Source organism: Magnolia sinica, chromosome 18 (assembly GCF_029962835.1).
Source record: "Magnolia sinica isolate HGM2019 chromosome 18, MsV1, whole genome shotgun sequence".
NCBI lineage: Eukaryota > Viridiplantae > Streptophyta > Magnoliopsida > Magnoliales > Magnoliaceae > Magnolia > Magnolia sinica.
The window spans coordinates 66483220-66544167 of record NC_080590.1 but is presented as its reverse complement, the minus strand read 5'-3'; the positions used below and the strand labels follow the sequence as shown (position 1 = coordinate 66544167).

Below are 60948 nucleotides of genomic sequence, written 5' to 3'. Positions count from 1 at the left end.
TCTAGTTTAAAAGCACTTTTAGACCCACATCTAAACCATTTATACAAAGGGACCAGTGATACTACAAAATTTTCTTGCTTAGCTAATCTTTCATGACCCTCCATCTTTTGCCGTTTTCATCCGTTTAGCTAGGGCAAGGGCCAAGCCTTTCTAGCTCCATGCACAACGGGACCCACCTTATGATTTAGCCGTTGAAGAGTAGGAAGAGATTGTTTGTGGTTGTGGCTTTGAGGGAAGGTGACTCGGGTATATTGGCAATGGCTGATTATTTTTGCAGTCAACCTAGAACAAAAGGGCCACAGCAGGATTCCATGATCAAAACAGTTGATACATGGGCCTGTTCTCTATTTAAGAAATCTGCAAGCTATTTACATCATCTTACAGAGTTACTGAAAAAGTATTACACACCCATTGTATATGACTGTACAAAAACAATCTGCTGATACAATGTCCTTTTTAATATAAGACCAGCAAACTATTCAATCAACAAATGCATTATACAATCATACAACAAGAGACTATTTGAGGTCTGAAATCCTCCTTGTGGAGGGTCTATCCTTCTATGCGATATATTCAGAAGAGCAACAAATCTCATTGGCATGGGCAGTGGGCACGTAAACCATATCGGTCAGTGAGCTGTGTGTCCGGCCATAGAATAAATAAACAAATATGCCAATTAACAGCCATATGGAGACCCGGATCCATGTGCCAGTGCTGTGGACATCCAATAGAGTCATGTTAGTCTATGACAAGGAGTTATGCCCTGCCAGTCGGCCAGTAACAAGATACCCAGCAAATGAAAAACCAAGAGAAAAGCCAATGACAAACCAATGCAGGATTCCGTACATGTGAGCCTCTTGTTGATCTGGGCGGACCCTGTAGTGGATGTGGAATGCTCCAAAAAATCTCCCTGACTGGAAGATCCATTAATTTTCAATCTTTGGACTGTTATTTCCATTGAATGCGGACTGTTGCATCTTCTTCTTCTTCTTTTTCCCTAACCATCTTAGTCCACCATCAAAGGTTTGGGATCTACCAATCTATGGGATTTGTTTTGCAGATCCCAACATCAATGGTCTGGATTACCAGACCCATAGGCCCCCATGTCCAGCACCTCAGCAAACTAAATGTTTGATGAGGGCTCACTAATTTTCCCAAACAAGAAATATAAAAAGCAGCAGCAGCCAGAAAGGTCTTTGGGTACTCACCCAAGATTTATTAGCAAGTATACATTTATTAGAATGCAAGAAATTGGCAGGAGAGGAACAAAGGGGCAAACAAAACCTGCACAAACAATTTTCATTGTGAATATCCATCATTAAAAAAAAATAATTTAAAAAAAAATAAAAATCATCACATATATGCTGCTAGGGCTGCAACTTGGGTTCGTGTCGACCTAACCCGGTGGACCCAACGCAAGTATGGGTCAGGTTGTCCAGGTAATCATGTTGGGTTTAGCTTACCAACCCGATTTGGATTCAGGTTGGGTTCGGGTTGAGCAAATTCAGGTTTGGTTAGGTCAGGTTGGGAATAATCACTAGTATTCAGGTCAGGCTTGAGTGGGGCTGGATCAAGTAAAGAGGAATTTGAGTTGGTTTCAGGTTGGCCAGCTCCGGTTGGAATTTGGGTCAGGTGGGCTGCGGGTTGGGTCTTCTTGAGGTCAGTTAGGCTTGGGTGACCCAACCCGGCCAACTTGCACCCCTAATATGCTACTGCATGCATTTCAGGTTTGTACCTCAGAATGAATTTATTAGTTTGAAAGTTTTCTACAAAAAATAAATTAGGAACAACAAAAGTAAAAGGGAAAGTGAAGCATAGTCAAGCAACTGCACTTTTTTCTGGTACTTGCCTCTCACATGTGCCAATGACCCAAGCAACTGATCAAGATGAACCCACCATGTAGATGGTTTGTATAAAAAAACAGGCCAGTCATCAAGATGGACCCGCATTGAAAGTGAACAACTGGTCAATTTTCTCTTGGTCTTTTTTTTTTTTTTTTGAGAGAGATCAATTTTCTCTTGATCATTCATTTATTTTATACAAATGTGTGTCCCAGTCAATGATATGATTATGACAAAGAATCTACATGGTGCAGCCCACCTGATGGGAAGCTTGGATCTCAGACATGCATGCCGCGTCTGTGAGAGGTGAGTGCCAAAAAAGTGGCATTCCTCAAAACAGAAGGAAAAACGATTTATACCTCCTGTGTGTCCAAAGCTGTGCCGACCAACATCTTGGTCAATCCAAGAGAGTATGATAAGACCGCACAAAAGAAGCAAGCCTCCAAGTATACATACCAAGAATCGAAGGATGCTGAATTGAAAGCAACTGGGTCAGGAGTCATTGTACCAGAACCAAATCATTCCACAATCACATAGACCCTAGGATATCATCTACAACCCATGCCTACCCAAACACAATATGATCTTACTACATGTTAAAGTTGTAAACATATGTTCTGAAATTCAAATTAGGAGGTAAATCATGTGAGGGAGAGACCAAATCAAATAGTAAAATTGAATCACAAATTATAGATTTTTTTATTGGGTATGTTTGGGTGTACCCCTGAAGCGAATTCTGATTCTCAAGTCTGCTAAAATGGAGAAAACCAAAATTTTGTTTCCTTGGCATTAGGGGTGGCAATTGGCCAGGCTGCTTGGCCCAGTCCTGGCAGTCTAGCTCTGTAGGTAGGGGTGTCGATGGGCTGGGCTCAGGCCTGAAAAATCAGAATTTTGAATAGGGCTGGCCCAACGGCCTGGCCCAAAACAATTCAAAATGTGGGTCCAGATCTACCCCAGGCCTGGCCCATTGACAGCCCTATCTGTAGGGCTAAGGTTTGGGCCTATAAACTTGGCCTGAGGGGTCCAAACTTGAAATCTACACCCAGTGTCTGGGCCAGGCCACGGCCAACAATGAATGGCCCAGCCCAGCCCGTTGCTCCAATCCAATCATCAAATGGGTCGCTGTTGTACAAAAGAATGGCCAATTTGAGGACACTAGAGTGCTCCCATTCAACGAACATGTGTCGTTTAAAAGAACTTTTGGATTTAGGATCATATTTTTATGATCAAAACCATTTATATTGTGAGATTCATTGCGGATGGAGGGGATGCTGCAAAAAAATCTTAAATTCAAACAATTTCAATCCTTTAATCATGTCACTATTTAAGGTGAGGGCTGAAGCCTTTTCAGCCTGCCTGGGGCCATGGTTTAGGGGATGAGGGCCAGGCCAGGGCCTATCCCAGCCCGGTCCTAGCCCAGCCAATTGCCAACCCTACTTGCATTCATATCGAGGATCGGAGCTTGAATTCCAACTAAATTACTGTCAAGTTTGGACCAAAAAGAAATGAAATGAAATTTTGGGACAACTTCCACACTACAAATACTACGCAATATCATTAATCTTTGTCATTCCCTCTGGTAAACTGAACCATCATGATTATAAATCTATGAGTTGAATCAATGCTGGAGCAAACAAACAAGAATGCTGCTTCACTTGAGCAGGCATCATATATCTTGGTGACATGTCCCCAAGAACAAGAAGAGCTAGTGACTCACCTAGGCAAATACTCAGCTGAAGCTGCAGAAGTGAGGAGGATGACTCCGATACAGACAAATGATATGTTCAAAGCTGCTATTTTTCGCCTTTTCTGCTCCTTTGTCTTGTCTGCAGCATCCAAAGTAATAAATAAATAAATAAATAAATAACACTCAGATCATGAAATCTGTTAGCAGTAGAGTCTTCGATGCACATGTTGCAGTATATTTGAGTGTGAGAGTACACATACATTCAATGGTCATGTGGGACATATATCCATGGAAATAGTGGTGTATCTTTTTTTTTTTTGAAAAAGTCACAAATTATATTAAAAGATAAATAGAAATACAGGGATAGCTTAACCGCTGAGGTAGCGGGACAACTACACTCCTATAAACTGAAGATTATAGCCCTTTAATTTTTCTACATTAGAAGCCCACTTGACTACAAACCACCTCGCTCTAAACGCTATGGATTCCGGGGAGTTTGAGACACCATTGAAACATCTTCCATTCCTTTCTTCCCACACAGACCACCAGAGAGCGAGAAGGGAAATAATGGTGTATCTTTTCTGATTTTATTTTATTTGATGAGAAGTTCTCTCTTGTAGCCAACTATCATTATAAATGGAGGACTCTAGAGGAGCACTCTAGAGGAGTAGAGATGTTCTCTTTTCTATTTCTAAATGGTATCAAAACCTCTTAGCTGATTGTTCTTTTCTGTTATGAGGGTCCACTTTCCATCCTCTCTCTTCTTAGACCCTGTAGGATGGAGGAATAGACTTGCACTCATCATCATCATATAGGGTCCGCCTCCCTTTCCAACCACTTGTGCCCTTTTCTCGTTGTGTGGTCTCACAGTGCACATCTCAACTTCAGAGCCCTATTTGGGCAATGATTGATGATGAATCCTTTTACCAGTCAGCTACTCATCGCTACATCAACACCATCATTACTGCTAATTATTCGAAGGCTACTCTGATTTTTAGTCAGAAGCAATGCCATCGACTACTTGATATCAAATCATTATTAAGCCACTGGAATAGCCGTTGTTTCAAATCTCTGCCATCAGAAGTGACGTAGGCACCGAAAGATCTAACGATTAAAATCCTAGCTACTGAAAGTGCTGTTAGATCCTTCAGCAGCCACCACACGCACCAATGGTTCACATCCCAGAAGTCTACGAAAGTGCAATCTGCCTCTCCAATTGCTCCCAGACTCTTCGGCAAACTAAGCACGCATGATATACATGTTCCAGCTTGAAGGGGAGTGTTTCTTCGATGCACGTGCATTGTAGTATATTTTAGTGTGAGAAAATATACTCAATGGTCATGTGGTATACCCAGTGTTTGAATTATCTCCGATATTATCTTTATCTCCAGCTCAGTGATACCGATAACACTGTTAGCGATACCAATAACGCTGGTAGTATCGGAAATAGGTATTAGCAATGTATCGCTAATGTAATCACCAATATTTTCAACTATGTAAATTCTAGGTGTCGCTTGTATTGCCAATATTTTCGATTATGTAAATTCTAGGTAATGCTTGTATCATAAGTGTATTGGCGATATTTCAATAATATCGCCAACGTATTAATATCATCAAAATTTTGTTTATTAGAAAAAAAATATTTCGATTTTTTTTTTCATGGGCACATGGTTGTATGTAGTGTTAAATTTGTCATTAATAATATTTATAATATCTCGATATTATCGATATCGCAACATGCGGTATATCGAGACCACAATCTCTCATTTCATTTCCAATTGTTGATGATTTCTTGGTGAAATATCATGTATTGTTGATATTTGCAATATCGATGGATATTTGGATGGAAGGTTGGATGGTTAAATAGGTCGAATGGGATGGTTGGACTGATTTCTTACAACGACACATGTTTTTAAGGCCCCGTTAAATGGAAACTTGTCATGTATGCATTCTTTTTGCAATTTTTATTTATTTATTTATTTTTTCTAAATTTGCGAATTTGTACATTTTAACATCTCCTGAAGTTTCGCTGAAAATTCCACTATTTTTTCCCATCTTTCCCCACATTTCTGGTTATCAGCGATATTATTGGCGATATCGATATTGTTTCCGTATCCTTAGCCAGCGAAACTTGTAGCGATATCGATGCTTCGAACACTGGGTACACCAAATCCTTGGAGATAATGGTGTACCTTTTCTTCTTTTAGTTTATTTATGAGGAGTTATCTCTTGTAGTTGATCATCATTATAAATAAAGGATTCCAGAAGAGGAGCAAAACATGTTCTCTCCTCTTCTTTCCCTTTCTACAAAATCAAATCCATGGAGATGGTAGATTTTGGGGCAAATTTATCACAGCAACTGATAGCTACAAATAAAAAGAGAAAACTGTAGCATCTGACAAGGAATTTCTATGGCCCTGCTCCCCAGCAAACATAAAGCTTGCTAATACAGGGTTCTATACATGAGAGACCATGAATCTGATCCAAAACATTGATCTACAGGACCAAACCCTAGATGGGGATGCCCAAAAATCTCCAGGTGATAATCCTAAGATCTTAACCCTTTATTGTTGGACTATTATCAGTTGAATATGGGGAGTTGCTGTATTTCCTAGTTAACCATCTATTTGTAAGCAATTGATCAAATGGTTAGGATTTTCCGACCTAGGAGATTTTCAGGGCATCCTCCATCCATGGTCTGGTCCATTAGATCAACACCCTGGATCTCTGAACCATAGTCCCAACTATAGAATCATGTTCGTCAGTAAACTGTATGTTTGCCAATGGGTAATACTGCACAATTCCTCAGCATCTAGAACCGTACCTTGATTACTTTCTTTCATAATAAGGGGACAACCTGCTGATACTTCTGAATCATGCAATTGTTGATTACTAGCTTTACAGTTGCTATCAAGATCTTTTGAGTCTTCACCATCATCTTCCTGGGTGCTATATCGCAACGTCACAGAATCGATCGATTCCTGAAGTGATGATGGCAGAGGCACCTCATCTGGTGGGACATATCTGAGAATCAAAATAGAAACTGCAACGATGGTGAAGGCAAGAAGAGTGCCTACACTGACCTGCGCAAATAATTCAATCTTGCATGACTTAACAATCTTATTTTCAATAATTCAAAGAGAATTGACACCAATCTATACTTCTTTCTATTGCATTTCAATTTTAGTAAGTATTATATGATGCTCAAGCAAAGGTATATGTAGGGTACCTTCTCATAAGCTAAGCCATTCACCTTGTGGGCCAATCATGGGATGGATCATACCCCAATATCACCTGTATCTGATGGTCCTAGCCATCCATTTGGTGCCTTGAAAATGGACAGTTACACAGAATGGTCCACATTTATATTGTTAGGATCTTCCACTGAGTGATATTTTTGTAGCCACAGCAATCCGTGATGAGGCCCAACATATGAACTATTTGGATTACCAGAAGGCTGGCCCCCCATGTAGTGTCTGTTGGGATGAGCAATTGATTGATTGATCGATACTGTATTTTTCCTCTAACACTATTTCAAGAAGAACAATTTCAAAAGCATAACCGCGTGGTTGTGTTTCATTCCAGATAGCCTGTAGGAGGCCACTAATCTCACAATGGCAACTTACCATTCCTGCCAATTGAGAAACATCCATACAAAATGCGAGGATTGCAGCACAGAAGCCAGTAACTATTGTGCCCTTGACAGGAACCTGGGTGCTTTTATTAACATCTGAGAAAAATGGTGGTAGCAATCCATCTCTAGCCATTGCCATCAGTATCCTAGGCTGAGAAAACATAGGCAACACAAGATATCCATGTATCAGTGAGGGTTCCGCATGAAAGTATAACACTCAGAGATCACATCAGACAACTAATCTCAGATCTAAACTAAAAAATTTGAAGCGTTACTGTTTCAATGTGGAAATATAATCTGTATGCAGTGCACTGATGACATGATTCCATGCACTACACACATAGGACATGTGGCATGAAAATTCCACCAATTTCATAGCTAGTATTTGTAAGAGCTTCGTAAACATGCTCAAGTGCATCCTAAATTCACAGGGTACAAACTTAGTGTCCGTGCGTATGATTAATCATACTCTAGCCATGTATCAAATGACTCCCTTTTAAGTATGGAACCTCTTAAATGAAAAGGGCACCACGAACTTGGGCATTTAGGAAAAAGGTGCTTATTTGGGCAATTGCTTTTTAATAAACAATTAAATAATTGTAAGTAAATATGGTATCTAGGAAGGAGGATGGTGGGTGAAGGAATCATCTCTTTACAAGGCGTCTGGGTTATGGAGGGGAGTCACATCTTCGATGAATACATTTAAGAATGGGATCCAATTTTCTTGAGTGATGGGAAACACATCCAGTTTTGGTAGGACTTGTGGATTGGGGAAAGCATACTTTTATATGCTTTTCCGGCTCTGGCAAGAGCAGCTGCGGATCCGAAGGTGACCATTGATAGTTGCTTCACGCTCGTTGGTGACTCTATGGTATGGTCTACACCTTGCCGAAGGAACTTATCAGATGAGGAAACGGAGGAATTTGCACGTCCGTTGGAGTGGCTTCAATGTCTCAAGTGGTCTTCAGGTGAGAAGGATTTTATGGTGCGATCCTTGGAAATTTCGAGGGGATTTTCGGTGAGCTCCTTCTATGCGTTGTTGGGACAACCCTATTCAGGTGATGAAAGAAGCAGGCTCGTCTTCCATCTAGTCTTTTGTGCCCCTCCCAAAGTAGCGGCTTTTACATGGAAAGATGCTATTAATAATCTTCAAAAGAGATCACTAGCAAATCCCAATTGTTGTGAGATGTGTAGAGGCGTAGACGGTTGATCACTTATTTATCCATTGTCCTTTTGCATCAAAGGTGTGGAACAAATTCATAGCTTTCTTTGGCATATCTTGAGTGATGCCAGGGTTCACTATGGGGTTTTTAATAGCTTGACCTGGTGGTGAAACAAAGAAAAAGGAGGTTTTGGTAGTTATGATGGCTGTATTATGGGCTATTTGAGGGGAGAGAAATGATCATCGATTCCACAACAAGAGGGGGTCAAAGGAGGATGTATATAGAGGGCTAAAATGAACGTCATAGGTTGGGTTTCTTGTATTAAGGATTTTGACCAAAATGATTAGTCACTTTTAGCCGAGATGAAATTTTGCTTTGTAATTTTGAGCTGTTGTACTCCTTTAATAAATTGTTGTTACCTTTCACCCAAAAAAAAAAAAAACACATTTAATGCTTAAAGATGCTTTTTGGGTATTACAACTGCTTGGGGCCCGTTTGTGTTGCTCATGGGATGTGTAATTGATTCATAATAAACAATTATCCACAATTGTTTATTGAAAATGCATAAAGAACCATGTTTGGTAAACATACATGAAAAAATAATTTCTTGTAGCAACTTGCATATGTGATGGGGAAATCTCGCGCACATGCACGCCCTACGCACGTACGCAAGAAGAAGGAGGGCCCCACCATCGATTTGGATCGATGATGACGTCCGGGGAGGGCCTCCTAGTTAGAAACAGAGTTTTGGTTCGTTGGAGTGGACCCGGTAGTCAAGTAAAGCCCATAATGGGATCTCATGACCGTGGCCCACTAGTCTGATTAATCTCATATTTTAGGTTTTGCTTATTAATGTTATTTAGAATATCATAGACGCTTTAGATTTCTTTGATTAGTTTTCATTTTAGTTTACTTCATCGCTAAGTAGTAGGTTGTGCACATAGCGTGAGTTTTGGGGTATAGGGTTTTCTTATAAATAGCACCCCTTGTAGCTTTTTGAAGTCATTGAAGTTTAATAAAAATTTTGCATTTTCCTACTCCTCTGAGTTCTTGAGTCGTGGAAATCCAATTAGGTGCGAAGCCCTCCCTTCATCGAAGGGCTAACTACCGTGGTGCGAAGCTACATCTATCCCGATTCGCCCCCATCCTCTACCATCTCTACTTCTCATCTCCTACCACCATCCGTGCTTCAAATCTGTCCTTTATTGCAACAGTTTTCTTCTTTACAGCAGAATTCTAGATTTTGGCCCTGCAGGAGGGTTAAAACTTCGGCGGAGCACCACGCACAGACCGCACGTCGGATCGCCACGAAACTCAGAGGTTTTGAAGCCCTCCCCTGGCCGACCAGAGCCAAGGAGGCAGTTTTCGGATTCGGGCCCCCCTGCGCACGTGCGTCAGGCCCGGCCCGCTGTCCGCACGCGGGGACTATCGTCCGGTTCAAGTTTCCTTCTTATTTCCCCCTCTCATACCTATTTTCCATAACCCTAACCCTAGATTGCGTTATCTTACTTCGTTTGCCCATTTTCTTGCCCTAGGGTTCTCTGAATTGAAATTGGTGAATCCCTTGGATTAGGGACTGATTGTTGTGCATGTGTGGATGATTTTCACTTTCCTTTGAATATCGTTTAGCTAATAATTTTTATTGATCCAGCCCTAGCATGTATAGGCTTGGATCCGCACAGATTCCCCTTGTTTGAGTGTTTGAACTTTTGTGTGGGATGTGGAAATCTTATGTGCATGTTTCTGAATTAGTTTGATCTAAAGCCTGAAATCTTGCACATCATAGTTAATTTTCATGTCCTGCATCAAATTTGGTATCAGAGCTTAGGGTTCTTATAGGGGAATGCATTACATGTTTAGGGTTTAGTTGTTTATGTCCATTACGCATCAATTCTCATCATATATGGCTGTTTAGAGGTCCATAAACCCTGACATAAGCTGCTGAAATTTTTTTGTTATCCCCTTATTTGAATTATTTTAGAAATTAACTTAGCTTTCTATTTCTAGGTTTAGAAACTTTCCTTTCCTATTTTTAGAAACTTTCTTAATCTGTTTTTAGAAACTAATTTCCTTTCCTTTTTCTTTTTTAGAAAGTAGTTTACTTTTTCTTTTTTAGAAGCTAACTTACTTTCTATTTTTAGAAACTTTCCTTTTTCTTTTTTTAGAAACTAAGTTGTTTTTTTTTTTTTTTTTTTTAAAAGAAATTTTCCTAATTTGTTTTTAAGAAACTTTCCTATTTCATTTTTAGAAACTAGGTTGCTTTTTTTAGAAACTTTCCTAATTTGTTTTTAGAAACTTTCCTTTTTCAGTTTTTGGAAACTAGGTTGTTTCTTTTAAAATAAATAAATAAACAAAACTTTCTTATACTTTGACAACTATATTGCTGAATTTTTGTTGTGTTGGTAGTTTTCCTCATATAGAGTCTCATAGGATCATTTAGTCTTATTTAGTCGCACATAGTCGTAGTAGAAGGTCCATAGGTTGAGTTAGCAGTTTTATGCCCACACGTATGGGTCGTGGTTTTGGTTTACACCCTACACTAAACATGGAGCAATTGCAAGAGTCATTAAACAAGTTGACCCAATAGTTTGAGTCTTTGGGTAAGCGCTGGGAACAACATATAGACCAATGCTTTGAATAATTTGATGTGCGCATTACCCAATTAGAGGCCTCCGCTGGGACAAACCCCACCATTGGGAAAGATATCCAATCTCAAGCAGGTGGCCAGGAGGATACACCAATGAATGGATGTGGTCAAGGAATTAGTCATGGGCGTGCACCCGTGCACCCATCCCATGAGGGACATCAAGGCCACTATTTTGAGCGGTACAACATGTACGACCTTGTGGCTGGAGAGAGTGCACCAGAGGCTAGTGTAGAGTTGCCCACTAAGGCCATTCCGGTAGTGGATGAGTTTCGTGACATCTTTCCTAATGATATAACGGATGCGTTTCCCCCTATAAGGGATATAGGGCACACAAGAACATAGGACACCATACTACTTATAACCGAGTTTACGTTTAATAGTTTTGTCGATAGGTCCGCAAGTCTAAGTCTTTATGAAGTTGTTACTGGTTATAAACCTAGGAAACCTATTGATCTTGTCCCTATGTCGTTGTCCCATAGGCCGTCAGAGGCCGCAGAGTCTTTTGCGCATCACATTCATTCATGGCATCAAGAAATCAGGCAGAAGATCATGACTAGTAATGAACATTACACACTTTCTACAAGCCAACATAAACGTTTCAAGGAATTCAATGTAAGGGACTCTGTGATGGTCTGCATCAGGCCAAAGCGGTACCCTCAGGGAGCCATTCGTAAATTACACGTGCATAATGCTGGACTATTCAAAATTATAAAATGAAACGGTCTCAATGCGTATATGGTAGATCTTCCACCTTTCATGGGAATTAGTTCCACATTCAATGTGGAAGATCTAGTTGCATTTTAGGGGACCACTGGTACATTGTCCAGCTTATCACCTAATCATCGTGATTCCCCAGACATTTTCCTTGATCCATGGCCTCCTCCCGACCCATCTCCCCAGCCTCTACGTCTCATACCAACCCTTCCCGACCCATTTTCCCAGCCTCTACCTCCCATACCTACCCATCCCTACCCATCTTCCCAGCCTCTACGTCCCATAACTACCCTTCTTGACTTATTTTCCCAGCCTCTACCTCCCATACCTACCCTTCTCACACCTAGAGAGGGAATAGAGGATATTTTGGACCATCAAATAATATCCACGTCAGACGACGGGTTCCAGAAGTTCTTGGTCAAGTGGAAGTCATGTCCAGCTTCAGACAGTACATGGCTCCCTGAGGAGCTTCAGAGACTTGATCCTTACATCTCGGAGCGGTTCAAGAGTTTTGTTAAGCCGGGGAGAATTGATGGGGACATCTCGCGCACATGCCCCCCCCCCCCCCAATGTACGCAAGAACAAGGAGGGCCCCACCATCGATCTGGATCGATGATGACGTCCAGGGAGGGCTTCCTAGTTAGAAGACTGAGCTTTGGTTCGTTGGAGTGGGCCCGGTAGTCAAGTAAAACCCATCATGGGATCTTATGATCGTGGCCCACTAGTCTGATTAATCTCATATTTTCGGTTTTGCTTATTAATGTTATTTAAAATACTATAAACGCTTTAGATTTCTTTAATTAGTTTTTATTTTGGTTTATTTCATCGCCAAGTAATAGGTTGCGCACATGGCACGAGTTTTGGGGTATAGAGTTTTCTTATAAATAGGCACCTCTTGTAGCTTTTTGAAGTCATTGAAGTTTAATAAAAATTCTGCGTTTTCCTACTCCTCTGAGTTCTTGAGTTGTGGAAATCTAATTGGGTGCGAAGCCCTCCCTTCATCAAAGGGCTAACTACCGTGGTGCGAAGCCACATTTATCCCTATTCGTCCCCATCCTCTACCATATCTACTTCTCATCTCCTACCACCATCTGTGCTTCAAATCTGTCCTTTATTGCAACAGTTTTCCTCTTTACAGCAGAATTCCAGATTTTGACCCTACAGGAGGGCTGAAACTTCGGCGGAGCACCACGCACAGACCGCACGTCGGATCGCCACGAAACTCAGAGGTTTTGAAGCCCTCCCCTGGCCGACCAGAGCCAAGGAGGCGATTTTCGGATTCAGGCCCCCTTGCGCACATGCGTCAGGCCCAGCCCGTTGTCCGCAAGCGGGGACTGTCGTCCGGTTCAAGTTTCCTTCTTATTTCCCCCTCTCATACCTGTTTTCCATAACCCTAATCCTAGATTGCGTTATCTTAATTCGTTTGCCCATTTTCTTACCCTGGGGTTCTCTGAATTGAAATTGGTAAATCCCTTGGATTAAGGACTAATTGTTGTACATGTGTGGATGATTTTCACTTTCCTTTGAATATCGTTTGGCTAATAATTTTTATTGATCCAACCCTAGCATGTGTAGGCCTAGACCCGCACAAATTCCCCTTGTTTGAGTGTTTGAACTTTTGCATGGGATGTGGAAATCTTATGTGCATGTTTCTGAATTAGTTTTATCTAAAGCCTAAGATCTTGCACATCATAGTTAATTTTCATGTCCTGCATCAATATGCCAAAAATTAAAAAGAAGAAGAAGAAAAAAAGAAAGAAAGAAAAAGAAAAACATGGTTTTTTTTTTTTTTGGAAGGCAAGCAAGAAATCTCTCTTTACCAACCAAGGGCAAAAGCCCAAATAAATACAAAGGATACATTAAGGGCTAAGGCCCTTAATTAAGTAGGAAAATGAAGAAGGAAAAGAAGGAAAGAAGAGAAAAAGAGAAGATGCCCACATCCCAGGCTGAAGACAAACATGTTTGGTTTAATTATTTCATAGGGGCATTCTTGAAATTGTCCCATGTGGACCTCCCTAGGATTGTTAGCGATTACAATCCTCCTACCAACCAAATGCAATATAATATCAGATATAAGAAAAGCATATTTGATGTTCCATCATGTTTAACAAGTAATGCGCTGCATTATGGGGCACCACAAAGCAAGTGTTCTCTATAGTCAAGGTATGTAATGCAGAAGGAATGGGGCCAGTAAGATGGGGAATGTTAGTAGACAGGAAGCCTTCATTTGAAAAAGGTTATAGTTATTTGCGGAGGAACAAAAAGTACATTCAACAAATTTGAAGCCTGGAACCAGTAAGATCTGCTCTTGGACAGGTTCTACAGTGAATGGAGCACTATCAACGGATCACATGTATTGGACGATGCTTAGCCTCCAATTGGTAGGCCACTTTTGGTGATGGCTATGGCCAGTATTCTTTTTTACCTTTGCCACGAATTGTAGCGGCCTCGATGTGGGATGCACGCAACATCACTGCACTTTCTCTTTGTATATGAGAGTGTTGTCATACCGAGCCCTGCAAATTTCCTCAATGGAACAATCCAAACCTTCCAATTTTTGGACTTCAAATGGACAGTCCTGGATCTAAGATGTCATCGAGTTTTCAATTTGTAGGCGACAGTGGTCTCCATATGGAGCCCTGAATATTTCCTCAATGGAACAGTCCTAGCCTTCTAATTTGTGGACTTCAAAGGACAGTTGAAAAGATACGCAAATGCATACATCAAGTGGGGGGAAAAAAGGCCCAAGATTGGTGATTAGGATCTTCGTATCTATGAAATTTCTAGAGAATGGTCCATCTGAGTTTAGTCACAGCAGACCCATGGTCCGGATCACTAACCTGTGGGCCTTCTTTGAAACTCCAGAATAATAGGATACTCCAAAGGAGGATATGCACGAAGTACTAGGGTTTTCGATTAGAACATAGCACATGTAAGGTCCATGGCAAATATCAGAACAATGGCCAGTTGAACCCCATCGTTGATGGGCCATACCCCCAAATTTTCTCCACACCGCATTCCTAGCCTTTCAATTTATGTCATAGAAATAGATGGATGAGAAGATTTTGCAGTGGATCCCATCAGCCAATAGTCCATGTCACCCAATCATGGCCCACTTGTACAAACTAGTACATATCCCTCAATATTCGGGCCCAATAGTACAATTGAAAACAAAACATAAGGATGCTGTACAGAGGATCATGTTTTTACTCCATGCTTGGGCCCTTTCAAACTGCTACAGTGCTACCAGTTGCATTGGAGTTCACATGGGAACACGTTGTCACTTCATAGAAGCAAAAAAGGTGGGCCACACAATTCCAACCACTTTGTTTGAGGAGAAAAGGGGGAAAACGACAATCGAATTGATTGGCCACATCTTTGGATTGTTGGCTACTTCTCGTTTTAGTTGTTCATTGTTGGCCACTAATTGGATGGTCATAGAGATCCTTTAGCCTTCTTCATTTTTATTTTTTTTTGATGAGTTATGAATCATCTACAATGGGGCACACTATTTTTAAAAAGTTTTAATAGGTGAACATATGTGCCACCTGTAGAGTGGCTGTGTCTTGGAGTATTGATGTAATTTTATCCATTGAGTTGGTATGACCTGTTGTAGATGGCCCATCGAGAAAATTTCTATGAAAAGAAGTGTGGTGATTGGACAATCCTGGATGCAAGCAATTTTACTTTTTTCCTTGTATTTCTACCAAACATGTTTTTTGGCATAACCAATTCTCAGTAAACAATTCCAAAGAATTGTTTACCATGAATCAATTCTAGACTTCCTAAAAGCAACACCAAATGAGCCCTCAACCTTAGTGAAAGCACTTTTACAATAGTTGCAGAGAGGCTTGCAACTAGGCATATAGATGAAAATCCTTTACTTACGAGCCCCAACATTTTCAAAGGGAGTGATGAATGCAGTGCTCCTTTAGTGAACCTATTCCTTCAATCCATAAATTTTACTTTTTCAACAATCACAAGTAACAACATCTATGCCTTCAAGTTTTAGTGCATTGTATTATGACGATTCATGTAGCATTTATGTCTATAGGATTCAATTTGGAATGTGAATCATTTTGATATGATTCAACTCAATCATAGAATTTTGAATGAGAAGCTAAAATGACCACTGGATGGAATTAAAAAATGTTGACTACTCATTTTAGTTGTTCATTGTTGGCCACTAGAACTTTAGTTTTAATAATGTTGATTAGCAGGAATCAGTAGCTGAGAACACTGGATGGAATTAAAAAATGGATTGGAAAAACATTTACCATGTTCCCCTAGGTTGAAGCCTTTTGATGGACTGCCTAGATCAATAAAATCCTCATCTTAGAACTCCTCCAAAGGAGCACCAGCCCTTCCAAATGTTTGTTTCACGAGCTGGAAAGATCACAGTATGTTGATTACTTCTTTCTTCAGTGTGAGGTGGGAAATTGGTCCTTTATCTTCTTCAGTCTATAAGAGATATCATGGGTTGTTCTGTGCTCAGTAGTGGATATGGTGGCAGTTTGAAAGGTGGGCACTTTAAAGCCACAGGACCAAATTTTGGTGTATGCTCCCACGTGCGGTAGGTGGAAGTAGCATAACAGAAAAATCTTCCGCGACTCTTCTTTTTCTTTTTCTTGGTGAATGGAAAAAAACAAGTTTCTTATCATAAGTTAGGACATCACTTTGAAAATTTTTAAAGGTGTGTTGACTCTGGCTCTTGTCAGAAACTAGGGTTTAGTTACACATGACAAGAAGAAGACTCAAAGAAGAGGTATATCAAGGAGTCGCCTCCATGTGGGAGTTGGAAGATTAATGTGGACGGAAGAACTCCTGGAAGAACTCTGGAATTGTGTGGGGTGTTTAGAGATGACAAGTGTATAAACATAGTAAGTCTTTACGAGGCCAGTGGGTGAAAGGGACTCCAGCTGCTCATGGTTACTGGCTATTAATGTAGTCGCTAGTCTTGTTAAAGATTCTTTTAGCAGACCTTTTATTGTGGAAGGAGACTCCACGAATGCTATGGATTGGGTGGATAGAAGTGTAGAACTCCTCAGAGACCATAATATTGTCCAGAATATCAAGCCAAAGGTTCTAGCCCTCTGTATTTGCTTTAGGGCAACAAATACAAGAGGAAGAAAATTCCTCAGTGGATTTTTCAGCTGAGTATCCAGATCATCTATATTTATGGAGAATGTTTATTCATTGTCTTAATAGATAGCTTGTAATTGATTTCATGTGTTTTGTTAAGCCCACACACGTATACAAGTCACCTTATGCACAGGCCACCACATAAACCAGCGTGGCACACAGGTGAAATATCCAAGTCATCTATCGAAAGACAAAGGTGGTCCACCTCATTAGGTGTGCTGTGATATTAGAAATCAGTAGTGAGCCTTTTTTTCATACAGCCATACAGTATTCGAAATATCGGTATCGCACAATGTATCGCACCCTTGGGATACAGATACATATCGGTTATCACACGGGATATATCGTTTGTATCGCATAATTTATCGCACTTCTTGGGAAACATGGGGAAGCATTGGAAAAATGATTGAATTTTTCAATGAAACTTCAGGTATCGTTAAAAAATATCTTAATACACACTTTTAAATAATATCTAAAAAAAAGTGCACACAATAGGTTTCCTCTGTATAAGGTCCTAAGTTATGCGTTGTCTGATTAAACCAAGGCAACTATATTCAACTATAATGCATAACATTTATAACTGTATTAAGACATGTATATCCACACTGTCCTTCTGTTTTGCCACCTTAATTTATGACACCATCCCAAAAATGAAGCAGATCCAATTATCTAGTGGATCATGCCATAGGAAACAATATTTATTGAAGGCCCTACCATTAATACCTTCTTAGGGCTCACCTTAATGTTTTGTAATGTTATTTACCATCCAATCTGTTGATAAGTTCACATAAGCCTGGATGAAAAGAAAAAAGCAAATATATGATTGATCCAAAACTTTTGTGGCCCATTAATAGTTAGTCACCACCTTTTCCTTTGGTATGGTCCACTTGATAATTGGATGTGCTCCTTTTTTTGGATAATACACTAAAATGATTTGGAAAAACAGATGAACAACGTGGATACAACATACATTAAAGTGGGCCCTGCGTTTAGGGCTGCACCACTGTTTTGGGTGAGTCCATGTCTCACCTAAACATTTTTACCTTTTTTTTATTTTTTATTTTATATTTTTTTTTATTTTTAGGTCTTGGCTCAAAAAATGAGAAAGATTGTGTGGGTCCCATCCATTATATCCATGCCGTCCATTCATTTTTTCGGATAATTTTAGAGCCTAAACCAAAAAATGGGGCAGATCTAGAGATCAAGTGGACCACATCATGGGAAGCAGTGGGAATAATGACACCACAATTGAAACCATTGTTTTCTTTGGTGTGGTCCACTTGAGCTTTGGCTTTGCCCCATTTTTAGGCTCATAAGCTAAAATGATATGAAGAAATGAATGGGAGGAGTGGATATAGCACATACATTAGTGTGGAGCCCACAAAGTTCCTGTAATAAAATAACGTTGAGATGTGCTGGTAATTCCATTGGTTTCAACCTTACGTAATATGGTGGGACCCTGACCATGGGGGCACCTCGACATAATATGGTGTATCTACACCATCAATATATTTTGACAAATCATTTTAGGGTATGGGCCAAAAAAATGATGTAAATCCAAATCTTAGGTGGACCACACCACACGAAAAGGTGGTCAATGAATGGTCACCATTTAAAAAATTTTGGGGGCTAAAAAAGTTTTGGATCAAGCCCTTCATCTAGGTCTGTTAGACCTTATGAACAGATTGGATGGCAAATAAACATCACGGTGGAGCTTCAACGGTGGATATCATTTCCACCACGGCTTCCTATGGTGTGGTCCACTTGAGCCACATATCAGGCTACATTTTGGGTTCATGCCCTAAAATGACCTATAAAAATGGATGGACGGTGTGGATAAAACACATATTTCCTAGTGGGCCCTATAGAGCCCTTGACAGGACCATCCATCTCTAGGGCTCCCAATCTGTGCCGGACATGGATTTCTTGGAAAGGCTTTTGCAAGAGGTTCTCGCGCTGGGATACTAGGTGGGGCCCACTGTGATGTTTGTCAGAAATTCACCCCGTCCATCTATTTTGTGAGCTCATTTTAGGACATGCGACCGAAAATGAGGTGGATCCAAAACTCAAGTGGGCCATATGAGAGGGAAAACTGAGGAAAGAGTTTCCTACCGTTGAAACTTTCCTAGGCTCCACCTTGATGTTTATATGCCATCCAAACTGTTTATGAGGTCATTCCCATTGGGATGAAGTGAAAACACAAAAAACTTATCCTGATATGAAACTTTCGTGGCCATAAAAATGTTTCAACGTTGGTCATCGAATCCCTAGTGTTTCCTCTCGTGCGGCCCACCTGAGTTTTGGATCCACCTCATTTCGGTCACATGTCCTAAAATGAGCTCGCAAAATAGATCGATGTGGTGGATTTCTCACAAACATCACAGTGGGCCCCACCTAGCATCCCAACGTAGGAACTTCATGTACGGAAGGCTTTCTCATGAAATTTGCACCTAGCCGTGCCCGATCAAAAAGGGCTCGGAAGCCATTTTTGAAAGCAAAGGGTTCCGGCCTTTTGGAACCCTAAAACCCTGAATTCTCTCCTAGATCTCTTGATTTCTCTGGATTTTTTCACATTTTCTTTCAAAATCACTTCCGTTTTCAAGTAATAATCTATTCGAAGAAAGAAAAAAAGGGAATCAAATATTTTATTTACACTAACCTATGAATAGTGAGCTTCAATTCGAATGGCCCACCAAATGTAGCTTCCAATCAGGGCAATCTCTTCTATAGGTACGGAAATCCACCCTATTGAAAGTTTCCCTCTCTTTTTTTCTGATTTTTTCAGAATACTTAGACAAGAAAATTTTTCTCAGTTTCTTCCGACAAGTATCGTATCGTTGGACTGGGATACAAATAATATCGGCCGATAGTATCGATATTGCGAACACTGGCCATACATTTGTTCAGTTAATTGTGGCACACTTGACTAGTGGACTGGCCTTACTCTTGAGATGGGGAATCTACATAGTGGTACCCCTCTGATGGATGGCTTGGATATTGCACTTGTCTGCCATACTACCATATGTGGTGGCATGTGCATTAGCAGACTTGTACACACACATGGGGGTTTAGCAAAGCTCTGATTTTATTACCATTTAAAAAGCAATTAGGCAAGTTTGGATGCACTACCCAATTGAACTGCAATTACTAGTCTTCTAAATGGGAAATGGCTAAATTGTAAATTCCTTTCTTACTCAATAGAAATTTGAGGACTACTTAGCTCAGTATGAATGCTAAGAAAGTCACTAATTTTTGTCAGTTCATCCTGATTGAACTGAATTTACACAATTTAATCACTCATGAATCCAAAGACAGCTGTAAGATATGTCAGAAAACAAAACAACAAAGCACGTCTCATCTAATATCTGATTGAGGAGGCTATTTACCTGAGGAAGCATAGAACCCATCAAGGTTGAGCAAAGTGCCAGCACTGCTCCAGCTGTGATTACATACCTATAATTATAAACATTTCCAAAATGAAAGCTGAAACAAGCAAACTCAACCAGGTACGCAGCGAACTTGTTCTACAATTGAAATCATTGCAATTTACCACACATATGTTTACTAAATACTTACGCAGCCCATTTCATCCCATGGCTGGCAATTGCAGATGAAATTGGAGTGTCAGGATCCAGTGCATCGTATGGTACCAGGCCAACGATAACAATGGATACCAGCATATACAATAAGCAACATGTGGACAACGCAATTCCTATGCCCAGTGGCAAATCACGCTGAGGATTCTTCACCTGTGTAGAAGATAATATTATTCGAGCAAAAAACAACATAAGTTTCAAGAAATCCAGATTGGTGAAAGAGGAACGCTATTTGCAGAAACACATCTAAAGACACCAAACGCAAGCAACATGCCAACAAAGTACAGGCCAGCACAGCCAGGGCTGTCCATCAGGTGGGCTCCATTCTGAACGTTCCTTAGCACAAGAAGCAGGCTGATCCATTCATCAGGTGGGCCACACATCTATAAAAAAAAAAATTGGAATATCAAAGGTAGAAACATTCACCAAAGCTACTACCACCAGATGAACGGATTAGATTCATGCATGTGTGACATATTGGCATGGCTTGTTTTTGGCGCTAGCAGATGAATATTTGCAAGTAGCATTCCCCATATTGACACACTGAACTTCTTCAATTGATTCCTGTGTAAGCGTGATAATCAATTACAAACGACCACACGATGTAATGCATTCAAACATGTTTGAAAGCACTAGCAACGATGTAATACCTCCTCGGCTGTGCTGGCAACCGTATCAAAGCCTATGTATGCAAAGAAAACAGTTGCAGACCCAGCAAGCATACCATTTACTCCAAATGGGAAGTATCTGCAGTTCCAAAGAGTATGAGAAATAAGTTGCCTCTTCAAACTAAAAATGCACCACTTCCAAGAGAGCACTGATGAAAGTTTCAATTACCCAGTAGGAAGAGCATATCCAGCCCATCCAGTCTTAAAACCAAGGTATCCACCAGCAATGATGACGAAAACCATGACACAAACATTTGCAGATGTGACAATGGCTTGTGCAAGTGAACTCTGTACAAGAAAAAGCACTTGAATTTCAAGGTACTGTAAGCAAAGTGTTCTGTTAAATGCCAGTTACTGAAGATGAGCCCTGATAATGGAACTCACACAAGTCCATTTCAAGGGACTTGTGGAGCACACATGACAATGTGGCAAACAGGTGCAAGATCCAAGTTGCCCAGCAGGCAAGCCCCACTCTATAGATTTCTCCTCCCAGAAATCAAAGAATTCACTCATCAGATGGGCAACGCGTACAAAGGAAAGGGGGGATCAAGCTTGATGAGCAGAATAGGGAGGACCAACCCAATGAGCACCTACAATCTCGCACAAGTCTTCCATGTTGACACGTGTGAGCAATGAGTCCATCGAAATGGGACTCAAGCCAGTTGCATTTGCATTTGCATTTGCATTTCCATAGACATACCTCCTTGATTCCCACACATAAGAGGACAGTGACGATGAGAACAAGAAATGCGGCACAAGGGTCAACCACAATATCAAGCCAAGGAATGTGTGCACGGGCTAAAAAAGCAGGCAAACTACCTTGACCTCCGAAAAAAAGGGCCTGAAACATAGGAAAACAAGGACTTTCATAAGAGAGTATCTATAGAGTCTAGGAGTTCTCCATTTTCAAGGTCAATCATCTAAAAGAAAACCGATGGATTAAATAAGATACCTGGAGTTCAAGAAAAAGAATAGAAGCCATGTTTTTAAAATCGACCTTTGTCTTCTTTCTTTAAATTTGCAATATGATGCATACCTAAGCAATTAATACTTCTCACAGCATCAAAAGATTAAAAACAATAACAAGTTCAGAAATTATTTCATGTTTTAATTAAAATTTTATAAATAAGATTGTGTGCACAGAGATGGGTGTCTACTGACTCCACGACTAGTCATTTCACAACAGTCTCCCACCACCCAAAGACAATTGGTGGGAATCCCAGTAAATCTCAAAATTAGAGTTGAAAATCCTTTTTTGAAATGCGTATTGGGTTCCCGACCACTATCATTGGATGGCTGAAGATAGGCATGCACAAAATTCCAGTACCTTGTACTCAAATCTGGCCCAAATAATTACACTTAAAAAGTAATCCTTGTCTAAAACTGGACATTTTAATCTGACCAGGTCTGACTAGAAACAGAGATTTTTTCCAATCTAAATGAAGTCACACTGTCAAATTCTCCTAAAAATAGGAGATTTGTAAGATCTCTACACTGATACTCTGAACCACCCACACATATCAAAGGTCATGCTTGAGTAGAGTTGGCCACATGTAATAGCAAGGAACCCACCAATACATGATTATCAGCACTAGTGTTCTATGTATTGATGGTATCGGCTGACACCATCGGTATTGCACCCTACTGACACGACATACAGTGGGATTTGTAAAAAAACCTCTGTATCGACTAAAATTCCGCGTGTGTCGTGCAATATCTCTCAATATACCACACAGGGACCTTTATAAAAATGCACTATATTGTTGATACATGTCATAATTTTGCCTGCTTCAACGATACATACTGAAAATCCTACAAAATTCCAGGAAAATCAGAAAAAATTGTTGAAAAAAAAAACACTTTTCTTCAATTTTTTGGGAGAGTGTGTTAGTGTCTTTTGAGAACTCCGCTTGCATTGTTCTGCATGAAAAAAGATTTCGTGGAGAAATCACATTCTGAGAGCAGAAATGGGTTAGAACCCCTCCATGAGAAAAGTTACATTCAATTTGTTCAAATTTATTTCTTTTGTATAGATTAGGAAGAAAATAGTTGCAAAACCATATCTATGCATGATTTTCATGCATTGACAAAGATGAATTTTGAGGTAATATTTTCCAAATTTGAAGGAGGGAAATGGAAGAAATTGGAGAAATATGAAATTCTTCCATTTTTCACCCTCTAAAATGAAAATAGAGTAGAAAATTGTATGCTACTAAGATTCTTTTTATTTTTCAAAAAAAAAAAAAATCACTAAAAAGGATTAAAATATATTTAACAAAATATGTAGATCAACTGAAATTGGCCTTGTTTATATAATATATCATCATCATTTCAAAAAAAAAAAAAAAAAACACTGAAATTGGCCAATCTATAGATATGTTGATTAGTGTAGGCTGATCTGCAGATTGGTCAAACTCTTTTGTGTTTTTAGAAATAAAAATTTATATTTTTTGTTTAGCACTAACTAAAAATAATTCTTTTTAAATAATGAAATGAAATACAGATCTTAACTCGTTGCCGTTGGCCTATGGATATGGTCAAGCATATCCCTAGGACTAAAAATAGGGATATTATAGGCAAATGTATCCAAGATAAACATGGCTATGAAGGTGTTGAGCTCCAGTTAGTGGTTACAATTACAATGTCTATATAACATCCAACGATAGGCATACTAGTGCAGTTTTGTGAGGATGAGTACCTTAGATATCAGACATGCTAGATAGAACACGGCTTGGTATCATCAACTAATGAGCTAGGCACAATATTATCGTAATGTAGACCAGAAGTATTATGGCTACTCCGATGGGGATAGAGACAACAACTTTCAATCACCTCATAATTCCATGTGGATACGAGTCCAAGGTATATTTTTGCTTCTTTTTTGTTTTTGTATGTATTCTCTGTGTTTTACGAGTATTATATGATATTTGAAATTTTAATGTTCTTTTTGTTTTTTTGATGTATTGTTTATGTTTTATTACTTGTATTGTATGAGATTTGATTGATATGAACTCATTTTGGATATAATTGCATCACCTTTGTTTGCTTGTGCATCAGTTTCAGCATTTATACAAAGAATAGTTGGTGTTTCATAATCTTTTGAATTCTTAGTGTAATCATGTGGCTTTTAACATCTCCTAAAGTTACATTGAAAAATTCCATCATTTTCCCAATGTTTCCCTCTTGACTATGATACATTCTCCGGTACATGTAATATTTCCCTTGTGATACCAATCTGTTCCCATATCCCAAGGGTGCAATACATGGTGACCTGCTTACCAAGGAATCGTGGGTAAGGCCTAGGTTGGATCGCTTGGCGCTCAACCAAATATCGGATGCAGAGGCTCCTCTTTTGGAGAGGCCATTTTCTGAAGACAAAGTCAAAGAAACTGTGGACCCTTTGCGGAGGAATAAGGCCCCGGGCCCAGATGGGTTCCGGATGGCCTCTTTTTAGGTTTTATGGGACATCATCAAAGATAATGTGATGGGTTTTTCTTCTGAAGGACATAATGTGATTTGATTTATGATGGAGTTTTTTTTAGACGGGTTGGCTATCATCCAATCTAGGGGCATCTTTTATTGCAATCATTCCAAAGGTGGAAGGTGTTGAGAATCAGAAGGACTTTCATCCTATTAGCTTGATTGTAGGGTCGTACAAGATTCTGGCAAAAATGTTATCGTCAAGACTTCAGTTGGTCCTTGCAAGTGTTATCTTGAAGACCCAAGGTTTGTATTTGTGGAAGGCAGATAGATCCTTGATAGCACTCTTATTGCTTACGAGTGTATCGATTCGTAGCATGAGGCAGGTCAGGTGTAAAAGGTATTGTTTGTAAGATGGACATTAAGAAGGCCTATGATCACGTTAACTAGGACTTCTTGGATTTTATGCTCAGGAAATTGGGATGTGGGCAACGGTGGAGAAGATGGATTCAAGAATGTTTCCAATCAGTGAAATTTTTGGTGTTGGTCAATGGCTCCTCAAAATGATTCTTTAAGGCCTTTAGGGGTCTGACAGCTGTCACATTTCCTATTTGTGAAGGCATCGAAAGCTCTTAGTAAAATGTTGGACAAGGGTCAAGATCCTAGATTGTTTCAGGGCTTCAGGGTGGCTTACTTGAGTTTTCATATTTCTCACCTTCAATTTGCATATGACACAATTCTATTTTATGAAAGAGATGGTTTTATAGTGGACGAATCGTGGAAAGTTGTAAGGTGTTTCGAGGTCGTTTCAGGGTTAAAAGTCAACATCTCCAAAAGTGAGCTTCTGGGCGTGCACTTGACCACTAAGGAGGTGGAGGATCTTGGGAGGGTCTTTGGGTGCAATGCGGGGGTTTTTTCCTTCGTCATACTTAGGCCTTCCTCTTTGTATCAACAAACTGCCAAAGCAATTGTGAGATAAGGTAATTGAAAGAATGGAAAAGAAGCTATTGAGGGGGAGGAGTTGTTACCTGTCATTGGCTGGCAGGATTACTCTCATCAAAGTGACTATATCCAACATGCTGCTTTACTATATTTCACTCTTTAAATGTCCTAAGTCGGGGGTGAACAGAATCAAGAGGTCAGGGTGGGAGTTTCTGTGGTGGGGGTGCAAGGAGAAGGAGAAATTCCACTCGCTGAGATGGGAAGAGGCGTGCAAACTATATGGCGAAGGGGGTGTAGGAATAAGGGAGTTGGAAAGTGGTAATCTGGCTTTACTTGGTAAATGGTTGGAGAGATTTGGCATGAAGGAAGGGAATCTTTGGAGAGAAAAAATTGCCGAGAAGTATGGGCCTAATGAGGAAGGTTGGGGGTAAAAAGATCTTCTCCTTATAGGGGGTCAGGCTTGTGAAAGACCATCTTAAGTGTGGCAGGAAGGTTTTGGGAGGGGGATGGCTTCGCTTTAGGAAACAGAGATTAGGATTCGATTTTGAGAAGATATGTTGATAGGGGAGTGATCGCTTTAGATGGAGTTTGCTAAGTTAGCTAGCCTCGCTCCATATGCAAATGTTCTATTTGTCAGTTGTTTCTCCTAGTGCAGTGAGCAATGGTTTGGACTCCCTGTCGCAGGAACTTGCGGGATGAGGAGACAGAAGAGTTTGCTAAGCTTCACAGTAAACGCCAAGGGTGCATTCTAGCTTCAGGGGAAAAGGACTCTATGGTGAGGAAATATGACAAGTCAAGGCAGTTTTCAGTCCGGTCTTTCCATAGGAAAATACGGAAGCCCTCAATGGGTGCAAGCAAAAACCACACAAAAAAAAAAAATGGTTCTTTGGCACCCCTCCTAAAGTGGCAGCTTTTGTTTGCCTTGTAGGGAGAAAGAATGTGGTAACTATTGACAACCTTGGAAAAGGTCAATGGTGCTTCCCAACAATTGTGTCATGTGTATGGAAAACACAGAGTGCATTAATCACCTCTTCATTCATTGCACATTTGCTTGAAAGTTCTGGGCAGGATTCCTTGGTTTATTCAACATGGCAGTTCTTTGTTTGTTATGGAGGGAAAGAAATGGCCGACGCTTCCAAAAAAAACATGGGTTGGTGGGGGAAGTGATTAGGAGGGTTAAGGTTGAGGTTTTGGGTTAGGCTTCCTGGATGAATTCTTGTGATATTAGCTCTGTGCAGTTTGTTTGGGTTGTAATTTTTCGCCAACTTTGGTTTTTTATATATATATATATAAAGTTCAGTTATATATATATTTCAAAAAAAAAGAAAAAAGAAAAAGAGGTGCAATACTGACAAATAAAACATTAATCAAAACAAGGCACACATCCACATGGTCAGGTTCTAGATTGCTCCTTAGCACAACTGCCACAAGCTACCCATGAAGGGGAATTTATAGGCAGCTGATGTCTAGATCATCCAATGCCAGGCAAGTTTGTTGAGCACGAGTGTGCAAAAATGTACCACAATTAGACCAAAAGTGGAAAGTCGTGCTCAAGCAGCAAGGAGCCCAGCGATACATGCTTAGCAAACATTGGTCACATGCCAACACAATCATGCCCCAAGCTGTACTTTTGCCAAACTATTGGGCATTATCTGGAAAGGGAAACTTACAATTAAGGTCACTACCAATGTTTTAAACATCGTTATCACGTAACGAATTGCACCCTTGGGATACTAATACATATTGGTTATCACATGGGATATATTAGTTGTATCGCGTAATGTATCATTGTTGTTGGGAAACACCAGAACATTGTGAAATTGGTCAGATTTTTCAAGGTTCAAGGATTAAACACTTAGAAATCAAAACATTACAAACAAAAAAATAAAATAAAATGTGCACATAATAGGGGTTTCTTTTGTATGGGGTCCTAATACATGCACTATCCAACTGAACTAATGCAAATATATTTAAAGTCTATTCATATAATTTATAAACATAAGAAGACATGTATGGAAACACAAGCAATACATTCAAAAGCAAAAGAAGAATCACTAGATCAGGCTACATGTTTGATTTTGTCTTTGGAAACAAAGATTGCAACTGATTAGCGAGAAATTGAGAAGTTTTGATTTTTCCCAATTTTCTACAACTTTCCCCAAATCTCAAAATCGAAGCTCCAAATCCATGTTTTTTCATGGAAAACATGAAGAATCATAGATTTGTAACCATTTGCCACTGATTTAACGTGATTTACAGCCAAATTTATTTTTTTAAAATGGTTCGAAAATTGAAAATGCTCACTGGATCGAATAGGTGAGATATATCGGCACTACCTATGCATTTCGTATCACACATGTGGGATACAAGATATATCATGGGATATATCGGCCGATATTGTTGATATTTAAAACACTGATCACCAGCATGCAATGCCAGACCAGTTCGCTATTCATGAATAGGAAGAAACATAAAACAGCCCACTTAATTTAGCCAGGCTCTCCATTTCTGAGGAAAATAAATGACTCACTTATTTAAGTAACAAAAATCGATAAACACATCTCATACAAAATCAATGCAAAGAGCAAGATATATGTGAGAAATATGAGATAGACAAATCCTATCTCTAGCAAACAACCACAATAGGAAACGAATTCCCTGAAAGAAGCTTAAAAACATTTGAACTTTATAAAACTCATTAGGTAAAGACAAACAAAATAAATGTATTTCAAGAGACAAATCTTAGGCAACATATGTGAAAGAAAAGGCCAATATTTGATAAAGCTACACCACTCGGGTGTCAAATTATGCACGAAAAACCACTGGAATCCAAAAAATAATAATAATAATAATAATAAACTGATCAATGAATGATCACCGTTACATTTCGTAAGAAAAAATATAGCTTTAAGTGATGAGAATCTTTTGTACCAGATTTGGAGAAATGCCACGTGCAACAGCTGCGCCACCAATTGTATATTCCAGTATAAGGGCCCAACCGATCAGCCAAGCGATACTGGAAACAATCAGAATTTTAAAGGTCAGCAACTAAAAAGAACTAATAAGCCAATAGAAGGCCACAAAAGCAAGTATTTGTAAATCATTTCCTTGAATCCTGAAAGTACATATATAGTGTTTGAGCCCATCTATCAAACTTCTAATCACTATAGCTCATGGATAGTTATATTTCAAGCTCAAGCATTTCTCATCCAAAACAAATGAATTTAAGAGTGCATTTGAATGATCAGGGAACAAGGCCAACAAGAAACGCTACTGCCAAATCATGTGGATGCAATACGAATGGAAAGGTCCCTTTCAAAAAAGAAGAAAAGAAAAATACTAATAGAAAGATCCAATTCGTAGTTCTCATCTCAACCATGATCTGGGTGGTAAAAGAGGAAAAGTGTTAGCCCACCTTGGGCCTGTTTGGATTTGGGCAAAGTTAGCAATCCATGCTGTCTCCATGCTGTCAAGGCTAGCTGATCATGAATAGATTGTGGCACATGTGGAGCATTTAAAATTTGGTCGGTGGTTACATTTACACGTGCATGTACACATTTTAAATGTGAACATTGACACATGCCACATTTTTTAGTGCTTGAAGATTGACAGTGGTACATATACACATGTTGGATGCTTGAACTTGGACAGTCGCACATGTGGCACATAGAAACATGTTGCGCATGTGCACGGATAAATATGATGCTCATTAGCATCAACATTATAAAGTGTTGTTGACAAGTAGTTCCACCCCTCCACTAGAGAGACCCAATGGATGGTCTAACAGCTATATCCATGACTACTTGTCCAATTATGCATTGGTTCCCATGCACAAGGGTGTTTACAAACCATGGACATGTTCGGTTTGCCCATGACTACCAGTCAGGAAGCACTTTTCCCAATCCAAACAGCCACTTAACAGGGTTCTGTTCTCCAAGCCACCCCGAACACCAAGCACATTAAGCACATATCGGAAACCCCACCAACTACAATTTGGCGGTACACCCAAACACCTATCTTAATAGTAGGAATATGTGCATATGGTTAACAATGGAAGAAGAAAGGATGAAAATGATTTAGAAATTTACATTACCCTTCTCCAACACATATGTATGAGTAGTGATAGGCACTCCCTGCAGATGGGCAACGACTTGCAAGCTCTGCATAGCAAAATGCTGAAAGAGCAGCTGCTACTCCCGCAATTAAGAAGGAAATGGTTAGAGATGGTCCCGAATGCTCTCGAGCAACTGTTCCAACAAGAACATAAACTCCAGCTCCAATAGTTGATCCAACACCTGATAAGAGGAACAATGATTAGAAAGCTGTAAATTTATTTAGTACTAAACTCTGTAACAAGTACAAGGTAATTAGGAAAGCTGGCAGAAAAGGGAGCAAAAACTTTACTATTATAGGAAATTAAACTTGGAGTTCAAGTTCAAAGAAATAACTGTCACAAACAAGTTCACTAAGCTCTGTTAGGCCCAAATATAGTTCCCCATATTCACCTGTGGACCACTGAAAGCAAATTAGGTCCACCCGCCATGTAGATGAATGGGACCCAAAATGCAGGCTGGTCAACTCATCAAGTGGGTCGGAGGCCAGACATGTACAAAAACAAAGGATGGTTTAAGAACATTTGCTAATTGTCAAAATCCAAAATACATGTAGTCCAGCTGATGAGTGGCTGGCCTTATACTTGGGCCACTTCATTAACACCTAGTGTTCAAAGTATCGGTATTGTTACATGTATTGATGACCAGGGATATGGAAATGTGTATCGGTATTAGCAATATTATTGTCTATACCAGGAATAATATCATTGTATGAGGGAATCATTGGGGAAAGGTTGGGAAAAGGAGGTTTTTTTCAGTGAAACTTCAGAAGATATTGAAAGACATAAGTTTACATATTCAAGAACAAAAAATATTGCAAAAAACAACTATGCATAATAACTTTCCATTTTATATAGGTCTAACCATGTGTTGTCGCATAATATCAGTATAAAATATGTAGCCAATCAATAGATAGGCCAGCACTCATTAATATATAAAATTGCCACATTATTAATAGTTAAAACACGTTTTCTGATATTAAAAAAAACGAAAAAAATAAAAATAATAAAATAAAAAAGGATTTCACCCATATCCCCCATTTTTCACTCAAATGTTAACTTTTGCCACAAATCCATGTTAATGCATGGGATCATGTATAGAATTGGATTTCCATTGACATCCATGCTAACATATATATATATATATATAGAAGAAGAAGAAGAAGAAGGTGGATTTTTTGTCACCTTTGAGTTCCAGCCCATTTTCGTTTCGAGCCGAAATTTCTCCCCAAATCCAAATTCTGATTCAATAAAAACCAATAGTGATAGAAATCACCTAAGGAATAAAATTCCAAAAAACTGAAGATTTTTTTTGGGTTTTTGTCAAAATTTCCTAATTTTGGGTCAATTTTCGCCTATTTCCAAATGTTTCCCTGGCATCTACGATATTATCGCTGGTATTGAGGATATTACCAATGATATCACTGATACCAGGAAACTTTTATAAGGAATTCTTCTATTATCGAAAATATCGGTGATAGTTGGAAATTTTTAAACTTCCAACAGTTTTGATATCGATGACCTAGTGATGGGGACATCTCACATGGAGTACCTTCGCTACGCACATACGAAAGGAGGAGGAGGACCCTACCGTCGATCTACCTTGGCGACAGCATGGATTGAAGACCCACAACTTGTGGGAGGAGTATTGAGAGTCTTAGAGTCTAGAGTGGACCCGATTATGGCCCATCATGTCATGATCATGGCCCACTACCATGAAACTTCGTAGGATTTTCGATTTTACTATTTTTCATGTTTTATTTTTTGATGGCCGGGTCGGATTGATTAGTAGTTGTTTGGTCTTTATTATTTTTATGTGGACCTTTTTAGGCGCACTTGGCGCAGGGGCACTTTAGTCCAACAGCAATAGTGCATCTTCCAGATCCAGCTCGCCGTTGCAGGACCGCAACCTTCGGCGTAGCACTACGACTACACCGCACATCGGATCGAGGCAAAACTCGGAGGATCAAGACTCCTCCCTTGGCCGACCAGACTAGAGGTGGCTCCCACCCCATACGTGTTCCCATCACACGTGCGAGCCCACATGCGGCACATGTGCGGGTCCCACACGCGGGACCTTTCTTCCTAGATTGATTCATCCTTCTGGTGCCTTCCTCCCCACTCCAAAACCCCTTTTGGATCACCCGATTTGGATACCCGGTTTGAAAGATACGAATTTTTTTCCCTATTTTCTGCAAAATTCCTCAAATCAGATTAAAACCCCAAATTGACCAAATTAGTTCTCAATTCTCAGCCTAATAAATCATCCTAATCTGGAATCCTAACCCTAGATTACCTAATCCTCACTTTTCCCCTAGAGCCCTAATATTGCCCTAATTTGCGATTAGAGGATCCCATTGATGATGAAACAATCCTACACAAGCTTGAGGGTTTCCACATTCCTTGGAACTCGTTAGATTGATTATTTTGAATCAGAATCAGCCCTAACTTGTGTGTAGGCTTGGATCTTTACGGATTCTCCTATTTGGAATGGTTTGACTTTATTGTGGGATGTAGAGATTTATTATTATTAATTAATTTGATGATCTTAGCCTGAGTTTCTTGCATATCATAGTTAATTTTCATGTACTATTCCTACATCAAATTTGGTATCAGAGCCAAGTTTTTCATAGGGGAATGCATTGCATGTTTAGGGTTCAGTTTATTTATGTCCATTTTGCATCAAGTCTCCTCATATAGGGCTATTTAGGACCCATAATTCACAATATAGGCTGCTAAATTTTTTGTTGTCAGAAAATCCACAAATTTCATTGCTGAATTTTCTGTTAACAAATTATTTGGGTAGTTATATTGCTGGAATTTTAGTAGCGTTGTGTAATTTCTTTCATATAGAGTCTTATAGGGTCATTTAGTTCCACTTAGACGCATATAGTTGCATTAGAGGGTCCTTGAGTTGAGCGAGTGATAGTATGCCCCCACACGTGCTGGTCGTGGTTTTGGTTTGTACCCTACGCTAAACATGGAGCAATTGTAAGAGTCCATGAACAACATAACCCGGCAGTTTGAGTATTTGGGTAGGTGTCTGGAACAACGTGTTGACCAACGCTTTGATCAACTTAATGTATGCGTTACCCAACTAGAGGCCTCCATTCGAGCCAACCCCACTAATGGGGAAGATGCCCAGTCTCAGGTAGGTGATCCAGAGGACAGACGAAGTAATGATCGCGGTCAAGGAAATGGTCTTGGGCATGCACCTACGTACCCACCCCGCGAGGGACATCGCGGCCAGTATGATCCTAATATGCACCTTCTCAAAGGGGTCAAGGTCGATGCCCCCACATTTGACGACCGGTTAGACCCTAAAGCTTTTCTAGACTGGCTGACGGACATGGACCACTACTTTTGAGTGGTACAACATGACGGATGCCCGCCGAGTCCGTTTTGCTAAAATGAAGCTGGTGGGTCAAGCTAAAAGATTTTGGGCCACGGTGGAGTGTAAAAATGAAAGGTCGAGGGAACCCCCAATAGTCCATTGGGTAGAGATGAAAGTTTTCAAAGAGAAGTATCTCTCATTCTCTTATTGTTTGAAGTTGGTGGAAGATTGGCAGTCCCTTCGACAAGGTGTCATGAGTGTAACCAAATACATTGAGAAGTTCAAAGAGTATTTGACCTGGTGTGAGGTAGAGGAGGAGCCTGTGCTCACTCTTGCTCGATTCAAGATGGGCCTCCATTCTGATATTAGGAGAGAACTGCTCGTTAAGCACATTGACACCCTTGAACAGATGTATCAAGTGGTGTTAGAAGTCGAGCAGTATCTCAGAGTGCCTATGGGAAGGCAGGTTGAATCCCGAGATTCCAGCGCTAAGGTTAATCACACAGGGACTAAGCCTAGCACTGGAAATCAATTCAAGCCTTCCAGTAGTTTGCAGTCTAGATTCAAGGATGATAAAGGGAAAGGAGTTGTTGGGTCTACCTCGCATAGAAGTGATGTAACTAGGTGCTTTAGGTGTCAGGTATTTGGTCATTTTGCCCACCAGTGTGGCACGAAAGAGGGCACCAAAGGGTTCTTTATTGATGGGCAAGTAGAAGTTTTGGTCCCTAAGAGTGGGGATGAGGAAGAAGAATATGTGCCAGAGAAGAGCGCTAACGATGAAGAAGATGGAGCGCATGAGACCGCAACACTTGCAGTTGTTCGTTGTGCCTTCATACAAACAAAAGGTACCGACAACTGACGTCGCAACACAATTTTCTACACCTATTTAAAATGCGGGGAGAAAAGTTGTAAGGTGATTGTGGGTAGTGGTAGTTGTGCTACCGTGGTCTCAACTAGCACCGTGGGCCGTTTGAGCTTGAAAATTGAAGCCCATCCTCAACCCTATAGAGTCTCTTGGGTTGATGAGACCTCCATTCCTATATCTCAGCGTTGTCTTGTTCTTATCCAGTTTGGATCATATACAGACAAGCTATGGTGTGATGTGGTTCTCATGGATGTCGGCCACATCATCTTGGGTAGGCCATGGTTGTATGACATGGATGTTACCATATTCAGTCGCTCAAATGTGTGCACATCCATGTTTGAGGGAAAGAAAATCAAGCTGAATCCTTTACCACCCAAGAACACTGCTAGAAAGGAGTCCACAAAGAGTGGTGCGAGCGGTTCAAGGGAACCCAAGTCCAAGTCCAAATCCCAGTCCAAGCCTCTTATTCTAAACGCCAAAGAATTTGAGTAAGAGACTGAGTCAGACTCGATGGTGTATGCCCTAGTAGCTAGGGAGACGACACCAGAGGTTGGTATAGAGTTGCCCGCTGAGGCCATCCCGGTAGTGGACGAATTTCGTGATATTTTTCCCAATGAACTAGTGGAAGAGCTTTCCCCCATGAGTTATTTTCAGAAGACACTATGGCATAAAATGGGCACTCGGCTTCAATTTTCATCTGCCTACCACCCACAGACTGATGGTCAAACTGAGGTGGTCAATAAGAGCCTAGGCAATTTTGCTCAGGTGCTTAGTGGGAGAGTTTACCAGGACGTGGGATACTGTCTTACCCACTGCTGAATTTGCACACAACAATTCCATCAACAGGTCTACAGGTTTTATTCCATTCGAAGCTGTTATTGGTTATAGACCTAGGACACCTATTGATTTGGTCCCCATGTCCTTGTCCCATAGGCCATCAGAGTCTGTAGAGTCTTTTACACAGCATATTCATTCACTGCACTAAGAAATCAGGCGAGGGATAAATCTTAATAATGAACAGTATAAAGTTTCTGCAGACAAACATAAGAGGTTCAAAGAATTCAAAATAGGAGATTCTGTGATGGTTTGTATCAGGCCAGAGCGGTATCCCCAGGGAACCGTTCGAAAATTGCACACACGTAGCGCTGGACCATTCAAAATTATCAAACGAAATGGTCTCAATGTGTATGTGGTAGATCTTCCACCTTCAATGGGGATTAGTTCCATATTCAATGTGAATGATCTAGTCGCATTTAAGGGTATCCTTGATCCTATGTCCAGCATTGCGCGTGACCATCCCAGAGCACCAAATCATTCACCCGACCTTTGGCCTCTTCTTGACCCCTTGTCCCAGCCTCTACCCCCTATACCCACCATTCCTACTTCCAGAGAGGAGATAGAGGATATCCTGGACCATGAGATATAGTCTCGACACAGGACGGTGGGTTCCAAAAGTTCCTCGTTAAGTGGAAGTCAAGGCCGGCTTCAAACTACTCGTGGCTCAGTGAGGAGGAACTTCAGTGGCTTGATCCTGATATTCAAGAGCGGTACAAGAGCTTTGTTTCGCCAGTGGCGAAATCTTCGCAGCCAGGGAGGGTTGATGGGGACATCTCACATGGAGTACCTTCACTACGCACGTACGAAAGGAGGAGGACCCTACCATCGATCTACCTTGGCGACAGCATGGATTGAAAACCCACAACTTGTGGGAGGAGTATTGAGAGTCTTAGAGTCCAGAGTGGACCCGATTATGGCCCATCATGTCATGATCGTGGCCCACCACCATGAAACTTCGTAGGATTTTGGATTTTACTATTTTTCATGTTTTAGTTTTTTATAGTCGGCTCGGATTGATTAGTAGTTGTTTGGTTTTTATTATTTTTATGTGGACCTTTTTATGCGCACTTGGCGCAGGGGCACTTTAGTCATTCTCTCCTCTTAGGGTTTCTTTATAAACTCAAGGGGAAGGGGCATTATGGTGATGTTGTAAGAAATAAGAAAAGAAAAGATTGTTTTCTCTCTTCTCTTTGTGTGTGGAGACGTGAGCCATAAAAGGGTGAAAAGCCCCCTTTATTCATCAAGGGAAGACTACCAAGGTGCAAAGCCTCATCCCAACCCATTCCCATCATCATCATCTCTTTCCCCTTCATTCGCATTGCTTGTTCAGCCCAACACAACAGTCCAACAGCAAGAGTGCATCTTCCAGATCCAGCCCGCCGCTACAGGACCGCAACCTTTGGCGTAGCACTACGACTACACCACACACCGGATCGAGATGAAACTCAGAGGATCAAGACTCCTCCCCTAGCCGACCAGACTGAAGGTGGCTCCCACCCCATACGTGCTCCCCTCACACGTGTGAGCCTACTCGCCCACGTGTGGCACATGTGCGGGTCCCACATGCGGGACCTTTCTTCCTAGATTGATTCATCCTTCTGGTAGGCCTTCCTCCCAGCTCCAAAACCCCTTTTGGATCACCCGATTTGAATACCCGGTTTGAAAGATACGAATTTTATTTTTTTCCTGATTTTTCCTATTTTCTGCAAAATTCCCCAAATCAGATTCAAACCTCAAATTGACTAGATTAGTTCTCAATTCTCAGCCTAATAAATCATCCTAATCTGGAACCCTAACCATAGATTACCTAATCCTCACTTTTCCCCAATTTTAGAGCCCTAATCTTGCCCTAATTTGCAATTAGAGGATCTCATTGATGATGAAACAATCCTACACAAGCTTGACGGTTTCTACATTCCTAGGAACTCATTAGATTGATTATTTTGAATCAGAATCAGCCCTAACTTGTGTGTAGGCTTGGATCTTTACGGATTCCCCTAATTGGAATGGTTTGACTTTATTGTGGGATGTGGAAATTTATTATTGTTAATTAATTTGATGATCTTAGCTTTGCATATCATAGTTAATTTTCATGTCCTACATCACCTAGCTATACCTGATAATATCATTGATATTACGATAACAATGTCAATATTCAGAACACTATCACAATGGGACCCACCTGATCCATTGTTAGGAATTTAAAGATATAATGGAATCATAAACCTTTTCAAACATTCAGATTTTAACGTCCAATTAGTGGACCCAAAAGTGTAAATGTGTAGAGATGAGAAGGGAGAGAGAGATAGTGATCTCTCTCTCTCTCTCTCTCTCTCTCTCTCTCTCTCTCTCTCTCTCTCTCTCTCTCTCTCTTACTCCTCTAAAATAGGATCTATACATAAGGAGTTCGGGTTTCAAGGAGACACTAGTTATAGTGCTCCTCTCCCTACAGACTTTGATGTGCCCTACAACATCTAAAGTCTATGATCCCGGCCTATCCATGTACCCAAATTGACCTAATTCACCCACTAACCATGCCCATTAAGGTATCAAAAAACGGTTACATAACGGCCACAACGGATGTTACATAATGATAAGATGGAAACCGTTACACTTTACGGAGTCATAACGGCTAACACGGAAAAATTGACCTGTAACGGTCTATTACGAGGCTGATATATATATATATATATATATAAAGTCCTTTATGAGAACTGTAATGGCCGTTACACCCAGTGTTCGAATTATCTCCGATATTATCTTTATCTCCAGCTCAACGATATCGATAACAATGGTAGCGATACCGATAACGCTAATAGTATCAGAAATTCCAGGTATTAGCAATGTATCGCCAACATATCAATATTGCTAATGTAATCATCAATATTTTGAACTATGTAAATTCTAGGTGTCGCTTGTATTGCCAAATACATCAATATCCCCAATGTGTCGCCAATTTTTTACTATGTAAATTCTAGGTAATGCTTGTATCATAAGTGTATCAACAATATTTCAATAATATCGCCAACGTATTGATATTATCAAAAATTTTATTTCAAATATTTTTTTTCATGGGCGCATGGTTGTATGTAGTGTTCAATTTGTCATTTATAATATTGATAATATCTCGATATTATTGATATCACAACATGCAAGATATTGAGACCACAATCTTTCGTTTCCTTTCCAATTGTTGATGATTACTTGGTGAAATATCACGTGTTGTTGATATTTTGCAATATCAATGGATGATTGGATGGAAGGTTGGATTGTTCAATAGGACAGAGGAGATGGTTGGACTGATTTCTTACAACAACACATGCTTTTAAGGCCCCACTAAATGGAAACTTGTTATGTATGCATTCTTTTTGCAATTTTTTTTTATATAAATATGCAAATATGTACATTTTAACATCTCCTGAAGTTTCAATGAAATTCCACCGTTTTTCCTATGTTTCCCTGCATTTTCGGTTATCAATGAAATTATCGGTGATATCGATATTGTTTCCGTATCCCTGGCCAACGAAACTTGTAACGATACCGATACTTCGAACACTAGTTACACCCCCTATCATAACAGTGGTGCCCATTATGGCCACCATTTCTCTTATACCTTGATGGCCATCCACCCGTGGTCCAATACTCATGCAAATCAATGGGTAGACCATAGGATCTTAACCATCAGACATCCCTTAACTGCAATTAAAACCTTTTTACAGTTAAAAATAAAAGATCAATTGTTGAAAACATTTTAAAAAAATTAAACCATTTAACTGCAAGGCCCAATAAACAAGGTATTTCGTAACAATAACGATGGCCATAACGGCCACCATCATTACCTTTACAACACGGGCTATAACGGTCATTATGGCCCCCATAACGGACGTTACTGTCTCTTCTTTTTATTGGAAAAAAAAAACTAGAAAACTTGTATAGGCCTCATAATGGACCATTATGGGGCCATTACGGCCTTTACGGGGTGTAACGACCATTACGGGTTATTTTTTCAGTAACAACCATCACAGCCGTTATGACCCCATAATGTGTAATGGTTCCACCATTAACTTTACATAACGACCTTTTACGGCCCCATAACGACCGTTATGGCACACCATGCTAGTAAACAACATGAGAGATGGCTTGATCAACAACATCTAAGCCATAAAAGTGTTCCTAGGCAACCAGCGGTTCCCTTGTTATATCTTATGGACATACCCCAACCATTTCCTAATACGTGCACCCAACTACAACCATATATGAGCGGCTGAATTGACCTCGTGAGAAGGGTCAACGCACATTACACTAGGAACTTAAACTCACATATGTTCTCAAGTCTAAGGATTAGTCAAGTTGGTACATGCACTGGTTGATCTGAACTAGGCATGATGGGTCTCCCAATCTAAAGACTTGAAGCAATCCTCCAATACAAATGTGAAAAAGGGGTTTAATAACAAAATCTCATATCCATGAACAATCAAACTCCAAAGTGGGGTAGGGGAAAGGCAACAACTCATCGTTGAGCCTGATGGTGGAGACTTTACATCTCGACTCATCATCGGGCTGCTCATACAGGATAAGGGCATAAGAATAGCCACAGGTTCATCGCAAAACCTCCTAAGTGGTCATGGACTAATGGGGGGCTGAGATCCATGGAACACAACCATCCCTTGGTCAGTGGTTGTTGTGCCCAAACTCAAGTTCCCAAGGACAACAAAAGAATTCCTCTCCTTCAACCCATGAATGCATGAGCAATTAAGGTAAACCCACACAGTAATTATGGTATTAATAACATGCCAACACAAGACCCATGGCCATCATGATCAACAATTAAGATTAACATGAGCTTTTTAAGGCACACAACCCTATTGTCCATGCCTACCGAAACACCAAGAACATCATAAGGCAACCCAAAGTTTTTTTTATAAATAAATAAATAACCCAAAGACCTTACCCAATCAATAAAAGCCAATAACAATAAAAACCTAGAATGAAGCAAACCTCCCACCAAATATCACAATCATTAGATTTCTTTTATAACAACATCAACAATAACAATGAACTCATATATATGGCCTTTAAAAAAATATACACCAATTCAAAAGTAAAATATAATCGGAAAAAGAAAAAAAAAAAAAAGAACCTAGAAATTAAAACATACCATGATGCAAAATATGGAAAAATAAAATAAAATTAAACTAAATGGAAGTCACTAAAAGATTTAGCCCTAACAAAAACTCCAACAAAGATTATCCAATGCTAGGCATCAATATCTAAGTCATCGAGCACTCAAGATCCATACACAAGGCACACATGCACAAGATCCAACTATTCATCTAGTCCGCTCTATCATTGATAGACTATATACCGAAAATCACAACATTTTGATTATCCTAAACATATATGGGAGGACTTTTGCCCATTGATTGTTGATCATTGGCTTGGACTTGTCCCTAACCAACCATTTGTAATTCTTGAAAGTCGTCCCATCAATGGCTAGGATCACCTGAGCATATGGTTTTTCACACCCACCCCCAACAAGGCTCTGTAGATGAAATGTCTGGATCTCGTACATGTGGATAAAATGTATGGATGTTGAATGGTTGACTACTAAATTGGATAACATTGATAGCATTGGATCTACCCCCCAGACCTCAAAGATACACCAATTCAAAGGGGGAAAAGGATCCAACAAGAACAACAATGGAAACCCATAAAAGAAAATGAAACCCATCAATCCAAACACCACAAAAACCATCAACATCATAAAAATAAAGGGAAATCATTTAACCATCTGGATAGTTCATTCATCTTAGACAATTCTTGGCATGCAAAAACACAAGAATTGAACCAATCAGGCAATCCTAATCATCCAATCAACACGATATAAAAACGTATGAACAAGATCAAGCAAAGAAAAAAGGTCCAATCATTTAAACACTTAATCGGTGGAACCCACCTTGGATCGTATATGATTCCAAGGGGTTGTTTGGATTCTTGTAACTTTTTAAGTCGTGACTTTTACATGAAAGTGTAAGTCGTTTACATGTTGTTTATTTGGATGTAAATTGTAAGTCACTTACAGGCAATGTTCGAATTATCTCCGATATTATCGAAATATCTCTTATATTATCTTTATCTCTAGCTCAGTGATGCCGATAACACTGGTAGTGATGCCGATAACACTGGTAGTATCAGAAATTCCAAGTATTAGCAATGTATTGCTAAGTATCGCCAATGTATCAATATCGCTAATGTAATCACCAATATTTTCAACTATGTAAATTTTAGGTGTCGCTTGTATTGCCAATGCATTGATATCGTCAATGTATCACCAATATTTTTGACTATGTTAATTCTAGGTAATGCTTGTATCATAAGTGTATTGACGATATTTCAATAATATCACCAACAAATTGATATCATCAAAATTTTGTTTATTAGAAAAAAAAAATTTATTTCAACCTTTTTCATGGGCACATGGTTGTATGTAGTGTTCAATTCGTCATTGATAATATCTCGATATTATCGATATCGCAACATGCGCGATATCGAGACCGCAATCTTTTATTTCCTTTCCAATTGTTGATAATTTCTTGGTGAAATATTATGTATTGTTGATATTTTGCAATATTGTTGGTTGTTTGGAAGGAATGTTGGATGGTTAAATAGGCTAGATGGTATGGTTGGACTGATTTCTTACAACAATACAAGCTTTTAAGGCCCCATTAAATGGAAACTTATTGTGTATGCATTCTTTTTGAAAAAATTTTATTTCTAAATATGCAAATATGTACATTTTAACATCTCCTAAAGTTTCGTTGAAAATTCCACCACTTTTCCCATGTTTTCCCGCATTTCCGGTTATCAAACGATATTGTCGACAATATCGATATTGTTTCCGTATCCCTGGTCAGCGAAACTTGTAACGATACCGATACTTCGAACATTGCTTGCGGGTAAACAGTTTTTTTGTGTTTGGGTGACCTATAAAGTGTTTGTATTCACACCAAACAAAGCTTGAAGTAGAGAATCGCTACAAAATCTTCAAATTACATTTATATAAAATTTTAAAAAAAATACTTGCAATGAGATATTCCATTTGGTTGAGCCATCTAGATAATTTTTTGAGCTAATTCTTAGGCTAAACTAATCATCAAGTGAGCCACAAAAGTGGGCCCACAAACTCAAAATACTTGTAATGTGAAGAGGCTACTTATATAAGCAACAATTGCCCATGGATAATAGATTAACATGATCCAAAGGCCTTATTTTAGCAAACAAATGCCCATGGATAATAGATTAATGATATCCAATGGTCTTACTTTAACAAACAAGTGCCCGTGGACAAGAAACCAACCTATTTGCACAAACAAGTGCAATGACCCATCTAGTGTCAAGTACATACAATCCGTTTATCATGCGCATTCCCTCATCTTCTTCCTAGCCCCAAAAGATCAGGTCGATCTTAATTTAGTTGGGCCATACCACCAGAGCGTACTCTGGACCAATCAGGCCCATGGATAAGAGATTAATAATATCCAGTGGTCTCTTATTTAGAAACAGGTGCGACTTGATCAATCAATTCATTGATTTGTTTAGGAACCTAGGAGGGCATCATATAACACACATAATAGACTAATTAGAGTCATGCGCATATCTTCATGGCCCCAAATCTCTGTGCCTGTGTATCAACCATTGCATGATGCCTAAGTATCAAACAAAAAAAAAAAAAAAAAGAGGGAGAGAGAGAAAAACTTTGATACACTGGCAAAGTATGATGATGATATGTAGGCACTTATAAATTACTTAGATATTGCACATGTGGCATACAAGCAGCTAGACTAAAACCATCCAATGGTACCTAGTGTAGATGTATTATAAAACAGAAAATGAAGCTTATTTGATTTCTCACTATCGGAATGGTGGACATTTATTGGACGGTTAAAAGTGAATAAATCCTACAGTCCTATTTCCACAAACAAGTGTCCACAAAACAGATGTTAGGATTGTTTGATCTTGGTCCCATGATTTGGCAACAGCATGCTGAAAAATCTTGTCGGTTTTATCCATATCATGTGCAATTTCTTAGTGACTGTGTATCAAGCATCATATGCAGCCTGAGTATCATATAATCCCATACAGGGTTATACGCGCACATGCATGAGACTGTATGATCCAAACCTTCGTGGTATCCACCATGATGTCTACATGAAATCCATTCCATCCATCAGTTTTGTCAACTCAGATTAGGATGAGAAACTAAAAGTGAGGCAGATCCAAGGCCCTGGTGGGCCACACCATTCTAAACAGTGGGGTGGTAAATGGCCACCATTGAAACCCTCTTGGGTACCACAGCCGTTTTATTTCTAATCCAAACCGTCCGTAAGGTGATTCTCGCCAGGATGGACGGAGTGGATGTGAGGAGGACATCGCGGTCGGCCCCACACCACTTTGGGATTGCACGAGAGAGAGAGAGAGAGAGAGAGAGAGAGAGAGAGGAAACGGTCATTCATCTCCTCAATATAGAGCTTGGGAAAGAGACGTTGAGCATCTCCTCCTTACGCTCAAAATTCCAAAAATCCAACCATTGGCAGGTAAGTGACTTACCAGAAGTGAAAACACGGCTCTTCATGTTTTCAAAATGTTAAGTGAAAGCTGTAAGGGACTAACAGGTTGTAACTCTCTTACAGCTGAAATTTCACACCTTAACACTACCTGTGAGTTACAGGCTAGTCACTTACAGCTAATAGAAGTTACAGGCATCCAAACGTTTGGTAGTTTGGATTTTGGGCCTTCCAGATTTGGAATCCAAACCAGGCCCAATCTTGTGATTGGCCCCCTGGAATTTGGTGGATCTGAAATCCTTAAAAAGTACATTTATTCAATTCCTCTTCAAAAAGATGGGTTCGAAAACTCTCCAGTGGTCATATTTCAAAAGGATCTCTTGCTCTCTCTATAACCTGAGATCTCCAGTTTGCCAAACACAGTATCTGGATTCCACGGATTAAAAATCAATGTTGCCAAACACAACTGAAAAAAAATAAAAATTGAAAATAAAAATTGAAAATCTTGAAATCAAAGATTTGGATTCTAAAATAAAAAATCCAAATCCAAGTTGCCAAACGACTCTGGTCAGATGACACCAATCATCAGATCTACGGCTTGCAAAACGAGTGGTTAAAACAATAATGGACATTCCAAGGATGAGGCTAATTTTTTGCACACGAGGTGGAATGAATGTACGGTCAAGATCAATGCTTGGCTGGCCCAAATTTGAGATACAACTAGTTGTATAGTAAGCATATGATACAAACAGTTGAATGAATAGTAGTAGTAGGAGGAGGAGAAGAAGAATTTAGAAAATACCAATAGCAATGAGCTGAAGAACAGATAATTCCTTTGCTAATTGCTGCTGCTGCTGTTGCTGTTGCTGTTGCTGCCTCAACTGAAGAGAATTATCTACTTGTTTTCTCCTCATCAAACCCCGAAATCCCCTTGATGTCCCTCCACCTTCAACGAATCCCATCGACCTGCCCGACCTGCCCGCACTGCCCCGAAATATTTCGGAAGGGGGCTTTTTTCCAATTTCAGGGAAGCGAGCAGGCCAGGCAGAATATATAGAAGAAAGAAAGTAGAAGAAGATCCCTTGCTTCTTCTTCCTTCCTTCTTGTTATTTATTACTCTAGGGAGATGCTTCTTCTTCCTTCCTTGTTATTTATTACTCAAGGGAGATGCTCCAGTGCTCTCAGAGTACTATCTAGTTGCAGTCTTCTTGGTTCATTCGGAAACTTAGACAGTCCAATCCATTGATCCAGACCGTTCATCATGACAAGCACACATTTCACGAGTTACCATTTGAAACATCACACCATTCTGACAAATAGTAACCGTTTGATCAATGCACTTCAATATGGACGGTCAAGATTTTTTTACACAAAATAGGTCCACCAACATCTTCACAGTCACGGATTGCTTATCATTTAAAGAGTCGCTTTTTTTAAGGCAATCATCGCCATCCCATCCATGGCTTGGTAAAGGGATGGCCATAGAAAATGAGGTTATATCAAGGATGATTAACCGTACGATCAGTGTTATTTTTTCAGGGTAGCTCCGGATTTTTTTATTTTTTATTTTTTTAAAGCTTTGTGAGTACACATCCCACTGGTACCCACACCCCCGCTTGGGAACTGATACCAAGTCCCCCGTGTCGTCAGAAACATGTTTTTGATTTAACAGATGGTTCAGATTATTGTCCTTATTTCAATAAGGACTGCAATCGTGTCAAAAACGAATGTGCGGTTCAATTTAAACCAAATCACCGCGTCCACTGCCTCAGGATAAGCACGTACGTTTGAAAATTGATTATATATAGGGGTGTACGTGGGGTCGAGCTGAGCTCAGCTCAACTCGGCTCAGCCACTAGCTGACCTCAATTGGAACTCAGCTGACCGAGCCTGGCTGGCTAGCTCGGCTGAGTTTGGTCAGCAGCTTAGGCCAGTTCAAGCCAAGATCAAGCTAAGTTTGCCCGTGTAACATTTTCATAAACACTTGAATTGCACTTTCAAAATCTCACTATATTTAAGACAGCAGCAATGATTTCAATGTTATTTTATCAAACACCTTCTAAGCAACATAAAAATCAAGAAAAAAAAAAGGTATTAGTTTCATATACATATCTTCCTTGCCATTGGCCACATTTCATTGAGTCATTTCATCAAACATTTGGTGAGCAACATCAATATCAAAGTAAATGAGTCACTAAACTAGTTTGATCCGAGTTTGATTTGAACTGGGTTTGATCCGAGTCGAGTTGAACTGGGGCAGTTCGAACTCAGCTTAAACTCATTTTCGAACTCAAAAAATCAGCTCTACTTGGCTTGAACTCGACTTCGAACCGAGCTTTTTCGAGTCGAGTCGAGCGAGCTAGCTCGACTCGTCTACACCTCTAATTATATATGACTAAGATCTAATAAAATTGGTGGCCTATTAAGCCACTTGCTCCAAGTTACTTAACATAATTAGGTGATATTAATAATAAGGTGAGGTTTGTCCTCTAAAATGGGTTATACCGGATTTCATATGAAAAGACTTTTTCTCTCTAGAATAAATAAAATAAATTGAAAATTTTTACAGTCGATTATTGAGAACAATTATAGAACGCCTCTTTAGATAGGGAGTTTTACTTGATATCCGAACTGAATTCAGCATATGAGTGTAGACTCAAATATTTATAGCTAAAGTTAACAGCTACTTGATTACTGCTAAATATTACACTAAGGAATGTAAATAATAGATAAAGTAATTGGATTACACTAAAGAATGTAAATGGCGGGTAAAATAATTGAAATATAGATTTGGTTTGGTTTGGTTGGTATGAGACGATTTCTTCTATTGAATTTTCTTACTATTTATAGTCTTAAACTGATCATCTAGATGTTTCCCACGTTTTGACAGTTACTATAATTGTTTCAGTACTATATAACCTTCTGGAGACTTCCTTCTAAACTTGTCACATGTCGTAGTAACCGCTCCAGGCTTCCTTAACGACTCGACTGTATTTCACCCGGCCTCTCGATCGACCTTCTGGATGACTTTTAGCCGCTTGACATACTTTTGAATTCCTTTCAACTGCTCTCTATCTTGTCATTTTTTTAGTTGTGATTATATAAAAAGCACTTTAAACATCCTTAAAGATCTTTGACATACTGATTTTGGTTTCTTAAAAACAGTCAAAAATAGGTTACAACATCTCCCCTCCTCATTGCTTTGCATTTGGTAAAAGGTGAATGCATTAATAATTCGTTGTTTGACGCAATAACTGTGATTAGTCAGCCGTGTAAAAATATCAATTTCGACTGTCTTGGTCGAACTCGACCATCTTCATCGGAAAAACATCAAAGTTGGGCGACTTAATCGAACTCGGCTATCTTGGTCAAACAATAGCAAATTCAACCTTCTTAGTTGAATTCAACTGTCTTAGTAAAAAAACGGTAAATACGGCCATTTTTGTTAAAGTTGGCCATCTTGGTTAAGAAATAGCAAATTTAACTATCTTAGTCAAAATCGACCATCATGATTGAAAAACGACATTTTGGGCCATCTTGGTCAAACTCAGTCATCATGATCAAAAAATGGCAAATTCAATCATGACAATGGAGATTGTCGGTCAATCCATTCGAATAGGGCTTATGGTTAACCAATATAGTAATACGGCTGAAAACTTGGCCTATTACTTCCTGAACTATTTGAATAATTTGGTCATAATTTAAACAACATGATTCATCCATTGGAGGTTGTTCAAGACCTACATAGTTTTGTCTTTCATAATACAGTGGATTTCTAAGGAAGGGTTGCCCATAGGTATATCATGATTTCCTTTTTCATGAACAATATTCCTCACCTCCCACTCTGGTCGCTTGAACTCGGCGAACAGCAGAGCATTCCGTCCACCTTAGATTGGAACGCGAGGTGTGTTCCACTGCAAGGGAGGTATTGATGGTGGTTGAGTAATGTTACCAACAAAACTTCTTTTTAGCATTATATTGCATTGTCATAAGTACTCTTTCGGTGATGATGGGCATCGATCGGTGCATGGCTTCAGCCTCGCTAGCCATTCATTTGTTTATAGTCTCAATTTGAACAAGGAATTACTCGGCCTGAGTATGTACCAACTCCACATCAGCTCTCCCATATTCGTAAACGTTTTAGATACTCGGTTGCATATCCGGAGTTCTGACCGTTATCTCTTCAAGAGAAGTGGTTCGAAAAGTCAACGCCCATTCTTGGTTGGCAGGACTGAGTATCAAACTAGTATTTAAATTTAATAATTTAGGGGTCATTTGAATTAACATGTTTTCGGTAGGAGATGGTGTGGTTGGTGTCAAGGGTTTAACCTCAACAATTCAATTGCTTATCCTATTCATATTTTCGATTGATCAAATTATACTATCACACCAATAAGTAAATTAAAGCGAGTATCACACCGGGCGTGCCAAGAAATATGTTGCTGTTATTTTAATCTTAGTCACGTGGTCAGTGTGGGCGTGTCAAAAAATATGTTGTTGTTATTTTAATCTCGGTCACCTGATCAGTGCAGGCGTGCGAGAATTGAATGTGTGGCTCAATTCAAATCGAATAGCTAGAAACGTCCAGAAATCGCTCATATATGACCGAGATCTAATAAGATCGGTTGTCTATTTAGCCACTTACACGGTGTTGCTTAAGATGATCAGGTGATAGTCAGAGGGTAGGGTTTGTTATCTGAAAATGGGTCGCACGCCTGCCATCTAAAAGAAATGACTTTTTCTCTTTAGTACAGATAAAACAAAAAGAATTTTTTATAGTCGGTCGCGGAGAACAATTGTAGTTTGCCTCTCTTGATAGAGAACTTTGCTTAATACCCGAACTGAATCCAACGTTTAATTGTAAACTTAAATAATTACAACAAAAGTTAACATCTACTTGATTATTGCTAAATATTACACTAAGGAATGTAAATGACAAATAAAGTAATTGGATTAAACTGAGAATGTAAATGACAGGTAGAGTAATTGAAAGATAGATTTGGTTTGGTTTGATTGGTATGAACGATTTCTTCTACTGAATTCTCTTATTATTTATAGCCTTAAACCAATCATCTAATGCTTTCCATGTTTTGACAATTAATGTAACTGGTTTAACACTACATGACCTTCTGGATACCTCCTTATAAACTTACCATATGTCCTAGTAATTGATCTAGGCTTCCTTATCGACTCAATCACATTTCACTCAGATACTCAGTCAACTTCGTGGATGACTTTCGGTTGCTTGACTTGTTTTTGAATTCATTTCAACAACTCCTTATCTTGTCATTATATTGGTTGTAATTACAAAAAAAGCACTAAAATGATCTTTAGAGATCTTTAACATGTTATATCTTTCTCATGTTATAACACATGTAATTTCTAATTGAGTTTCCTAATAATATTTAGAAATAATTTTCCTAATAATGATTAGAAATAAGGTACAACATAGATTAATTGATATATTGGAGAAAAAGAAAAAAATAAATTTTATAGACAGGTTATATGATTAGAGGTGTACATGTGTTGAACCGAGTCGAGCTTGGCATAGCTCGACTTGGCACGACCACAAGCTGACACCAGCTTGAACTCGGCTAGGCTTGGCTTGGCTCGGTCCTCGAGCCTAACTGGCTAGCTCGACTCTGTTCGGTTAGAAGCTCTGGCTAGTTCGAGCCAAGTTCGAGCCAAGATCGAGCTTGTGTGGCATTTTCACAAACACATAGAGTGCACTTTCAAATTCTTACTATATGTAAGACAGCAACAACTGTTTATAGGTATTTCATCAAATACCTTGTAGGCAACATCAAAATCAAGAAAAAATGATATTTGTTTTATATAAGTATCTTCATTGCCACTAGCTAACACTTCGTTGTGTCATTTCATCAAACACTTGGTGAGCAACATCAATATCAAAGTAACTAAGTCACCAAACTAGTTTGATCCGAGTTGGATTCGAGTTGGGGTTTGATCTGAGTCAAGTCAAGCTTGGGCAAGCTTGAACTTGGTTTGAAATTTTTTTGAGCTCAAAAAATCAGCTCGACTCGGCTCGAACTCAATTTCGAACTGAGCTTTCTTGAGTCGAGTCGAGTGAGCTAACCGAGCTAACTCGGTTCTTATACAGTCCTATATATGATAGTCCAGCTGCCTATGACACTTGGTACGCAGGTACTAAGAAATTGTAAACGTGGCATATATTACTCAAGTTAAGTAACAGTTCCGAAATTAGATTGGTGGAACTACCCAATATCTGATTCGTGGGCTTTTGTTAGTGTAAACGGGACCATTTGGATTAATATTTTTTTTAAAAAAAAATTTTGGCCGTCCAATAAACGTCCACCAGTAACCATAATTTGGATTGTTTTATTTTATTTAATTATACGCCGCGTGTACAGCGTATCATCCACTACACTTTGCCAGAGTAGGGAAGTTTTTGTCAATAATTATAGGAAGAGCGATAGCTACCGAGCGTCTTTGCACAGCGTACGCGACCTTTTGATTATAGCAAGTGGGGCTCACTGTTTTGTTGCTCCCATCGTGGCATGAAAGAAGTCTGTCCACATGCTGGCTCAATGATGCAGATAACAAGTCCGATGGGCTAATGATATCGATTACAAGTGCGATGGGCCCCCACTTGTCCCGGTGCAATTGCCATGTGGCTCATCCTTCTCACCTGTGGCATTGATGTATACGACGAGAACGGATTAAGTGAAACCCCGGTCACACAGAAGACGGTGCGGCCCTTACTGTGGGGTTACCGTGGGGCCCACACTTATACATGTATTATGTATCCACGCCGTCCATCCATTTTTTAAGATCATTTGAGGGCATTATCCAAAAAATAAAGCATGTCTAATTATCAGGTGGACCATGCCATAAGAAACAGTGGTGATTCACCATTAATAGGTTACGAAAGTTTTGGATCAAGCTGATATATTTTTCCCCTTCATCCAGTTTATGTGACCTTATCAATAGATTGGATGGTAAATAAGCACCATCAAGGTGTACCCTAAGAAGTTTTTACTGTAGGACGGTCAATAACCACTTTTTTGTTTTTTTTTAATGACATGGTACACCTGATAATTGATATACGCCTTATTTTTTTGGATTGTGCCCTGAAATAATCTTAAAAAACGGATGGACTGCGTGGATGCATAACACATGCATCAAGGCATCAAGGTGGGGGGTCTCACCTAATCCGCCCGTATGCAACTATCTACAGCAACTAAATAGAGCGTGTCCCATTGTGCATGGAGCATAAATTTAAAGCCAAGCTGATAAAGCAATCCTAACCATTCAACGAATGGCAATGAAATGGATGGTTAGAAGTAAATAGTGAGCGGTCTGGATTTGAAGGGTAAAATCAGATTATCTCCTCAGTGCAAATTTTCAACTGTGATACATCCACAATTTTGCTAAGAGATTTGGATGGTATGGATTTCTCTACAAGCTATGTGTACGGTTGAAGAGTCACCACCATTTTTCGGATGATGATGGTCTGGATTTCTGTACAAGCTAAGATTTGGATGGTCTGGATTTCTGCACATCTGAAATAATTCGCCGAAAGATGATATATCTTGTCTGTTCTTCCCTGTGACCCGCTTGCAGTCGTATCTTTTTAACCAGCTTTCCAAAGTGCACACGCGCGTGTGCAATAGAGCTCATGTGCACGCCACACACATATACAACTATGGCACATGGATTCAGATCCAATTCATCCAGCAGGTTGGTTAGATCTTCTATATGTTTCGTCAAGAATAAATCTGCTCCGTTAAGCATATGAACACCAATATTGGAAACAGGTGGATGGGTTAGAAACTTCAGCCCAACATTCTAGAGCCGTACATTTTTTAAAAAACTGTGGCCCAATATAGACAGTGAGTCAACCTGATTAAGGGCTTGGAAATATTTCCTTTCTGATGAGTGAATTAGATCTTGGATCTATCGTGCCATGTTGGCACTTATTTGGCGTGTAAAGGAGCTTTATTTAATACGCGTGTTCACTTAAGAAAAGACAAGTTGGAAGAATCGGATGGATAAAGAAAGAGAAGCGGAGCTGACTGCGATGGACGATGGCCATTTCGTAAGAGGAATTGTTTATCTGTTCGCCCACCGAAGGATATGCACGGTTGACGGTACTCGGGTTTTCACTTTATGCAAGTGGGCCCCTTGTTCAAGTGATCAGATCATTGGACTGTTGCGTGACTTGAAGATTCTCCCCATCAATCTGGGCCTTTTCAGTTGAATGTGCCCTATTGTTATATTTCTGTTCTTAGCCGTCTATTTTCAAGTTAGAAATTGTTAGGATTATCCGGTCAAAATGATTGTCTGGAAATGGTCCATCCACTCTGATTTCCTTCAGTTTGATGGTCTGGATTAATGAAAAATAGTCCCAACCCATGCCTTCTGATTAGCCCAATCTGCCGATTCAAAGTGTTGGCGCCCAGTCTGTGTAGACAACCCACGGAAAACAAGGACCAACTATTCTTTGGGCCTAAACTTAACTTTAATAAATTGTTTCTTATTGACTTATTATTGCAAATCCAAATAAATCAAACTAGAAAAATACTTGGTACATGCTGGACACAACCAACGGACCCGATTGACTAGCGCCAAATTTAGTAGCGATTTGGTCACCGCCGTGCATCCAAACTCCAAAATCCCGAAAACTCTCTATATGCAGCAACCAACATACGAAAAATTATAAAATGAACTCTTTCTACCCTTGGATCTCTCTCTATAATACTTAGTTTTCTCGAATAATATTGTGTTGAGGCGTGAGATGTCGTATTTTCAAAATTGAGGAAAGTACAGTCGTCCTTGTCCACAAAGTGACAATAGTATTATTGATGGCAAATTTTAACCGATCAGAGTGATTTATGCCTCATTGAAAATGTGGTCAAATGATCTTCCTAATGAACTTAAGTTTCTTCTAGTTCAGGTTATGATGAGGAAGATTCGGCCCATTTATCAAAACCACGAATTGCCAATTGACTAAAATTGAAAAAATTCTGGCCGCACTTTAAACTAGTCAAACGGGATTTGATTGAAGTAATTTTAGTTGCATTGAAAAACTTATCAAGTGATATTTTCAATGATCCTAAGATTATAAAAACAGACCATCAGTCAAATTATAGACAACCAATTTCATATAATGGACAAATGTACTTTCGGTAGGTCAAACGGGATCCGATTGAAGTGATTTCAGTCTTGTTAGGAAGTTTATCTGATTATCATTCCAACGAGATTAAGATTACCGAAAACGGTTAAACAACGAAAAAGATACAAGCATTTAAACAATTCACAGAAAAAATAAAAACTAATATAAAAATTTATAAATATATAAAAGTAATTATTACTTTTAACTTACATATATATAATATTATATATCGATTTAAACTATAAGCGCCCATAATGCAGCCCGATGAATTACGGCCGTTGGTAGAAGAATTTGGCTACCAATGCTTATATAAGAGATCTAATGGACGAAGGAAAACATAGATATACACATAGAGAGACATATATAGAGACGGAGAGACATAGAAGAACGGAAAGAGAAAGAATTAGAGAGTGAGAGAAAAAATAGAGAGTAGAAAGAGAAATAAAAAATACAGAGAGGGTCCGATGGTTAGATTTCACTTGGATGTGCTGCTTAATGTGTTTTAAAGATTTCCAACATGCTGACATTCTGCCCAACTTAGGAGATAAAAACACCCATCAAAGAAGTCATTAAAACTAAGAGTTTGTCAATCTCTATTTAATTTGTATGCCACTCCATACATTCCAAGTACATTACCTATATCCATATTTCTTTCTATCTCATTCTGTACTATTCTCCCTCTTCCATTTTTTTAACTTTATTTACTTGCCCAGAATCTTAAATCCTACGAAGTAAGGCTAGTTGACATTTTATTTTATTCACTGTATTTTTACTTTATTTGCCTACTCGGGGCCACTTGACTCTGTGATGTAAGGCTAAATAGTTTTTTCTTATTTTCGCCTGCCCAGCCCTTATGGGTTATGTGAAGCATGACCAAATATAATAATATCGAAACTTTGTTGAATCCCTAAAAAGTACAAAATCTTGTGAAGTAGAGATCGCTCATTGTGCAGGCGGAAAATGATGCTTAATCCATTTATTTTCCGTCACCGAAGCCCTTACTCAGAATCTACGACAGATCAACCGCGGGAGTCACTTGAGTTAGGGAATCGTGAGATTCCCTGACCCCCTAAGTGATTATGAAAGTACGAGCTATAGAAGTCCTAAAGAGGGGGTGAATAGGACAACACAAAATATTTCGATATAATGCGGAATAATAAAATAATTATACTCAATTGCCTAGATGATTGAATTCTTGATATTAAATAGTTCATAGGACAACCTTTACTTAAAAGATTTAGGCAGGGCAACCTTATTTTACGACGTCTTTAAAATCAAAACATCAAACTTAGCAAGAGTAAATCAATCACAAGGAAAGCATATAAAGAATTAAAACAATCACCATAATGCACAAAAGAATTATAGTTGTTCGGTGCTTAAACCTGCACCTACTATACTGTCAAAATTACTATCTTCGTAATTTTAGTTTTCACTATTTCAAGGTTTTCATAGGATCACCTTAACAACCTTATATAGTTTTTATGATTTTCATGAGCTATCACAACAAAATACACTTTGTAATTTTCACGGGATCAGCACAAAATAACCCGCTAAGATTTCCGGGCTATCTCAGAAAAATCCAAAATAAAATGAATGTAAATACAGTACTTATCTTCAAATAGTGGGTCGAAGACGTTACTGTAGCTTGATTATAGCGATCTTCTTTCTTGGGATATTGATGAAGCCATGTATGAGTTCAATCCAAAAAGAATATAGGGATCTAATTTATTTTTAATATATATAAATAAAACCCTAATTGCTGCAAATTCTATTATTTAAATCTCAAGTAAAGTTTAGATAACTCTCTTAAAAACAATTAATCTAACTTGAGAAAGAAAATAAAATAAGCTAATAGAATATTAGAATTACCGCACAAATAGCTTAAGGAGGCCTGACTTTCTCTCTAACTTTGAGGAGGTTTCTCACAAATTTTCATGTCTTTAATGAATGAGAAAAAGGCCTCTATCTGTAGTCAAATGACTTGGAAATTCGGTTGGCCCAATTATCGGTTCAGCTGGCCAAATTCCAATAATTGCGTTCCAATGACATTCGGATTTCGCGGGATAAGATCTTTCGAAAATTCGGCTGGCCGAATCTCCTTGAGATCCAAAATGATTACACGCTGGAAACTTGATTGAACATATTCGGGCTGGCCAAGCGAACATGTTCGGCTGGCCGAACTTCCAGTAGAAATTTTTTGTTTAGATGTAAACTTGCTTGAATAATATTGGGTTGGCCGAACCAAAGGTCGGGTTGGCCTAACACTAGTGTATTTAACTTAGAATCATATGATATCATGATGTTATAAGCAATACACCTAACTTAGGGTCAATCTAAGATAATACCACCTGATGGTTAATACATACGAGGTGTTCTGTTCTGAGACTTCCTTGAGATGTTGATTAAGTCTTTATGAGTCCTTCGTGAGTTGTTGAAGCGTATCTTCATGAGTGCTTGTGTTCCTTTCAGGACTACAAAATTTGACAATCTAAACTGTGCTTAAGTATAAGCACTTATAGATTATACGGTTTCTAGCTGGCCGTAGATTTTTTGTTTCATTTGGCTAGTTGTGACTCCGAATCAAATGCATTTTTATACAAGAGTCAATAACATACTTTGACTTCCGTAACAAATTAACACCAAAGCCAAGGAATGAGGGAACCACTGCTCTTGCATGGGGGAGGCGTTCACAGTTTGTTTCATGTCACGTGTAATGTGCACGGGCATGCTAAAATTGAGAAAGCAGCTTGGTCCAAACCGATCAACTTTGAACTCAATAACCAAAATAAATAGATACGCCCAATATAAATGTATATGACCAAATTTTGAAAAGATCATCCAGTTACTTGGCCACTTGTAAAATTTTGTAATGATCAAGTGCTAATCATAAGGTGAAGCTATTCCTCTAAAGATGGAAGATGGGTTGCTTCCTGCCTTCCACAAAAAAGACTTTTTAGAATACCAGTGCAATCAAACAAAAGGAAAAACTCATAATTAGTCAATAAGAGTGAATTCAAGAATGTGTCTCTTGTAAGAATATCGTGATATTTGATAACGAAAAAATCTAGCGTATGAGCATAAATTTGGATTATAACTAAAGACTATTACTATGAATTAAATTTGAATTATAACTAAAGACTATTACTAAGAATTACCTCTATATGATTAACGCTACTCCTAAGATAAGTTAAGATAAAGTAAATTGATAGATTTGTTTGATTGGATTTATAGATGATTTCTGATTTTTACTATGTTGGATTTCTTTACTATCTATAGAGTTCTATTGTAGCTTATTCTTTCAGATTATTCTTCTATTATTGCAATGGTTACAATAGTTGAAAATCCTTTCTCTAGATCATTCTTTTTGTTATGTTTACCTTTGGTGATTGTTCCTCTTTTGTTGGCCAAATTTTGTGTCTCTCGGTCACCTTCTTTATGTTGAATTGCTTGACTGCGTTTCTATCTTCGCTCGTAAAACTTTTGGATAACTCGGCTGCATTATTTCATCGAACATCCAATGATGTGTAAAATTGAATTTAGACCAGCTATGATTATAGAAAAAGAGTTCCAAGTATCTTGAAGATATTTTTATTCACCTCCTATTTCTCATGAAATCACACATGTTGCCCTCCTATTAGCTTTTTCCAGAATGGCCAGAAATAGGGTATAATATTGCCCCCCACGTTGCTTCGCCTTTAGGAAAAATGTGAAAATGACGTTGTTCTGTTGTCCAATGTAACAAATGCAATCGGTAATTGACTGAGGCCATATCGAAAGATATCATTTACCTCTTCTTCTTAGGTTGTCCATATGACACGTTGCATAAAATCATATTGTATAAGGAGTCATAATTATCCTTTCATTAATGCGCACATATCGCGACTGATACTTAAACACAACTCTAAGTGTAACGCCCTGAATTTCGAGGGTCGAGCAAAGCTCTACTCCCAAGATCCAGCACATCACTTATGCAGTATGGATAATAATGTTCAGATTTCGTCCATATTAATGAGTTAAATATCAGTGAGATTATACTACAACAACATATTATACTCCGGATATAATTAAATTAAGCAAGCGGAAGTCTGAAGCATATGTATTTAAGTATGTAAGTGTTTCACAACCTCCTGAGTATGAGTATGTAACCAGACTGAATATATACATGTATTGTTTAAAAATATACAAAATGTGAAAATGTAAGGTGTTCAACTAAGCCAAATATCCCTGTAGTCCCTGCGCATCGGTATGAGGTCTACATATACCTGCCCGAGAGCTGAAAGTAGGAGAACTCCTCCTCGTCCATAAAGTCCTGCTCCGTTGTATAGACTTCATCAACACCTGCATCTAAACCAGAGTCTGGTTGGTGTTTTAAAACACCGTTCTAGGGTGAGAGTGAGTGATCAACTCAATGGTACTATAAGACACAAGTTAACATGTTATCAAGTCAATCAAGCAGTAATGATAAAGCAACATAACAATCACTTCCTAACTACTCTTGTTAATGCAGGAATGGAGTGCAAGTAATGATGTATGCCCTCACATCAAAGCTCCTTCAAAAGCGACTCCGACAACCTATTTCACATATGATAGCATTGCCTCCCATGCAACTTTATTGCTTTTAAAGCACATCCTAACTAATGCAATACGATGTATGGTCGTGTTAGCCGAGTACTTAATTAAGTTTATTCATACAGCAGATTTGGAAAGCTAGGGTACCTCCCTTTATATCATTGACCCAAACCGAAGGATCCATCTAGGTTTATCACTCCTAATTAAACACATACAATAGACAAGTTGTAGGGCATTACTCCTAGTGAAAAGTAGTTGATAGGTAAATTTAAAAGTTTATACTTGCGGTCACTACGGGAGGCTCGTCACCTCAGCATAGGCCGATAGCACGAACACGGTATCCCATACCACCATGCCCGGCTCACGAGTCTTGGTTGGTCATTGGTCACAATAGAGAGACTCGTCACCCCAGCATAGGCCGATAGCTCGAATACGGTGTCCCATACCACCATGCTTGGCTCATGAGTCTTAGCGAATCGTGGTACCATGGTTAAAGTGGGCCTTTACATTGGTGATGGGTACCTTATATTCAAGCAGTGGTGTCCATACATGGTAAACACATAATAGGCCAATCGGTTTATTAGACAAGTTCGATTGGTACGAGCACACGCTGACTTAATTGACATGGAGTGCATAAGCGCCCCTTGTGGCTTAACCACTGTCGACAATCGTCGTGCGACTTGGATTCATCGAATATATCCAATGTGACGAGATTAATTCGGCTACTCGAACGGGGACTGTTATCAATTTTCTGGACTACGTTGTAGCCCCAATCTTACTCAGACGCAATAGGTAAACACATGTGATAGTCATTTTAGCATGTAACAAACAATCCAAGTAAATTCCTCATTTGAACATTTCATTAAACACATTGAATATATTACTTGACACTTACATTTTATCCATAGATTGCGTAGAGGCAAATAAGATTACATGAAAGAAACTATACATATGAATAAGGTAATTAAGAATCCTACCTTAATACTCTTAATAATTACAAATCATCAACAATTTCTCATTCAGACAATTTATCAAACACTCAGGCTACACTTCACAAGATACATAGACTAGGTTAGTTACACCATATATTTTAGCAATTCCTTACATAGGGAAGTCAACATACATATGACAATGATGAATCCTAGATTAGTAGTCATGGCAAGCACAAATCATGTTTACATGTTCATTCAAACATTTTAACAAACACATGGGATGTATCTTTGTTCAACATAGTTCATACATGTATAATATATCGAAAACGGCGTATCTAAGACAATATGGTCGCAATCAAGCCAGACGTAAATCATTAGCTGACATTGAAAGCATTGATAACCACAACTTAAGCGTTTATAGTCCGTACGATTCAGACTCGGTTCGAATTCTACGTTCCCGAAAACGGAACGTCGGGTACCTAAATAACGAAATAGGTTAGCTAGTTTGACAAATAATTAGCCTAGATCTCTACAATGATATTAGAGTTAGGTTTTCTTACCCAAAATCGTAGCCGAAATAGATTGTGTAGCATAACAGGGTGGTGATTCGGTGCGTGGAGTCGTGGGAGAGGATTCCTGCAATAATCCCCAAAGATCCTTCTTCTCTCTTTCCCCTTTTCTCTTCTTCTTCTCTCTTTCTCTCTCTCTCTCTCTCTCTCTCCCTTAGGGTTTTGGAGAAATTCGTATATGAGAGAGGTGGGGTGATATAAGGGCTATTTATAAGTCCAGAACTGATGCAAATGGCCTCAGGGCAACTATATACATATATTGTATCCTTTGGGTGACTGTTTTTGACTAACAGGGCTCACAGGAAGGCCCACTACTCACTTACGTCACAGGGTAAGCTCCCTGATAATGGATCTATGCCAGGACTCGATTTCGGAGTGATCGGATGACCTGATCGACTGTGAAGGACCTGTGTCAGATCAACGGTCATACTTACTCGATTGGGGCCACGGTTATATGGATATGAGCAGTGAAATTTCCTTGTCCCATGGGTGAAGTTTGGTTAGAAACTGACGGTCCAAAATCTCCAATTTCACGTGAGAGTGAATGGCCCAATTCACTTAAGTTTCAAGTCATTTTCTAAATATATTCGCGTTTCTCACACACTTCACTCAGGGCTCAAGTTGTACATTTTTGGATACTATTTGGGCTCGATTCCCTTGATGGTTGTCAAGCCCAGTAGGACGGACATAACCCTATAATTTCACGATCATCGGACTCTCAATGCGCGGTCCAGATCCGATATGGAGTTTCAATGTAATCCCGAGAGCAACAGGCTCTGGGGATTTCACCTAGGTCTTTAGGTGACGTTGCGTTAATGGTATTAATGGTTTTAGGCCTTCTCATTTGTGAAAATGGTGGTCCGAGCTTAATTCACCAATTATTTAGTTTAGCACTTAACTAATTTTTGCCTAAATTATGACTGGATACGTCCTCGCGTAGTTCTGCCTGAGGTGGTACTCAGGTCTTTTTACAGATTTTTTCGAGACTTTACAATCTACCCCCCTTAAAGAAAATTTTTATCCCCAAGATTAGTGCCTTTTCATACTCCTAGAGGATTTGTGGGTAGTTCTTAGGGACTTCGGCTTCCGTTTCCCAAGTAGCCTCCTCCTCGGTGTGGTGTGTCCATAACACTTTCACGAGCGGGATAATCTTGTTACATAATACTTGCTCTTTATTATCTAGAATATGTGTTGGTCATAATACATAGGTAGTATCTTCTCTTAACTATACTTGCTCCCACTTGATAATATGAGTAGGGTCGGGAACATATTTCTTCAGCATTAACACATGAAACATGTTGTGTATGCCTGCGAGTGGCGTGCGCAAGGCAAGATGGTATGCCACTACACCCACTTGGTGTAAAAGCTGGAACGGGCTAATGAACCTCGGCATGAGTTTCCCTTTCCTGCCAAAACGTAGTACTCATTTCATTGGGAAAACTTTAAGGAATACATTATCCCCAACTTCAAATTCCAATTGTCTCCATCTCGTATCTGCGTAGCTCTTTTGCCTACTCTGGGCCGTAAGGGGTCGATGCTTGATAATATCGATCTTTTCTGAGGTTACTTGAACCAGATCTAGGCCAACTAAGTTCTTCTCGCCAACTTCCACCTAACAATGCAGAGCCTGACACGGGCATCCGTACAAGGCTTAGTAAGGAGTCATGTCGATGCTTGCTTAGAAACTGTTGTTATAAGCAAACTCGTTATAAGGGAGACAATCATCCAAGCTGTCCTTGAAGTCAAGTACACACGCTCGTAACATGTCCATAAGTATTTGATTTACCCGCTCCGTCTGCCCATCAGTCTATGGGTGGAACATGGTACTGAACTTCAGTTTCACTCCCATTGCTTCTTGGATTCGAGTCCAGAAAATAGACGTGAATTATGTGTCTCGGTCCAACACAATCTCTATAGGAACCCCATGCAGTCGTACTATTCCTTGATGTACAGCTTGACTAGATCATCTGCTGAATTAGAAACTCTAATCGGGAGAAAATGGGTTGATTTCATCAACTGGTCCACAATCACCCAAATGGAGTCATGCCCCTTTCTCGTCTTTGGTAACCCTGAAATGAAATCGATAGATATGAAATCCCACTTCCACTCAGCTATGGGCGTGAGCTGAAGTAAACCAGGGGGTCGGCGATATTCGGCCTTGACTTGCTGGCACGTGAGGCATCAGGACACAAAGTCTGCTATTTGGGCCTTCATGTTGTCCCACCAGTATGAACGCTTCATGTCTCGATACATCTTTGTACTACCCGGATGCATCGCCAACTTTGAATTGTATGTGGCCTCTAAAACTTCTCTCCTCAAGTCGTGATGGTTCGGGACGCATAGGCGGCCACGATACCATAAACCTCCATCCAAGCCAATCCTCCATTCTGATTCTTCACTGTCGTTTGCATGTTCTCTCATCTTTAACAATAGCTCATCTTCCTTTTGAGCCACAATGATCCAGTCATCAATAAGTGGCTGCACGTGGAAGTGTGTGACGCTTTCGAATGACTCCTCTACTGTCAGCTTCTGTAAGACCTGTATCCTAGCCCGTAC

General features: G+C 39.4%; 1 protein-coding gene across 1 annotated transcript; it reads right to left on the bottom strand.

Moving 5' to 3' along the window:
• Positions 1 to 367: 367 nt before the first annotated feature.
• On the bottom strand, positions 368 to 44356 carry LOC131234043 (cationic amino acid transporter 2, vacuolar-like). The gene is made up of 14 exons (XM_058231005.1): positions 43968 to 44356; positions 29548 to 29749; positions 28386 to 28470; positions 21793 to 21933; positions 21262 to 21380; positions 21075 to 21171; positions 20405 to 20577; positions 20215 to 20281; positions 7155 to 7313; positions 6353 to 6611; positions 3559 to 3667; positions 2201 to 2313; positions 1209 to 1284; positions 368 to 714 (listed from the first exon to the last, which is right to left on the bottom strand). The coding sequence occupies exons 1-14, from the start codon at positions 44125 to 44127 to the stop codon at positions 561 to 563; spliced, it is 1914 nt and encodes a 637-aa protein (XP_058086988.1). The 5' UTR covers positions 44128 to 44356; the 3' UTR covers positions 368 to 560.
• Between the last annotated feature and the right edge of the window lie 16592 nt (positions 44357 to 60948).

What these genes read in the sequence shown, in the direction of transcription:
- LOC131234043 (XM_058231005.1), bottom strand. Translation starts at nt 44,127, where the DNA reads ATGGGATTCGTTGAAGGTGGAGGGACATCAAGGGGATTTCGGGGTTTG. An exon ending in CATGGGATGAAATGGGCTGC is followed by an intron (nt 20,282 to 20,404) that starts GTAAGTATTTAG and finishes TTATAATTATAG; the next exon opens with GTATGTAATCACAGCTGGAG. An exon ending in TCAGCTGAGTATTTGCCTAG is followed by an intron (nt 2,314 to 3,558) that starts GTGAGTCACTAG and finishes CTTTCAATTCAG; the next exon opens with CATCCTTCGATTCTTGGTAT.